The sequence below is a fragment of the Zingiber officinale genome, chromosome 2A (genome assembly GCF_018446385.1).
Source record: "Zingiber officinale cultivar Zhangliang chromosome 2A, Zo_v1.1, whole genome shotgun sequence".
In the NCBI taxonomy this organism is placed as follows: domain Eukaryota; kingdom Viridiplantae; phylum Streptophyta; class Magnoliopsida; order Zingiberales; family Zingiberaceae; genus Zingiber; species Zingiber officinale.
In genome coordinates, this window is record NC_055988.1 from 12,959,913 (window position 1) to 13,031,925 (window position 72,013).

Genomic DNA, 72,013 nt, shown 5'->3' on the forward strand with positions numbered 1-72,013 from the left:
GCAAGTTTTCAAGTTTGTGTCAATTTTTGAAAATATGAAGTATTTTCTTAGAAAACTATTTTTCCATGATAAAGTATACCCTAAATAATGTCTACACAAATTTTTACGATTTTTGGAATTTTGTAGAATTTTCTAGGGGTTTCTGAAATTGGCTGAAATTGAATTTCAGCAATTTCAGGCCTCCAATCGATCAGTGGATCGATTGGAGTGCCTCAATCGATCAGCCGATCGATTGAGAAGGCATTTCTCGCGAGCAGAAGCTCGCTGGATCGATCATCCGATCGATCCAAGAAGACTGAATCGATCAGTGGATCGATTCAGCAGGGTTCAATCGATTGGAACCCAACTCCAATCGATTGAAGATGCTGATTTTGGCTGGGAAAGCTTATTTTCAGCATTTTGAACCTATTTTAGTCTAGGAAATCACTCCAAACCCCTGAAAATACATTTATATACATAAAAAGAGTGTTTTCGTGTGGAAAACAAGGATGGATTGGTTAAGGAAGGCTAAGTTGAAGTTTAGGTTGAGGTTTGTTTCAAATTTTGAATATTTGAACCTCAAAACTTCTAAAATTGGGTTTCCTAAAGTTTTAGGTATTCCAAGTCATTGTTGGTGCAATGACAGAAGTTACCACCATGTCTTTAGGGGGAGGGACTCTTTAAAGACATGAAAATGATTTTTCCTGAACCTTGGAAGGTGGTTAACCTTCTGTAGAGAAAATGCTCATGAATGAGCATTTGAACTTGAAATGGGGAGTGGATATCCTCATATTTTCAAGTGGTTTTTCGAGTGATTGAAAAAGACTCAAGGTTGGGCCTTTGTCTACATTGAGGGAGAATGTAGGAAAAATGAAGAGTATGGGACTTTCATTATCGTGTTGATCACAATAAGTGAAGTTGTGATTACGATGAGCAACTCTTCAGGGGGAGAGTCTTTCAACAATGGATTTGTTGATGTGTGCCCAATATTGAGACATGGGTTGATGTGTGCTCAAGGCTGGGTTGATGTGTGCCAATAGGGGGAGAATGAAAGGACTTGTGAAAGGGAGTAAGTTAGGCTTTCATTACCTAAGAGGGAGTTTGCCCTCTTAGGGGGAGAATGAAAAGCTTAATTTCTGCTTTCATTACCTAGTGGCATGAAGAATGAGGCTATGGGATTAGCCTAACTTACATGTGGGATTGTAAGTGTTATTGTGGTATTGTCAAACATCAAAAAGGGGGAGATTGTTGGTGCAACATTCCTCAGGTCAAGGTTGACCTGGTTGACCAAGCTTGAGTCTTGGTTTGGATTTCGATGTTTGACAATGCAAGGTTGATTGAAGAAGAGTCAAGTAGGTCAAGGATTGACCGGATACTTGACTGGGAAGTCCTAACTGGGATGTTAGGCAGGAGCAAAATCCTGGTGAGTGAAGCCAGGTGAAAGACCTAGTGAGTGAAGCTAGGCAATTGGGAAGTCCTAGTGAGTGAAGCTAGGCAGGAGGAAAATCCTGGTGAGTGAAGCTAGGCAGGAGGAAAATCCTGGTGAGTGAAGCTAGGCAATTGGGAAAGTCCTGGTGAGTGAAGTCAGGCATGAGAAATCCAGATGGGTCAAGGTTGACCAGACATCTGGTGAGAGTCCAAGTAGGTCAAAGGGATTGACTAGATACTTGGCACGTGGAAGAAAAGTCCAAGTAGGTCAGAGGGATTGACCGGATACTTGGCAAGAAGAGAAAAGTCCAAGTGGGTCAAAGGGATTGACCAGACACTTGGTGAGAGAGTCCTAGCTGGTCAAGGGTGACCGGATGCTAGGTTTTATGTACCAACAAGTCATGGTTGACTAGATGTTGATTTAGGGGGCTTTGGGCGTAGTTTTGGGCAAAAACCAGGTTTGGATTGATCCGTGGATTGATCCAGCAGGTTTGGATTGATCCGTGGATTGATCCAGCAGGTTTGGATTGATCCGTGGATTGATCCAGCAGGTTTGAATCGATCCGTGGATCGATTCAGCAGGTTTGAATCGATCCGTGGATCGATTCAGCAGATCTGAATCGATCCACCGATCGATCCGGTGAGTCCCCGCGAACAGAACCCCTTTGGATCGATCCGTGGATCGATCCAGGGTCAATCGATCGGTGGATCGATTGGGGCCAGCGAAGAGATAGCCTCGGATCGATCGTGGATCGATCGAAGTTTTCCGAGCAGGCGCTCGGATCGATCCGTGGATCGATCAAGCCTCCCGATCGATTGGGAGCATTCGATCGGGATTTCATAGCGTCGATTTAAGCGCGCGTTCATTTCCTTCGGTGAGAACTTCACCGATTCACTCCGGATCTCTGCTGACTCCTCCGGCGCTCTCGAAGATCGGATCGCGATTCTTGAAGGATCTTGGAAGCTTTCCAAGTCAAGAGGCGGATCAAAGGCAAGAAGAGAAGCTAGGGTTAGGGTTTTCTGTACTCATTGTAAGCTTTGCGCTTGTATTTTGTTTCCCTTTCCTTTCTTCTTGTACTGAGAGTCTTGTAGGGCTTCTCCGCCCTCGGTAGTTACCGAAAAGGAGTGTTTTCATAGTGGAGGGTGCGTGCGTGGTGTGGATCCTTGGACTAGTCACCTCTTGTGAGGTGGATACCAAGTAAACCAACCGTGTTAGCGTTGTGTGATTTGTTTCTGTATTTTCCGCTGCACATCTTAGAAGAAACAAGCAACGAAGCACAACGAGCGAACGTGACGAGCTATTCACCCCCCCCTCTAGCTACTTTTGGTCCTAACAGTTATGCTGTGCTAACTATTTTCTGACCATCACTAAGACTAGATGCGGAAGCTGTACTAATTAAAATTTTGCTAAGCTGTTAACATTTCTTGGTTCTACATGTACTAAGTAGTGTAATCTAAAGTATACCTAACATATACTACATCCCCTATGGTGAAGGAACTGAAATATATGCTTTCCAACTGTTATCAGACCTCCCAATCGATCCACAGATCGATTGGAATAGTCGGATCGATCCAGTGATCGACTCAGCCGGCTACTGTATGCGGAACATAGGTTGGATCGATCCAGTGATCGATCCAGCATGCTACTGTGCCCGGGACGATAATTTGGATCGATCGGCTGATCGATCCAAACTGGTCAATCGATCCATTGATCGACACCAAAGCTTTCTGTTCGCGACGGAATTGGCTGGATCGATCGGCTGATCGATCCAGACGCCTACTGTTCGCGAGCTGAATCGCCCAGTCGATCAGTTGATCGATTGAAGACCCTCGAATCGATCGGCTGATTGATCCGAGTTTCTGATTTCGACCCAAAGGTATGATTTCAGCACCGATGCGTGCCAAAGTCATTACACAACACTATAAAAGCTAAGAGAAACATTATACTAGGTGATGGCTAACATACTAAACGTGATTAAGGCATAGAATACTAATTCATGACATGTAAATATATGGTAACCAAAACTAACAAGGCTTTAAATTGTTCTCTTGTTAACTAACAGAAACGTAAGATAACGCTTGCTATAAGTGTTGGTGCAATATCCCTCAGGTCAAGGTTGACCTGGGTAACCAAGCTGAGTCTTGGTTTGGGTTTAGATGTTTGACAATAAGATATTGATTGAAGAAGAGTCAAGTAGGTCAAGGTTGACTGGATACTTGACTGGGAAGTCCTAACTGGAATGTTAGGCAAAATGAAAGACCTAGTGAGAGAAGCTAGGCAGTATGAAAGTCCTGGTGAGTGAAGCCAGGCAGAAGAAAAGTCCTGGTGAGTGAAGCCAGGCAGGAGGAAGTCCTAGTGAGTGAAGCTAGGCAGATGGAAAACCCTAGTGAGTGAAGCTAGGTGAAAGTCCTGGTGAGTGAAGCTAGACAAGGGAAATCCAGATGGATCAAGGATGATCAGACATCTGGTGCTGCGAAGTCCAAGTAGGTCAAAGGATTGACTGGATACTTGGCATGGAAGAAAAGTCCAAGTAGGTCAAAGGGATTGACCGGATACTTGGCACAGAGAAAAGTCCAAGTGGGTCAAAGGGATTGACCGGACACTTGGTGAGGGAGTCCTAGCAGGTCAAGGGAGTGACTAGATGCTAGGCATGACATACCAACAGGTCAAGGTTGACCGGATGTTGGTTTGGGAGGTTTGGGACTTGGTTTTGGGCAAAAATCAAGTGCTGGATCGATCAGTGGATCGACAGAGCGATCAGTGGATCGATCCAGACATATCCCAGCGAACAGAGAGCCTCTGGATCGATCCGTGGATCAATCCAGAGGTCCCAATCGATCAGTGGATCGATTGGGACGCGGCTGCTTCGCGCGATAAGCGCTGGATCGATCCGTGGATCGATCCAGGCGTTTTTCCCAGAGCACAGAGGCGCTCTGGATCGATCCATGGATCGATCCAAAGCCTCCCCGATCGATTGGGAACATTCGAATCGATCGGGATCCGACCGTTAGCGTCGTTTATAGCTGCAGGCGTGCGATGGCTGCGGTATCACCTCTCCGATTCACTCCAGATTTCTCGCCAGCTCCTCCACAGCACTTACAAAGCTCAGATCGTCAGTTCCTAAAGGATCTTGGAAGTTTTCCAAGTCAAGAGGCGGATCAAAGCCAAGAAGAGAAGCTAGGGTTAGGGTTTATACTCATTGTAAGCTTGTAAGCTTGTATTTCTTGTATCCTTTCCCTCTCTTCTTGTATTGAGTCTTGTAGGGCTTCTCCGCCCATGGTACTTACCATAAAGGAGAGTTTTATTTAGTGGAGGGTGTGTGTGTTGGTGTGGATCCTTGGATTAGTCACCTCTTGTGAGGTGGATACCAAGTAAATCAACCGTGTTAGCGTTGTGTGATTGTTTCATTGTATTTCCGCTGCACATTCTTGAAGAAACAAGCAACGCCGAGCAACGCCAAGCACCGAGCGAACGCGACGAGCTATTCACCCCCCCCCCCCCTCTCTAGCTACTTTTGGTCCTAACAATAAGTACTAATGCATACTGAACACGTTCTAATGCATAATAAAACGAAACTAGATCCCTAGGATCTTTATTCCAGTTCCTTCCACACACATCTTGATCTGCATTGACCTCCAGCCTCCACCGCTAGTCCATTTTCCTTTTACCTGTATCTGCAGTATAAGGAAAATAGTATCTGTAAGCTAAAAAACTTAGTAAGAAACCATCTACTTCACTAAAACATGCATACGATGCAAATATGATTTTAAATCATGCTGTTTGAAAGGATATGCTAAGTATACTGGATAAACTAAACATGGCATGGCATATAAGCATACAATCATGGCATATCTGAAGCTGAACATGATATCAATCACATGGTATCAATAAAGAACTAAGCTGATACTAAAAACTAAGCTAAGTTAATATTGAACTACTGCTAGGACTGTACTGAATTCACGAACTAATTTGTGAGAGGTTGAAAACCATATACATATAGTAAGTAAAAATACTAAACATGATGCTGATGGGCCCTGGCAACTGTACTTGCTGTGCGCGCATCCCTAACTAGACCCGGGATTGCAAGTTCCGAATCTAGTAGGGTTTACTAGGTTAGCTAAACCTAGGAACGATTATGGGAGCCCAACCCAATGGATATCTAATCCAGTACAGTGCCACTGAAAGTAAAATATTATAATAGCTAATACTATTTTGCTGAATCTAGGTTATCTGAACCTAGAACTAGGTTGTCTGAACCTAGAGGCGACTGTGGGAGCCCACCCATTCGGACATCTAGTCTCATAAGAGCTAAAATAAAACTGATCATGCTAATTAACATGTTCTATGGCATTTAACTAAATGCCCACTGTATCATAAGGCGGTGCTAGGCATTTTGTCGAGCATTTGGCGCTCTCTAACTCTTCTCTCGATCGGGGAGACCACCTCTAGGCACCCAGCAGCGTCTAAACCCCTATCTACAGAGGATACACGTGCTCGGCCCATCTAGAGATGCTCACTAATCCCTAAATCTGTGAGAAGAGTTAAAATACACACTATATGCTGATAAAATTCAATAAAACTAATCTATTGCATAAAAGAAAACACGCGAGAGCTACTTATACTGCAGGTGAGGGGTTTCTTACATTGTGTGCTAGATTTCTTACAAATCTAATCGCTAGAAATTCCGGTGGAGACGACTTCTCGACGATTCGCTCGCGTCCACGTGCTCTACTCGCGGAGGGGAACGTCCTTGTGCTGAAATCGTCGCCGGAAAGTTACCTTGGAACCCTAGGGATGGAACCCTAGTTCTTCCCTTGTTGTGGCGCCGAGAGAAGGAGAGGGAGGAGAGGGGCGGCGTGAGGTCTCGGTGGAGAAGGGTTTTTGCCGAACCAAAGAATAAACCCAAACCAACTTATGTTTTCCTATTTATATTAAGTAATTAATTCGGTCAAATCAATTATAAATATAATTGATTCCCTTCTCTATCAGCACGGCCCTGCTGGGTTCAACTGGTTACTAACATTATCCCTAAGCCATAGGTCTCGGGTTCAATCCCCGCTTAGGCTATTTTGCTTTTCTAATTATTTTTGCTACTTCCGCTACTCTAAAAATTCCGGAAAAATACATAATAATTCCAGAATAATTATACTATATTTCTAAAATAGTTTTGAGAATTTTCGGGCGTTATAATCCCCCATACCTTATAAAAAGTTCGTCATAACTTTGGATACTTCTGTCTCATACTGGCTTCATCTCCCAAGTTGCCTCTTCTGTGGTGTGTGCCAAATGACTTTGACTAATAGTACTTCCTTGTTCCATGATTTCTTAACCGCTCGGTCTATTATCCGAATAGTGACTATCATATTGAGGTCTTGGCGGATGTCTGAGGGGCTCAATCACTGGTGGCATCTGGGGTATGCTTCTTGATAGAGACATGAAATATGTTGTGGACGGTGACATTTCCGGTAGCTTTAGCTCATATGCTACCTTGCACACTCTTCTGCGATAAGGTATGGTCCCACATCTGGGACTTAGCTTGCCTTCTTCCCAAAACGCATTACTCCTTCATGGGGACTACTCAGGAACAGAATCCCATTTGAAAACTCTAAGGGTGCTGGTGTATCGATAGCTCTTGGCTCTCTCTATCCTCTGGCGGATCTGTATAGGCTTTGTAGTATCGCTACTAGATCATCACGAGTTCTAGTTCTTCATTCACCACTCTCATACAGTGATTGGAGATCTACACCTCCGCCCATAGAGAGCCTCGTAAGGTGTCATAGTGGCCTGATAGCTGTTGTTGTATGCAAATTCTGCTAAGCTCGGATATTTGCACCAACTTCCTTGAAGTCTAAGGCACACGCTCGGGCATATCTTGAGTACACGATTTACTCTCTCCGTCGACCATCTATCGAGGATGGAATCTTGTCTTGAACTTTAACTTAGTGCTGTTGTACACACTCCAAGTGTGATGTGAATCTCTTGTCTCTATGAAATGATGGTTCGTGGGACTCCATGTAGTCGGACGATCTCCGGAGATACAATTGAGCTAGCTTCTCCATGGAGTAAGATATCTTGATAGCTAAGAAGTGGGTGATTTAGTCAACCCTGTCGACTATTACCCGGATGGCGTCAAAACCATTCGTGGTTACGGGGTCCACTATGAAATCCATAGAGATATCCTCCCACTTCCATTGGAATCGGGATAGGCTGCAGAACTCCTCATGGTCGCTGATGTTCTGCCTGACTCTCTGACAGGTGAGACAGATGCTAACATATCTGGCGATGTCTCGCTTCATCCCATGCCAAAATGGTTCTTCGGTCTTGATATATTTTGGTGGAACTGAATGCATCGCGTAGGGAGTCTTGTGAGCCTCATCTAAAATCTTCTCCTCCCGATCTGGAACACGTAGTGCATCACCAAAATACAACACCCATTATCGGACACTCTGAATTCTCTACTTTTGATTCGCTAGCCCTTGCTTGATTTTCAATTTTGGTTTCTCTGAATGTCCTCAACCAAGGTAGACTCTAAGGTCGTAGTAGAGGCTGTCAACGATGAGTTCGGTCAAGTCTCGATCTCATACAGGGCGATGACACGGTATGAGATAATAAGGTAGCACCGGATTTTCTGCTAAGTGCGTCGGCTACCTTATTGGCTTTCCCTGGATGGTAGAGGATGTCTATATCGTAGTCTTTGACCAGCTCAAGTCATCTGCGCTGTCGCATGTTCAGATCCCTCTGAGTGAAGAAGTACTTCAAACTCTGATGATCCGTATAAACTCTGCATTGAACTCCATATAAGTAATGTCTCCAAATTTTGAGAGCGAACACTACTGCTGCAAGCTCAAGGTCATGAGTAGGGTAATTCTTCTCATAATCCTTGAGTTGTCTGGAGGCATAGGCGATCACCTTGCCGTTTTGCATCAGTACTGCTCCTAGTCCCAACTTAGAGGCATCACTATAGATGTCAAAGCTGCTAGTGTTGTCTGGTAGAGCCAAAATGAGAGCACTGGTCAATCTCCTTTTTAGCTCGCTGAAGCTATTCTCACAATCCTCTGTCCACTGAAATTTCCTGTTCTTTCTGGTAAGAGCTGTCAGTGGGGAGGCTATCCTGGAGAAGTCTTCCACAAGCTTCCTGTAATATCCTGCTAATCCCAGAAAGCTCCTGATTTCGCTGGCGTTCTTAGGTCTCTTCCAGTTACTTACTACTTCTATCCTGCTGGGATCTACCATAATACCATCCTTTGAGATGATGTGACCCAGGAAGGACACCTGATCTAGCCAAAATGCACATTTCGTGAACTTGGCGTATAGCTGGTTCTGCTGAAGGGTCTGCAATACTAGTTTCAGGTGCTCTGAGTGTTCTTCCTGAGTTCCTGAGTAGATAAGGATGTCATCGATAAACACAATAACAAACTTATCTAAATACTCCCTGAATACTCTGTTCATGAGATCCATGAATGTAGCTGGAGCATTGGTCACGCCAAAGGGCATGACTACGAACTCGTAGTGTCAGTATCCGGTCCGAATTTTGTCTTGGGTATATCCCTTCTTTAACCTTCACCGATGATAACCTGATCCGAGATCTATCTTAAAGAACACTGCTGCTCCTTCAGCTGGTCGAACAAGTCATCGATTACGGGAAGGGGATACATGTTCTTGATCGTGACTTGGTTCGATGATCTGTAGTCTATGCACAATCGCATGCTTCCATCCTTCTTCTTCACGAACAATCAGGCGCTCCCATGGTGAGTGACTCGGTATGAAACTCTTGTCAGCGACTCCTGAGTTGCTCACGAAGTTCCTTGGTTATCTTTGAGCCATCGATAAGGCGCTTTGGAGATAGGATTTGTCTTGGAATGAGCTCTATCTCAAAGTCAATCTCCTGTCGGTGCTAAGCCTGTTAACTCTTCGGGGAAGGCTGGGTAGTCACATCGACTCGAACCTCTGCTGTGTTGGTTCTTGTCTGGTGGCGTTGACTACGTGTGCTAGGAATCTCGTACATCCCGAATCAGTAGCTTCGTGCTTTCATCTGAGAGAAACTTCTTGGCCTTTCTCTTTGGTTCCCACTGTATTCAAATTGCACTGCCGCTTCAGGTGGAAGATGACTTTATGTTTACGGCACTCTATGGTAGCACCGTATCGATCGGAAAGTCCATTTCAAAGATAACGTCATAGTCGGTCATCTCTAGCACTATCAGTTACAAAAGAGCTCTCATGCGCTATAATGGCCGCTCTGAGCCGGTCGTGGATGCCATGATCTCTCCAAGGTAATCGTGGCCCGACCACCGAGTACCTCGAGGGTATTTCTAATTTTCCGGAGAACATCCCGGCTATATATGAATGGGTTGCCCGAGTATCGAATAAGACATACTGTAAAATGCTAATCTGACCTGTGACAACTGTCGAGGCATTGGCTACGTCCTCTCTGGTGAGTGAGTAGATCCTCGCATTCGCCATAGCTGGAGGGGCTTCTAATCTGCCCTGGCTGATAAGTGGACCTTCTAGAGCGGCCTGCATCTGATATAACTGAGTTGGTTGACCTGCATACTGAATCTGCTGTGATTGAGGAAGACCGGTCTTGTTCGGGCATTGCTTGGCCATGTGCCCTTCTTGTCCACATTCAAAACATCCTTGTGTGCCCTTGCGACAAACCCCTGGATGGAATTTCCCACAAGTAGCACACTTTGGATAACTGGGTCGCTTGCTAGATGGTCCTCCTTTTGGGTCACTCCCTGATTTGCGCTTGTCGTTGGAGTTCCCTTTCCAATTAGAGCTGTAGCCTTGCTGTTTTTTAGTGTGAGAGTTTCCTTGGCCTTTGGACTCTGAGGAGATTTGCTTCTGCTGCTTTATGATGTTCTGGTAATGCTCTGTGGTTAAGGCACTGCTCACTAACTCCTCTGTGGTTTGTGGCCTATGTATGCCACCAGCCACGTTCACTGCTATCTCTGGTCTCAGCATCTTGAGCATCAACCGGATTCGTTCATTCTCTGTGCTGACTAGCTCCGGGCATAGACGAGCCAACCTGTTGAATTTCTTCACGGCTTCATCAACTGAAAGGTTGCCCTGACGAAACTCAGTGAACTCGTCGTAGTGGCGGTTTGTAACCCGTATGTGAAAGAACTCCTCGAAGAATTCCTTCTCGAAGTCAGCCCATAACATCTGGTTTACTGGGCGCTTCGTTCTGATTCTTTCCCACCACATGCGTGCGTCTCCTGTCAGGCAGAAGGAGGCACACTTCACCTTCTCGTGTTCTGGCCAGTCCAGAAGCTCCATCGTGCTCTCCAGTGTTTTGAACCAGGCTTGTGCATCCCATGGTTCACTAATGCCTGAGAAGTTCTCTGGCTTGACTCGCTGCCACTGGATCAGATAGGCTTCCTTTCTTGGCTCAGCTGCTGGGACTACTGGTGCTGGTACTGGTGCTGGCGTTGGCGCTGTAGGCTGAGCTGGTGGAACCTCTAAGACTTCTGGAGTCGTCAGGTTCGGTTCCGGGGTGACTGTGGGGGTACTCTGCTGATTAGTCTTGAGGGTGGCTATCTCCTGTTGCTGTGAGCCACTAATGCTGTAAGGTCTGGGGGAGGCACTGAACTGCCTGCCTCTTGCTGGGGCTCAGTAGCTAGTGCCCTTCTAGCTGGGCGTCCTCGTGCCATTGATAAAGACATAGAGGACAGAACATGAATAACTATTACAATCATAATTGTATAACTATCGTTATCATATTATATACTATCACATACTATCATGCAGCAGTTTATCTATAAACATGAGCTATACAAGAAAGCAAGAAACATAAATAAAGTAGAGGTATTCTTACTTGGAAGCTGCAGGTTCAATGCTGATGTGTGTGTAAGAAGTATGGAAGCTGCTCTGATACCACTCTGTAACGACCCGCCTTCTACTAACTAAGCTGTAAGGCTGATCGCTACAATTATGCTGTGCTAACTATTTCCTGACCATCACTAAGACTAGATGTGGAAGCTGTACTAATTAAAATTTTGCTAAGCTGTTAACATTTCTTGGTTCTACATGTACTAAGGAGTGTAATATAAAGTATACCTAACATATACTACATCCCCTATGGTCAAGGAACTGAAATATATGTTTTCCAACTGTTATCAGACCTCCCAATCAATCCACAGATCGATTGGAATAGTCGAATCGATCCAGTGATCGACTCAGCCGGCTACTGTATACGGAACATAGGTTGGATCGATCCAGTGATCGATCCAGCATGCTACTGTGCCCGAGACGATAATTTGGATCGATCGGCTGATCGATCCAAACTGGTCAATCGATCCATTGATAGACCCCAGAGCTCTCTGTTCGCGACGGAATTGGCTGGATCGATCGGCTGATCGATCCAGACGCCTACTGTTCGCGAGCTGAATCGCCCAGTCGATCAGTTGATCGATTGAAGACCCTCGAATCGATCGGCTGATCGATCCGAGTTTCTGATTTCGACCCAAAGGTCTGATTTCAGCACCGATGCGTGTCAAAGTCATTACACAACACTATAAAAGCTAAGAGAAACATTATACTAGGTGAAGGCTAACATACTAAACGTGATTAAGGCATAGAATACTAATTCATGACATGTAAACATATGGTAACCAAAACTAACAAGGCTTTAAACTGTTCTCTTGTTAACTAACAGAAACGTAAGATAACGCTTGCTATAAGTACTAATGCATACTGAACACGTTCTAATGCATAATAAAACGAAACTAGATCCCTAGGATCTTTATTCCAGTTCCTTCCACACACATCTTGATCTGCATTGACCTCCAACCTCCACCGCTAGTCCATTTTCCTTTTACCTGTATCTGCAGTATAAGGAAAATAGTATCTGTAAGCTAAAAAGCTTAGTAAGAAACCATCTACCTCACTAAAACATGCATACGATGCAAATATGATTTTAAATCATGCTGTTTGAAAGGATATGCTAAGTATACTGGATAAACTAAACATGGCATGGCATATAAGCATACAATCATGGCATATCTGAAGCTGAACATGATATCAATCACATGGTATCAATGAAGAACTAAGCTAAGCTAATATTGAACTACTGCTAGGACTGTACTGAATTCACGAACTAATTTGTGAGAGGTTGAAAATCATATACATATAGTAAGTAAAAATACTAAACATGCTACTGATGGGCCCTGGCAACTGTACTTGCTGTGCGCGCATCCCTAACTAGACCCGGGATTACAAGTTCCGAATCTAGTAGGGTTTACTAGGTTAGTTAAACCTAGGGACGACTATGGGAGCCCAACCCAATGGATATCTAATCCAGTACAGTGTCACTGAAAGAAAAATACTGTAATAGCTAATACTATTTTGCTGAATCTAGGTTATCTGAACCTAGAACTAGGTTGTCTGAACCTAGAAGCGACTGTGGGAGCCCACCCATTCGGACATCTAGTCTCATAAGAGCTGAAATAAAACTGATCATGCTAATTAACATGTTCTATGGCATTTAACTAAATGCCCACTGTATCATAAGGCGGTGCTAGGCATTTTGTCGAGCATTTGGCGCTCTCTAACTCTTCTCTCGATCGGGGAGACCACCTCTAGGCACCCAGCAGCGTCTAAACCCCTATCTACAGAGGATACACGTGCTCGGCCCATCTAGAGATGTTCACTAATCCCTAAATCTGTTAGAAGAGTTAAAATACACACTATATGCTGACAAAATTCAATAAAACTAATCTAATGCAAAAAAGAAAACACGCGAGAGCTACTTATACTGCAGGTGAGGGATTTCTTACATTGTGTGCTAGATTTCTTACAAATCTAATCGCTAGAAATTCCGGTGGAGACGGCTTCTCGACGATTCGCTCGCGTCCACGTGCTCTACTCGCGGAGGGGAACGTCCTTGTGCTGAAATCGTCGCCGGAAAGTGACCTTGGGACCCTAGGGATGGAACCCTAGTTCTTCCCTTGTTGTGGCGCCGAGAGAAGGAGAGGGAGGAGAGGGGCGGCGTGAGGTCTCGGTGGAGAAGGGTTTTTGCCGAACCAAAGAATAAACCCAAACCAACTTATGTTTTCCTATTTATATTAAGTAATTATTCGGTCAAACCAATTATAAATATAATTGATTCCCTTCTCTATCAGCACGGACCTGCTAGGTTCAACTGGTTACTAACATTATCCCTAAGTCATAGGTCTCGGGTTCAATCCCCGCTTAGGCTATTTTGTTTTTTTAATTATTTTTGCTACTTTCGCTACTATAAAAATTCCGGAAAAATACATAATAATTCCAGAATAATTATACTATATTTCTAAAATAATTTTGAGAATTTTCGAGCATTACAGGCGGGGCGTTACACGTAAAATGTCCTCCGATAACCTGTCGATAAAAATATCGAACACTTTGATTTGAGATATAAACTTCAAAACCTTTAATAAATGATCATGTGATCAAGGTCTTGAGCTACTTGTGGAGACAATGATAGTTGAGTCGACTAACCATTGTCTTGTACTACATCATACTATGATTGCTCCACCTGGGGTTCAGTACCTTCTAGTCGAGCAATGCACACAAAGGTAGAGAGCACTATCAACAAATAGTTAACCGACACAAATGTTAAGCAGCTAACTCTATACTTTTCCATATCAGTGGGGGTCATTTATCTAAATATACCTTCTAGGTTATCCTACCAAACATAAATAACCCAAAGGTCAGAATCTTCATGAAATAGAGTAAGTCGGCCTCCTACTGACCGACCAAACACAAGTCATACATGGTATAAACAACTAGTCAAGTAACAACAAAAGTGTATGATAACAATATACCACATTCCTCCTATAGCTTGGAGATTCTTGCCGCTGCCTGGTTCCAAAACTCGAAAAGTCGCATCGAGAAAAATCAAAACATGAAATCCAAAATACAAGAAAATATGAATCGTAAAATTTGCTCTAATACCACTAAATTGGTATCAGATTAATTCGAAAATACAGAACATGAAAAATAGGCATCGTAATCCTGCTCTGATACCACTAAATTGGTATCAGATTAACTCGAAAATACAGAACATGAAAAACAGGCATCGTAATCCTGCTCTGATACCACTAAATTGGTATCAGACTAACTCGAAAATCCAAAACATAAAAAACAACAGACATCATAAACCTGCTCTGATATCGACCAACTCAAAAATCTAGAACAAGAAAGATAAACATCGAAAACCTGCTCTGATACCACTAAATTGGTATCAAATTAACTCGAAAATCCAGAACACGAAAAATAACAGACATCGTAACTTGGCTCTAATATCAAATAAATTGTCACGCTCTAGAGGAGTCCCTGCTAGACAAACATTCGGCAACATCTCCCCTATACCGGTGACAATTGGGACCAATATGCATACACAAACAACATAATAACATATTCATCAGCCCACACGACTCGAACACACATAACCATGCAGTTTATATAATACAGCCTACTCGGCTGGAACTAAACAATAACACCCGCGCAGTTTAAAATACTAATATCCCACACGGCTGCACTGAAAACACAGAGGAATAACGGAAAAAAAATCCACAAATGAAAAGTTCACAAAACGTCACAGATACAAAGTCCACAAAACAAGTATCAAAATATAATTAGTTCTCATAGCACCAAATTCAACGAATACGAAATGCAAGTAAAGAGAAACAAAACCAAAATCATTCCTCGGATATGACACAGGAATGGCAGGCAGCATCTCTCTAAGCATCCATGACTCATCTACCTATTACCTGGTGAAAAAAAATCATTTTGTGGGGTGGTGAGTATTGGAACTCAGCGGGTATAGGAAATATAGTATATGAATATAATATCCAAGTAAAGAGTGTCAATAGTATACAGTCTCATAAGAGAAATAGCAAATACTAAAATAAAACGATAATAAAAGCACATACCTGAAACAATATCCTAGGCTAGGTAATAAAAGGTCAGAAGTGGTACTAATCTGCTACAGTACTACTCATAACTACAAAGGTAATAAGCAAGGTATATATAAATTTCCAATAAATAAACCAACGTCTAAACATCTACAATCAGAGTATATCTCAATATAAGTAAGAATAACAGCATAAGTGAACAACAGCAGTAACCAATGACAGCATAAGTATACCACAACCGCATAAGTAAGCAATAACAGCATATGTAAACAGTAGCAGCCAAAGCAAGTATAATAACAACGTATGCATGGATGATCACTCCCACCCACCCCTCTACACCATAACCCTTGTATGGTCGAGTGATCGAGTGGACAGTTGTGTTGGTTGCTACTCGGAAAACCTAATGGCTCCACTGTACAAAAATTTTGTACAAAGGTCTGAATCTTTTCCTAGCTACCATGTGTTCTTTTAAATTAAACTTGGATCGCTTGCGGAACTTAACACGTTTGATCCTAAGTTTAATTTATTTGTTCTTTTAGGTTTAGACTTGGATCTCCTGCGGAACTTAACACTTTCGATCCAAATCACCTAGATTATTAATTCAATTAAATATTAATTTCCAAAATTGACTTCCAGTACTGACGTGGCGAGGCACATGACCTTCTTGGATATGGGAGCAACCACCACCGACTAAACAAAGCATTTTAAGGAAAGCTAATATTTAATTTCCTTAAATAACTTTAGGTCAGCCGAAAAGAACAATCAAATCACAAGGAAAAAGAAAACAAAAAACCACAATATCGAAAATAAATTCGAAATACTAGAATCGCATGTCTCTTGTATTTGGTATTTTTACAAAGAAATAAAACTAGCATGATGCGGAAAAACATTACTAGTTATACCTTTCTTTTGAAGACAAAGACCTCTTGATCTTCTACCGTATTCCTCTTCTAACCTCGGACGTTGTGTGGGAAACGATCTTCCGAGATGAGAATCACCTTTCCACCTTCCTTCTTTCTTCTAGATTTCGGCCATAATAAATTTCTTCAAGGATGAAGAATTTCGGCCACCACCAATGCTCCAAGGGATACTAGAGACGAGGCTTGCTTTCTCTTCTTCTTCTCCTTCCTTGATCCGGCCACAAACTAGAGCTCCACCAAGAAGATAGGTTTCGACCAACAAGAGGAGAGGAGAGAAATAGGGCCGGCCACCAAAACCAAAGAAAAGAGGGAGAAAAAGAATAGAGGTTGTTCACCCATGAAGGCTCCTCTACCTCTTCTTTTATAATCCTTGGTCTTGGCAAATAAGGAAATTTTAATAAAAATTTCCTTAATTCTTTTGCCATGAAAAGGAAAATTTTATTTAATTAAAAATAATTTTTCTTCTCATTATTATAATGGTCGGCCACACCAAATCTCCAAGCAAATAAAAATTTAAACACAAATTAAAACTTCCTTATTTGCTTCCGAAAATTTTATAAAAAATTTCTCCAATATTTTTTATCCCTTCATGATTAATTAAAAGGAAATTTTATAAATTAAATCTTTCTTTAAACATGTGGATAATTTCCGGAAAGTTATCTCTAAAAATTAAAATCTCCTTTCAATCTACATATAAGGAAAGATATCAAATTTTTTCTTAATCTTTTGTAGAAATTAATAAAGAGAATTAGTGTATTCAATCAAGAGATTGAATGACTTTCATTGACTTTTTTTTAATGATAGACTTTTATGGAGTTGATTGATTTTTATTGACTTGTATAGAATCTCGCATAGTTGTGAAAAGAATTCTATGGAGTTCTATAGACTTTTTTGCAAGATTTTTATAGATATTTATAAACTTTTTCATGGAAACTTATGGATTTATGAGAAAGAAAAATTCGTTTCGTTATTGTCAATATGATAAACATCGCACTACATTCAATTCGCTATTGTATCTCTCCATGCATTGGCATTTGCTCGTTGTTGTTCTTGAGTATCAGATAATTGATCAAAACAATTGACACCATGAACTTGTTCTAGTAAGGATGATGAAGCTTCATTATCTGGTTCAACTAGAAATTCATCAGAACGACACTCCTTACGAAGAAAATTATGCAATCCGGCACAAGCTAAACTTTTTATAATAAAAATTTTATTTTAAAAAAGACCGTAAACTTTAAAAAAAAATTAAAGAAAAATTAAAAAACGATAAACTAAAAAAACATAAATTAAAAAAAACGGTAAACTAAAAAAAAACGTAAACTTAAAAAAAAAAAATGTAAAGAAAAAACTTAAACTAAAAAAACCGTAAAGTAAAAAACGTAAAAGTTAAAAAAATCATAAAACGTAAAGTTAAAACTTTAAAAAAACATAAATTAAAAAAAAAACATAAATTTCAAAAAAAAAATTGAAAACTTTAAAAACAAAAATAATAGAGAAAAGCATAAAATTCAAAAAAAATAATAATAATAATAAAGTTAAAAAAAAACATGTATAGTTAGTTTTGTAATAGAGGATAACACACCCCTAAAGTAATCTCTATGGTAGACCGCTGACGTGATCAAGGTGGTGAAGATTCTTTGTTGAATATGCGTCAAGTTGGACTGTGTACTATTATATTGGTAGGCTCTGGACGGGGCTCAAAGAAATAATCAAAATCGAGTAGCGGAAAGAGAAAGGACTTATTCGTAAAAAATTAAAATGATTTGAAGTCTATAGAAATCTCAAGGGTGAGGAGAAGACTTTTTATTTTATATTTAAACTTGTACCAAATATTTTGGAGAGCTCTCATTGGTTAAAATTTATATCCAAGGAGTTCTAAAAGAATCCATGAAAATCTATTAAAATTTTGGATACCAAAAGATTTTCATAGAGTTTTAAAAAGTCGAGTTTGAATACCACATGACTTTTTAAAACTCTATAAAAATCCAATTTGGATACCATTAGATTTCTATAGAGTTTATAAAAGTTTAGATTGAATACATCTAGACTTTTAAAATCCACAAAAGTCATTCAAAGTAATTAAAAGTCCAACATTGAATACATCTTAATCTTTTGTAGAATCTTATAAAAGGAAAGATTTAAATTTTTAAACTTTCTTTTAAATCATGTTATCCACATAAGAAAAAAATTTTAAAAAAAATAAAAATCCTTTTATTTTAATTTGGGCCGGCCACACCAAGCTTGAACCCAAGCTAGGGTCGGCCACCTTGAAGCACCCATGAACCAAACTTTGGCCAAGCTAGCTTGGCCGGCCCCTATGGGATGGGTAAGAAGGTGGGTATAGGTGGGTATAGTACTCTATAATTAAGAGGCTACGATAGGGACTGAGAGGAGGAATTGATTTTGGTCTCCCGATAAAATTAAGCATCCCGTGTTCGCCCCGAACACACAACTTAATTTTATCAATAATAATTTATTCCACTAGAGAACTATTATTGAACTACCGCACCAATTCCAAATTACATTTTGGGCTCCTTCTTATTATGAGTGTATTAGTCTCCCTGTATTTAAAATAACAAATGTCCACTAATCAAGTAAGTTACTGACAACTCAATTAATATCTAGCTCCAAGGGTAGTACCACTCAACTTTATCGTCATGTCGGACTAAGTCCACCTGCAGGGTTTAACATGACAATCCTTATGAGCTCCTCTTGGGAACATTCTCAACCTAGATCACTAGGACACAGTTTCCTTCTATAATCAACAACACACACTATAAGTGATATCATTTCCCAACTTATCGGGCTTATTGATTTATCGAACTAAATTTCACCCATTGATAAATTAAAGAAATAAATATCAAATATATGTGCTTGTTATTATATTAGGATTAAGAGCACACACTTCCATAATAACTGAGGTCTTTGTTCCTTCATAAAGTCAGTATAAAAGGAACGACCTCAAATGGTCCTACTCAATACACTCTAAGTGTACTAGTGTAATTATATAGTTTAGATAAACTAATACCTAATTACACTACGACCTTCCAATGGTTTGTTCCTTTCCATCTTGGTCGTGAGCTACTGTTTATAATTTATAAGGAACCGATAACATGATCTTCTATGTGTGACACCACACACCATGTTATCTACAATATAAATTAATTGAGCAACTATATTAATCGTAAATGTAGACATTTGAACAATGTGATTCTTATTTCTAGATAAATGTTTATACCAAAAGCTAGGCTTTTAGTATACATCCTAACAAGTTATATAGTAGCTAACTAGCTACATATGCGACGGGGGTCCCTGCTACTCGCAACTCCAGCTACCACCACCCATATGTGGTCGAGTGCGGCACGACAAGACAAACGACATCTGCTCCAGCTACCACTCTCTCGAGTGGTCGAGTGTGTGGCCTTGGTCAACGACTCTCTCGACCACAAGGGAGAATTTGTCGTTGACATACATGCAATGATATGATGCGCAAGATGTAACAGTCATTATACAAATATAAGCAGAAATTAGGTATGCTACATGAAGCCAGCATGCTCAATACGGAACATAAATAAACAACAATCAAAACATATAAACATGATATCTAGTATCTGCTACGTATCATGGATAACAATGAGAGACTGTATAAATATGAAAATGAATATCTCAAAGATCGAGTGGAAGTATCAAACGCAGGAAAAATAAGAGTGGAGTCAAGGTAAAAGCAGTTTCTAACCAAAGATAGCTCATGCACTAAGTTCAAAGAACTAAAGAGTCAAAGTAAGAAGTACCCGCCTTTACTAGATAGTCTGAACCAAATCATGCTCCGTCACGTCAATCGTCTCAATTAACGTCCTGCGCCAGCGCACACAAATTAACTATCTTCTGTCCCAACAGTTCACTTATCAAAGGAAACCTAGTTTAACATCAAATATAGACTCTAACTCTCAAATCAAATCTATTCAGGATTTCAAAAATGATAAAAAAAGAAACAAGAGCATCCTCATTCAAAGCCTAACTACCCATAAATCTGTCCAAAACTTTTGGTGGATATAGAAAGGAGTAGAACATCATCAAAGCCAAATGAATTCCCTAAGGGTTTTATTCAGAAACTCAAACCAACCAGAGGAACCAGGGCAACACCGAACTCGATCATAAACACCTCAAATCCGTAGCAGAAAACCGCAAAGACTCACTAGATGAAGCCTCAACATCAATGAAAATCGATTTGCAACTTATTCCTATTTTTGAACATCATAGCACCAAACCTTTCAATTCTTCCATGACATTTGGCCCTCACCTCATTGAATCCTTACTAACATAAGGTAATGCACTTGCAAGATGGAATCATTATAGCATTGAAACACCCAAATTCACTGCATTTCAGTATCGCAAAACATGAAACCAAGCAGCATCGAATCCGATCAAAAGCACAAAAAATACAGTAATACAAGACATGATGCAGAACAACCTTGACTTGAAATCCAAACTTCCGAATTTGTTCACATGTTCTTACAACAGAGAGCAGCAAGACATTATCAATCAAAGCGCAAAGCACCTACAACCTGTTCCAAAGCTTTCGACAACCCTAGGAGAAAGCTAAATACCATCGCATCTAGCCGAGACTGTCAAGAATAGGATCCCTAACTCAAAACGTCAAAAGAAATCGAGTAAAGTCAGTCCTCCATGCGCTAAGCCCAATTCCATTGCAGAAATTAGAAAGGAAACCTGCGATGAAGTAAAAACAAGCAAGAACATACAGGAACACCACCGAAATCTCAAATCACAGCTCATCCAAGTAGGTAATCATCATAGTACTGAATCCTTACCTCCCTGATCTCATACCAACATATGGAGAGTACTTGCTGGATCAGTTAGGGCACGACTCGGAGAGAAGAGGATTGGCATCGGTCGTTGGCTCGTCGCGGCATCTCTGGTGCTAGCGTGAGGAGGAGAGATCGCCGAATGCGGTTGTGGGAACTCGTGAGGAAAAGAGGGAAGAAGGCTTGGTCGACGCCGGGATGAGCAACGCCGGCGCGATCCCGTGCTATGGACAGAGGTGGCGGTTTGGTGAGGGGAAACGCGAGGCTGGGGAAGGAGGGAGGTCGGCGGTGTGAGAGCTAGGGCACGGGAACTCGCGAGAGGGAGAGGGAAGGAAGGAGTTCGACGGAGGAGAGGTCGGTGGCGAAGAAATCGGGGGCGCTCGCGAGGTGGGGATCGGTGTGGGCAAGGAGGCTAGGGCACGGTAATGTATTAAATTTATAAAATTCAAACTTAGGTTTAGGAAAAATCAAAATCTATGTTAATTCCTCAACCAACTCCCACTTTTAGATATTCCAAACAGGCTTTATCCTATCCCAATCGATCCATCCCCTTAAAACGTATCATACGATCTCCGATTAAATCCAAAAAGATTTCTAAAAATTCTTAAAAATTTCGTTAAAGCTATTAGCCTATTAAACCTTATTATTTAATTATTATCTGGTTCGATATTTTATAATTTTCAAGTATCCTAGATGATTTTCTATATGAAGATAGCTCAAGTGATCATCTTTTATTATCCTTAGCCTTTTGTAAAAAGAGATAAATATTCTACAAATAATAATTAAGGAGGTTCTTGTTAATTCAAAAAAAAGGAATAGAGCAGGATTAATGCTATTATAATTATATGAATAAATTATCTCTTAATATTATTGTTCAAATCTAGTACAAGATTATGACGTTTCATAATATAATTTGTTCCTCAAACATGTCATTTTTTCTCGACATTGTTTTCAAAAGATAGAATATTTGAATAACAGTAATACAATATAAAGATAAAAAAAAACTAGAGTTGAAATAATTGATATATTATTAATAAAACTTTTACATATGTTAAGAAAATCAGTCCAATCTAAATAATTAGTTAGAAAGTGTACTAAAAAAAATTAGAATTACATAACACTTAAAAGACAATACCTTTTAAAAAAAACGTTGTCTTTTTTTTAACCACGCTTTTAGTAAAACCTATTGTTTATGTTTTTTGTTTGTTAGTAAAGACAATATTTTTTTAAATAAGTGTTGTTTAATGATTTTTTTTTTTATCAAAACAATGCATTTCAAAAAACGTTGTATATTGACATTTTTTTTTATATTTATAACAATAATTTTTTAACAAGTGCTCTTTATGTCCACGACCAAACTCCTTTGCCAAAACCACCCCTTCGTGAAAAATTCATCAAAAACTCATTTCCGCCCGAACCCTTCTCAGTGAAAAACCTAGGCTCCAAAACTCATGTCCGTGGACAAAAACCCAAAGCTTCATCTCTTGTCCACCGCTACCAAGGGTCGGCGGCCTCCTCCACTTCATCACCGCCGACCTCTCTCATTCTCTTCCTCTACCCGATTGGGAGAGGACAGGCTCCCTCTTCCGCCTCCATCTCATCCACAGCTGATGCTAACGCACACAATAGGAGCTTCATCCCCGAATTCGTCGGCCATCTCATCTCCTCTACTATCATCCTCATCGCTAACGACAAGGTCTTCTCACAGAGCTTTTGGATCTGAAAGCCATCTCACAGTGCCTTCATCCTCAGGCCACCACCTTCTCCCAATTGGGAGAGGTGCCACCGTCGAACTCTACATCACCCTCTCCTGATTGGTAGAGGTTTCTTCACCACCACTAGTTTCCTTCCACCTCTTCATTTTGGATTTAAAGAGTAAAGCTTCATCACTAGCCGGTAGCGCCTCTCCTCTTTCGACAACCCCTTTCTCTTCAGATTTGAAAAGAAGGGTTCGTTCTCCATCGATGAGCAGTTCATCCACAGCCTTCACAGGTAGATTGGCCGTCGGAGAATCTCCATCCAGTAGCCCCCTCTCTACTTCAGATTTGAAGAGGAGAGCTATATTCCAATTCGTGTCTACGACATTGGGTTATTTCTATCTATGTTGGATTGTGTTATGCTTGTTGATTGTTAATTGTAACGTAACTATTCTCCCATATTTAGAATTGCATGTATTTTGCTTAATTGAATTCTCGCTCATTATGTGTTTGATGAAATGCCTCTTTCATTAGTTAGTTTCTAAACTTGCATCTTCTTTGGTTTGAATTCTTGTGATGGTTAGTTAGTTGAGTGTTTTAGGTTAGATTAGATTAGATTAGTTCAATTTTGAAAAATTTATTCATGTGGAAGTTTATTTTTAATATTTCCTAAATTTCTGCGACTCAAATTTATTCAACTTTTCAATTACCTTGCCTAGACTCAAATTGCCTTGAATGGAGTTCAATTAGGTTGGTTAGGATTCATGTACCAAACACCAAATACCTAGAGTTAGCTGGGCTTATTGTGATTTTGGATATCTCCACTATTAATTTCATAATTTTCAAGCATGTAGTTATGTATAGCTTTTTTAGTTTTTTTATTTTTGTTAAACCTAATATATCTAGCATGATGCTTTTCCATAGATTGGCAAGACCTGTGGGGAGAAATGGAAAACAATTTCATTTGAGGTTGGATCTTGCATATTTTTATACACCAATGCATATGATTTAGTTTTTTGGTATAAGAAAAATGCTATAATACATATAGACATCTATTTGCAAACGTGAATGATTCAAGGCAACTAAGACTATGCAAGAGTTAGAAAGGCATTGCTATATTGTATGAGATTGGAGACAGAGACAAGGCCATTGCTGAGATGGAGGATGTATCCATTTCTCTAAAGGGATACCCAGGTACTTCTTCAAGATTAATTTTATGCTTCCTACAATACATGTTTTACAAGTTTTTATAAGGGGTATCTTTCATCCCACAGAGATACATGCAGCTCTAGCTGTATCATTGTATACTAACAAGCATGCTGCACTCCTTGCTGAGAACCAGTTTACAATTTCCACTCTTTTGGATCCTCATTATACTGATCTCTCATATGTCAGGGGAACTAAGCATTGACCTTCGAACTTGATCGATTCCTTGTAGCATTTCATCACACTTTCCTAACAAGCTCCAATATCTTTCTTGGTTGATAAATGGTGATGCATTAAGTCTTTTTCAATGCAGATGTTAATGGACCAGAAACAAATTTTGTGTGCCACTTCTAAAGGACATCATATCATAGGTAGATTCTAAAGGATACATTTGATAAGCTTGTTTAAATTGATTATATATATATATATATATATATATATATGCATTGCTGATAACACACATTCCAACCCTACAATTTTTACTTTAAGCCTCATCTCAAGCACAACGAGAAAGCCACATATAAACAAAGCTTAGTGAAGTTCAAAATTGCTTGTATGATGCTCTTTGAGGAGACATTGATACGCGAAGAGGAGGAAAAAGCACTACTTGATCATAGTATGAAGGATTAAGATGCAAAATATAGAAAAATAAAAGTCCATGGCTACATATATCAAGAGAGAGGTTCATCATCATTTATCTCCAGTCTCTTAGAAAATTGCATGGGCCTAATAACCTTTTTTTTTTGTTAAAATTTGTTTGAAAGTGGAGAGTTCTCTAATGAATCTAATGACTGAGTGATTGGTAAGGATGTTGGATATGTATCTGTGAGAAAAAAGAGTTCTCTAATGAATCCAAACTTACGTGTTGCTTAAGTATTTTTACCTTAAGTTTTTTATCTTTCACCAATCTGTGTTTGTTTTCTTTGATACACAGGTTTGTTCCGCCTTTGTACAACTTATAGAAGTTCGACCATCATTCCTAGAGGTATGTAAAAAAAAAATTAATTGATTTTCAAGTGGATTTGTTCATATTTCTATTGATTGCCCATATTGGCCGTGTGCTTTTGTCATTCTATCTTAGATGAACATCATAATGGGAAGATGTTGTGGAATTCTAAAATAGTAGCATCAATATTTCTACTAGCAGAACCATGACATGATAGCACATAGTGAAATGTGGATGTTGATTAGATAAGATATTGTACATTAAGCCATGAGTTTGTTCTCCTTTTTTGGTTTATCAGTTATGTTGTATTGTTTGTTGATTTAATGCTAAGTAAACTGTCTTGATTTCTACTTTAGAATCTCACAGTTTATAGAATCCACTAGAGATATTGTTGTTGTTTCATTTTTGTGGGTCATCAGGACTAACTTACACTTTGTCTTGAATCTTTCATGTGTAGTGCCTTTGTAGATATTTTGATGGTGAATGGAGGTATTCAGAACTCCAGCTAAATAGCTCAGGTATGGATGATTATAGGAGCAACAACTACATGCTATGTGGCACTACATCTGAACCTCAGGGGTGTGACTGGGAAGTACTTCGACGAAGAACTATCAAGAAGGCTTTGGGATTTAATCGAGAAGATGGTTAAAGTCAATGAGTAAAGAACATTCAAGTCAAGAGGATAAGTAGCAACTATCAAGATCCTTTAAGTTCATGCAATAAGATGTAATCAATAGGAGTAGTTTTGAGTGTCTCCTAATTAAAATTTCTTTGTATGTAAGTAATTATGTTTGTTATAGAAGTGTAAAGATGATAATTTATATATTTATCTTGGTTGTTTATTTAATAATATGCCGTTGATTGAAGTAGATTCATTTTCATTTATCTTTTATTTGTCTTTGGTGTTAAAAGACAATAGTTTAAAACCTTTTGTTTTTTTCTAAAAAATTAATGTTTTTTATGTGTTGTAAAATTATTGTCTGCTAAAAAAAAATAATACTTTTTATGTGTTGTCTTTAAAAAAGACAACGCTTTTTATGTGTTATCTTTGTAAAAAACGATAACGTTTTTAAAACGTTGTCTTTACTACAAACGACAACGCTTTTAAAATATTGTCTTTGAGTAAACTTTTAACAATACTTTTCAACCACATAGACAACACTTTTAAAGTATTGTCTATCAACTTTTTTTCTTGTAGTCAAAAGTTTGGCACTAAAATATTTTATCAAAATGACAACAAAAAGCCCAACAAATCAATCGTTATATGAAAAAGGTTAGACCAACTTAAAACTATATTCTTGGAACAAATCAGTTAGGAGATCATTCATAATTTTTAGTCAACATTAAGGGAATTATAAAATAAATATGAAAACTATCTGCAATGAAATTCAATATTCAATTAGATAAGAACATCGACGTATTTTTAACTCATCAAATTTAATGAACTATCTTAAACAGGAACTATTAATACTATCCAAGTATGATATTATACCATAATCATCTAATTCCTTTTCTCACTTGGATGGCGCGACTTTGGAGTTGAGGGGCATCAGGGTGGTGGGGACGACGAGGGGAGTTGACTGTTGCATCTCTAACTCGTTCAGCTGCTGCTCATGGTCCATCTCAATGATAAGGGGAGCTACGAGGAAGAGAAAGATAGTGCTAGCCATCCATGTATTTTTTCAGTGTTACGAAGGTATTTCTTGGTCACGATGGCAACCTCGCCAACGACGATCCTATCTCGCAACAATCGTAGATTCCTAGACAAAGCTCAATATGAGGGGAGCAAATCATAAGCCATTCCGAAAATGAACTCTTCAACGGAGATGAAAGAGGAGATTATATTTTGTATTTTAGAAAAAAATAAATCATTCTGAGTTTTTTTTACAGATGAATAATAAAAAAAATATTATTTGAAAAAAATGAAAAAGGATACCTGCTTCGGACAATTTTAAAATAAAGATTTTTTTTGGATAATATGTAGAATTAGATATGATGTTTGATAAATAATAGAATTTTTTTTTTTTTTTGATAGGGGAGAAATGAATATAATTTTTTACTTTGATATGGAGATTAAAAACAAACCCTACAACAACTTTTCCACTAAGAGATGCTCTTGGCGCCGGAGTTAAAGTCGCAATGAGCTCAATATTTAGCGCCGAAAGGCAACGAAGACACATGATCACATGTGGATTGGGTTTTTGTGCTTTGTCTTTTGGTCTTCTTCTCCCTCGGGTTCCCTTCGTTTGCATCTATAGCCCTCGTTCTTAAGCTACGAACGACCAAAAAAGTTGCCACCTCAAACACAGCCGACCTTTCATTGACTAAAAACTGAGCCATCGTGACCAGAGCGTAGGGCTGTGTGTGTCTGCACTTTTTCTACTGCAATGCGTGGATTGAATGGTCACGTAAACCAAGGTTTAGGGGAGGAGGAGCTAAGCCCTGCCCCGTCACTAGCAGTAGCTTTTTTGTTTGTGCCCTCTTTTTCCTTCTCCCCCTTTCTCCAGCTCCGTCATCGTCTTGCGACTGCATGTCTCTATCTTCCTCCGTGACTCAGGGAGACAGAACAAAAGAGAGGGAGGATTTGTGTTGGTGGTATTCTTGGGAGGATGAGGAGAGAAAATACAGTGGGCACATGCTCTACCGCTCTGGTTTTGCTCCGTGTCCAACAGCTGAGCAATGACAGCTGACCGTAATTCTCCATGACCAAAGCTGGTACTGGAAGAGCCTGAACAAGGCTAAAGACTAAAGAGAGAGCAGCAGATTGTGTCGGAATCTTTGCCTTAATCATGCATTGCTCTAATGGGTTGCAGCCCCTATCGGATAGGCTGAGATTTAGCGTTTACTGCGAGGGATAATTGCCCCACCTTCTTCATCCTTTCTCTCTTTTTTGTTATAAGGACTGCTCGTGCAGCGGTTTGGTAGGTGGGAAGCCCATGGAACTCGACGAGCAGGGCTTCTTGGACGAGCTGCTCGGCCCCTTCTTCGCGCCCGGCGAAGCTGACGCCTGCTTCGACTGTTTCCAGCAGAGCCCCGCGGGACTCCTCCCTCCCTGCGCCGGCTATGATTACTGCCTGAGCGACGCAGTGTACTCTGCCGCGCCGGAGGTACAGTCCTCGGCGTTCGACGACGTCGAGCGCGGCCAGAGCTCCTGCAAGTCGGAGGCGCCGCCGCCGCCGCCGGTCGCCGGGCTGAGGAAGACGAGGAAGACGAAGCTCGAAGGTGCGCCGTCAAAGAATCTAATGGCGGAACGACGGAGAAGGAAGAGGCTCAATGACCGGCTCTCCATGCTCAGGTCGATAGTCCCCAAGATTAGCAAGGTGGATTGCTTTTTCTCACTTTGGTTTACCTCGCTCGCCCCTCCGTCGAGTGTTCGATTAAATGCTCGTGAGAAAAAACACGCAGATGGACAGAACTTCCATTCTCGGGGACACCATCGATTACATGAAGGAGCTACTCGACAGGGTCAAGCACCTGCAAGAGGAGATGATCGACCTCGCTCCGGAGCAAGACACTCGTATTCTACTGAACATCTTCAAGGAATTAAACTCGAAGGAGGTCTCGGTGAGGAACTCCCTAAAGTACACGCGCATTAATCCTGTGGCTCCGAATCTAACAGATCTTGGTGTGCATTAACGATCTTCCAGTTCGATGTCCAAAGAAGAGAGAACGATACGCGCATCGGAATCTGTTGCGCCGCCAAGCCGGGCCTCCTGCTTTCCACCGTGAGCACGCTGGAAGCACTCGGGCTGGACATCCAACAGTGCGTGATGAGTTGCTTCAGTGAATTCGGAATGCAGGCATCTTGTCTGGAGGTACGTTTGCATTTTATGTAATTGACATCGTCAAGATTTTGTTCTACTGATCGATCCTCGATTCGAGCTGTAGGAGATGGATCAGAGGGCAGTCCTGAGCGCTGAAGACATCAAACAAGCACTCTTCAGGAATGCAGGCTATGGAGGAAAATGCTTATAAGAGAAAATTGATATATTTAAGTTCATCTGCTAGCTGTGCAGTATTGTGGCATAGTCTTGAGGAATATCTGCTAGGCGCGGAATATTAAATTGATATATATTTAATATTTAAGTTCTGATAGGCCAAACAAGGATTTGGGAGAGGTGTGTCTTGCCCTTTGGCCTGGTGTTGAAGCAGCTACCTAATCCCATACATCTATCTATTTTATATTTTCTCTCTTTATGCTTCTCGGTCTCCATCTTTCTCTGTGCTAAGAACAAAACAAAGGTGTGATATAACCTGTCCCTCGTACATGCACCACATGGTCGCCACCAATTCTTCATAGTTTTTACTGCAAAAAAGTAAATGATATTGCAAGGTATGAATTGATCTCTCCTTGATATCCATGTTTGTTTCTTCATAGTTTTTACTGCAAAAATTTCTTAATTTATACCGTCAAGATTTTGAAAAATATATTAATTTTAATTTAAAATTCTTTAGTCAATTTAGAATTCAAAATTGATCCATGGATCTATATCATTTAAAAATTTAATATTTTTCAAACTAAGAAAATTATAAAAATATGTAACATTAATTATTTAATATTATTCTTATAAATCTTATAATAAATTTGTGATAAATTATAACATATGAGGGCATAGATATATTAAATAAATTTCCATGGGTACATTAATTTTATAATTTTAGTTCAAGTGATTTAAAATTTTCTAAGTCTATTAATAAATTTTGTCTATATTTAAATTTGAGAGGATAAATTAAGAATATTAAATTTTCCAATGTGCAGAGTAAAAATTTAAATAAAAGAGAAATTGTACATTTTGATATTACAAAAGTTAATTAATTACGTAAAATATTTTTTTTTGAAATTTATATGTGCAGTAATGTAAGATGACTTTGTAATTATAATAAAAATATGATTATGCTCCTCCTATATCTTTATCGTAGATGCCAATATAACTGATCGTAAAATTAGTTAAGAAATGAGAAGAGTTTTTTTTTTCAAAAGTATATATTTATTAGAAATTAATTTCTTATGCTGTTGTCATCTTCTAATTAACTGGACAGTAAATTGACTTTGTAAGCTTGTGCCGAAAGTGGTAAGTTTGAGATGGGTAGAACTCGATAGCTCAGAGCAAAGACAATGAATGATGTGCCGGAACTGTGCCCTTGCTGACTTGCCCCTGTACCTAATTCCATTTTCCACACAGTATAGCAAAGTTAAGGTCTACAGATTCTCTAAGGACAGTAATCGATTTAAATCAGAGCCCGGCCTGGGCAGTCGCTGCATGCCGAAGGCTAGAGATGTTCGGCTTGTGAGCACCGTGCATTGCAGACAACTGAGCGCCTGTCGCCAAGGCATGCAGCTTTTCCAGGACAGCGATGGACAATGGATTGCTTCCCCTCTAATAGTTTGCAGCTATAGCTGAAAAGGAAATTGGTTTGCCCTTCAGTGATGAATCAAAAAGGCAATTGATCGAACAACGCATTCTGGTGTCCACGGCACTGAGTGGTTGCGCTAATAAATTTGAGATTAATTTTTAATAGATACAAAAATATTTTGTTAGGTGTCCGATCTACCTCATATAAAGGACACTGTGCAATGAGTGAAATTATATTTTGCTTTAATAATACTAATGTGTTAACCTCAAGATAATGGTGCAGTGGTAGACTATTTTCTCAATTTCTCAAATATATAAGGATCGAATTTCAGTTTTGATAAATTAGAGGATAGATTTTCCTTAACAAATGATTGATTTAAAAATACTGGGTTGATGGAACATCCACTGTGAGCATTTCTGATTTATTAGGATCATACGTTGATCACTGTAGAATTAATCAGCGTGAATTAAATATATGATTCAACTTAAAAAATAAAAAATATAATAATAATAATAATAATCACGTGTTCATAATAATTTTATATAGGATTCTTTTTCTTCACTTAACTCGCCCAAGGATTTTTTTTTCTAATTCATTTACTCCCCGATTCATTTACTAAATAAATTTTTAAAATAGTTTATACAGCCGATCTTCAAAATATTTATTCCATTTAGTATTCAAATTCTAATTTTGTTTTAGTGTTTTTTTTAGTATTTTACCATTACACTACATCCGTAGATAAAACGGTAAAACAAACGGTAAAACTCTAGTCTCTCCTACTATTATTATTATTTATTTATTTATTTTTACCTTTATCCATGGATTTAAATCCTGTGGGGCCCTCAAAGTGTGTTAGTCAAGATATTTTGATGGTAAAAAATAGCTCTAATTCGTATATGATATGGTATAATCAGGATGGGCAGCCGAGTACTCCCTGGTTATTGATGAGTGAGAACTCCTCATGTTCTCCATACCAAGTAGAAACAATTCCTTGCTCAAGATCAACACGCAATTAGAGGCGTTAGTCTTGTTCCGACAAAGTCCCTTCAATGGTTAAATGAGATTTTGAAAGTAGAAAGAATTAGAGGAATAGATAGTTGTATGAGAATTAACATACCTCGTCTTGTATTATCGACTTTCTTTTATAGTTCTTTATATGTAACAGTTCGCATTATGACATTAATATTCTCCTTATGCAAGATTCACCGACAATGGTTATTATCTCGCCGTTTAGCAACCCTCCTTATTAAAAGCTTTATTAGGGTGTGTTTGATCGAGATTATCCTTGATAATCTTGATTAATTATCCAAGCTGATCAATAAAAATCCTGTTTGATTTAGGTAATCGATGATTCTTCAATAATATTTCATGTCTGATACATCAGCAAAAGGGACATGCAACCCGGAATTAGGAAACTTCGGAAAACTTAGGGTGCGTTTGGTTTGCACCGTTTTCATTTTCATTTTCTGAAAAACGCGCGTTTTCTAGAAAACAGAAAACGACTTTTTGTCATTCTCTGTTTTTCTAGAAAACGATAGCCAATTTTTTAGAAAACGCGTGCGGAAAACGCAAACCAAACACTATTTTCCAGAAAACGCACTTTTTCCAGAAAATGAAAATGAAAAACGCGCGTACCAAACGCCCCCTAAGATTTTTCTTTATCCTGAATTTAACGAATTTTTTTTATCAAAAATATCCTAAGAGAAAAATGTAAAAAAAAATAAAAAAATAGAAAAAATGTAAAAATAAAAAACATAAAAACATTAAAAAGGGAAAAAAATAGAAAAACGTTTAAAAAAAAATTTAAAAAAACGTTAAAAAAATTTTAAAAAAAACATAAAAAAATAAAAAATAAAACAACGTAAAAAAATTAAAAAAACATAAAAAATAAAAAATAGAAAAAACATATAAAAATAAATAAAACATAAAAAATAGAAAAATAGAAAAAAAAATTAAAAAACTTAATAAAATTTTAAAAAACAAGAAAAATGTAAATAAATAAATAAAATAAAATAAAAAATTTTAAAAAATAAATAAAATAAATAAAAAATGTTACAAAAATAAAAAATAAAAAAGCACATAAAAAAAATAAAGAAAAATGTGAAAAAGAAAAAGTAAAAAAAACATATAAAAACATAGAGTTTAATAATAATAATAATAATATTATTATTATTATTATTATTATTATTATATTATGATTAATTTTGTAATACAGTAAAATTTTAAATTAGGTTATTCATTAAAACTTTCACATAAATAAATTTTTATTACATTATCTATATTGAACCAAATAATATTTGGTTATATTTTATTCCCAATAATCTTGATTATATATAATAACTTAACCAAATGCACCCTAAAAATTATCCTTTATCTATAACAGCTAATGTTCACCATTAATTGTATTTATTATGTTGCTTACTTCGCCCTTCCTTCTTGAGTGCTAATCAATCTTTATTTGTCTCTGAGCCTAATTTTTTAGTACAGGATCTTAGAGTCGGGCACTTCTTGTGACTCCGAGTCTATTCCGAGTATCAAATTCTAAGACCGGGGCATACAGGACTTTGATCTTGATTTACAAGCCCTCACTTAAAAAACCCCTTAAATAACAATAGAATTATAATTCCATCGCTAATTTGATTGTTTTAACCAAAATCATATTTAATCTATTTAATTTAGCAATAGAAATAAATTCTCGCCACTCAATTAGCGACTTAAATTTAATTCTGTCACTACGTTAGCGATGAAAATTTAATTCCGTCGCTAATTTAGTGATGAAAATTAATTTTGTTGTTATTTCAGTGACATTATTTAATTAAGTTGTTGAAATAGTGATGAAAATTTAATTCCTTCACTATTTCAATGACAGAATTAAATTTCCATCGCTAATTTAATGAATTCTGGATTTACTGACCTGATTTTTTTTCCCTATCTCACTGATCTCTCTCCTCTCTATTTGATTGTCAGTGTCATCTTCTCCGACATGCGATCTACTCTCTAAAACACAGGTAATCCTCTTCCCTCTCCTCTCCTCTCCCTCTCCACCCATCTTCGATCACGACCACGGTCTCTCGTCGAGGTTGTGAGGCCGACCACAACCTATGCAAGCTCTGGCTGCGGAGTCTCGCCCAACCGTGAGTTTGGCCAGTTGCAAGCTAGGCCACAGTCTTAGCCCTGGCCGTAAGCAAGGCCGCGACCTCAGCCCTAGCCACGAACTTGGCCGTCCTCAGCTTGGCAGGCCGTGGGCTTGGTCGTGGCCTCACCTAGCCCTTGCTGCGAGCTTGGCTCGGACCGCAAGCTCAGCCCCGGGCTCAAAGATTGTTGAATTGGTCAGGGGTCAGGTGGGTGTGAAACTCCGGTATTCGATTATTGTTTATGCACACTTGTATTTGATTGTTGACTTCATAATGTTGGAATGTGCATGATTCTCTATTTGGTGTTGTGTGTGTAGGCTTTGGTGTGCATTTTCTTTGAAGACAATCTAGTTTCTTTATGCACCGACTTTAGGTATATCGATCATGAATGGCTATTTATTAATAGTATTATGTTTTAATGATTTAATTAAGCTTAAGTTTAAACTATATGCATATTTAGTTTTACACATTTGCTGATTCTTAGGTGTCGATTCTGCTGACTTTTTGCGGAGATAGAATGCTCAGCAGATGGAATTCGGCTCGTCCATTTGCTACGAAGTCTGCTTATTTCTACTTGGTGCATTGATACTCTTTTTTTTCATTTCCTTGTGGGTCTTGGGGAGCTACAAGACCATATTTCATAATTAAGATAATTTCGAAATCTATTTTAAAAAATACCTCTATCTGGCATTTCCATTGTGGGAAGTCTCCCTCGAACTTCAACGGATAAATGCTCAGTCCGACCATCGTCTTTGTACTTCAGTTGGCGATTATCCCTTCTCAAGTGGTTGGATTCTGATACCACTCATTGGTTTAGCGGGGTTGGCAAGAGGGGGTGAATTGCCTGTATAATAAAAACAAACCTTTCCTAATCTCTCGACTCAAATTAGTCGCAATCGCACAATTATAACACCTTAATTGAACAACTATAAAATAAATTAACAACTTAAAGGAAAGAGACAAAAAGAGTTACTTGGTTACAACCTAGGTGGTTGTTAATCCAAGACAAATAAAAGTAAAAAAAAAATCTCCTTCATTGAATGCTCATAAAGTTACTAGGAAATTAATAAGACTATTTCCTAGGTTAGGGGATCTTTTTATAGCCCCTGAAAAACTCTATCAATAGCTTGAAGGCGCCTCCAAAGAGGTCCAAGGCGCCCTCCATCGGATAAGTTTTATCCGCTGTGGATAAAACTCTATCGCGACTAACAACTATCTGAAGGTGCCTTCAAAGGCTAGAAAACATCTTCTTACTGTTCATCGAAGGTGCCTTCCAAGCCATGAAATGTGTCTTTCAAGAGGCATTGAAGGCGCCTTCTAGTCCATGGAAGGTGCCTTCCACAGGGCAACTTAGATCAATAACTGATTGCTTCGCATGAGTGATTCTCTGGCTAACCGGAGTTGAGTTCACCCGAACCCAACTCTAACCTTCTTCTCGAATAGCCTTCCTCCCCGGCTTCTCGTCTCTTGGACCGCCGCACATGTCCTTCTCATCCGCCGGTGTACTCTTCTGCAGCATTTTGTCCTTCGGATGCACCGAATCCGTCGACTCCTTTCTTGTGTCATTCTTCTCGCTAATTACGTCTTCTGCTCGACTTCTTGTGTTCCTAAACTCCTGCACATTTAGACACAAGGATCAAATACAACAGGACCTAACTGAACTTGGTTGATCACATCAAAATAACCACAAGGTACTAATACTATTTATCAACTGCAGTCGTTTGACTCGCCTTTGACCCACCAAGTCTTCCCGCCAGTTGTCAAGTCCACAAACTCAACTGGATTTCGACTGATTGTCAGGTCCCACAGATCCAATCGAACTTCCTGCTAAATATCAGGTCCCACAAATCTATTTAGACTTCGCATAAGTTATCGAGTCCTATGAACCTAACTAAATTTTATCCTAATATTAAGTCTTTCAGACCAATTAATTCCGACCCACTTGATAAAATAATTAGATGATAAATACTCTAATTTTAATTAATTTATTATTTATTAAAATTTAAGTTAATTATTTTTTTTCGGGAAAGTTATTATTCGGAAAAAGGTATGCTGACTCTCACTTCACTAACTCTCAAAATCTCACTGAAGCATCGGAGAAGATTTGTCGGGACATGACCAACACTCTCTGACCATACGTTGATCTTGGACACAGAAAATTTTCTACCTGATACAGAGAACACAAGGAGTGTTCGACTATCAACGCTTAAAATTTTATAAAAGACAAACTCCATTGCCATTATTCTTCTAATTTCGAACTACATAGATACTTAGAAGCAAGGTGTTGCAACAAGTTGTAGGCCACTCTTTTTGCGCATTGTGATCCCAAAAACTTCGCTCATGTCCATCTCCGCACCTTCGAGCAGTTTCCACTCAAACTTATGCACGAGGGTAGCAAGTCCAAGCTCGATGACGGCGATAGCAAACCCAATTCCGGGACAAATTCTCCTTCCGGCACCAAAAGGAGTCAGCTCAAAATGCTGCCCTCGATAGTCGATGTCATTGTCGAGGAACCTCTCCGGTTCGAACTCCTCGACTGTCTCACCCCATGAGATCGAGTCTCGTCCGATGGCCCAGACGTTTATGAAGACCCAAGTGTCCTTGGGGATGTGGTACCCTCCGACGGTGGTGTCACGAAGCGATTGTCTCGGGACCAATAACGGCCCTGGTGGATGGAGGCGCATGGCTTCCTTGACGACTGCACGTAGGTAGTCCATTTGAGTTAAGTCTTCCTCGGAGATGTTTGATTTTGATCCAACTACTTGTCGCACCTCGTGTTGCAATTTCTTCATGACACGTGGATTGCTGACTAACTCCGCCATCGCCCACTCGATAACAATATGTGTCGAGTCCATTCCAGCCGCGTACATATCCTGCCCAAAACAATATGTTAACTAATATATTAAAAAAAATTGATTTTTATCCAAAACTAATTATCTTTTATTTTTTAAAAAAACTGATAAAATTGATGGTCAAACTCACCATGATCATTGACTTGATGGTGTCCCTCGTCATCAATCGCTTCATTTCGTCGTCCCCGTCCTTCTGCAGCGACAGCAACACCTCGACGAAGCTCTCCGCCGTCTCCTTCGGCTCCTCACCGTCATGATCCCCTTCTCCGGCTGCGGCGCACTTCCTCTCGTTATCCTCAATTATCTGCTCCATAATCTCATCGACTCGGCCCACCATCTTCCTCACTCGGCCGCTGATCATCATCCTTCTCAGGCACGGCAGCAGCGGAAAGCAGTCGCAGACGTGGAGCGTCCCCATGGCGACGGACACGTCCCCCATGATCTCGTCGATGTAGTCTCCCCACGCGGCGTGCCTCGAGATCTCCCCGAGCGTCACCCGCCCGATCACGTGCTTGGCGAGAGTGTTCAGCACGCGGGTCATGTCGATGGCGCGGCCCGGTGCGGAGGCGCAGGCTCCGGCGATGTCCTCCACCATGGATGCCACCTCTTCCTCGCGGACGTGTCGAAAGGCGCGCACCATCTTGGCACTGAGCAGGTGGAGGAGGCTCACCTTCTTGGCCTGCTGGCGCAGAATCAGAGATCGAGATCGAGGGATTATAAATTAGATTGAAAATGAACAACAATAATTTCACGCCTGACCTGGCGCCAGTGGTCCCCATAGGGAGCGAAGGCCACATCACGGCCGTTGCGGGTGAACATGTTGGGGACGGTGAGCGACGGTCGGCTAGCGAAGACGTGGTCCTGGTGCTTCATGACCTCGCGGGCCATGTCTGCCGATGACACCACGAGAGCGGGGACTTGGCCGAGTCGGAGAAGCATGAGCGGGCCGTGGCGCGTCGACATGGCTCGGAGAGAGCGGTGGGGGAGCGAGCCGAGCTGGTGGAGGTTTCCGATGAGGGGGAGCCGCGAGGGGGAAGGTGGCTGCACCAACTTGGGCTTCTTGGCGGAGGAGTGCCAGAGGTATTGAAAGAGAGTAACCGGGAGCATGATGATGACGACAACCATGAAAAAGAGATGGAGGAAGAGAGGGCGGGTGAGTAAGTTCAGGAGAAGAAGATCCATGGCTTCCGGTGCTGTCCGAGTGCAGTTCGGCCGGAGTGGTGCATAGCGCCGTTATATAGGGGGCGGAAAGAAGGATGAATGGAGTTCGGCAGCTGAAGTTAGAGGACCGTCGTTATTGTTCGCTTGTGACGCCCGCATGCATGCGCTGCTAATCCCGTCTAAATCATATTATATATATATATATATATATATATATATATATATACCCACGTGGATTAGAATATTGGGTGGTCTAATTTGTGTGTTTTTTATTTTTTATTTTTTGAAAAATATGTGTTTTTGGAAAATGATGTTTTGTTTGTATTTTTAATGTCTGTTTTTTAAAAATTTAATTAGTATTTTTTAGAAAAATAGAGAAGGATAAAAAATTATTTTTTGTTTTCTAAAAAATATGTATTTTCTAAAAATTAAAAATGAAAAACGTGTAAATTAAACAGTGATCACTATATGAAACTTCGCGTTTGCAGCATGTTTTCATTTAAGAATGTGTTAAATTTCCCTTATATGAAACTAAAATTTTCCAGCATGAATATTATATGAAACTTCGCGTTTAAGAATATAAATTATCTCGTAAGCTTGAGTTTCAAGAATGAAATATTTATATTTGTGATCGTGCCAATTAGTTTCGGACAGGATTATGATGTACGTAGTTTTATTTACATTTAAGAATGTCTGGTGCTTATATTTGACTTAAGGTTAATGTGATGAATGTTATAAGAAAAAAAATTATGATTTTTTTAATAAAATTTTGTTATGATTTTATATAATTTAATTTTATAATGAATTTTTATAATAGAATTCTGTTGTGATTTTTTATAATAAAATTCTATTATAATTTTACCGGGTCTAAGGTTTATGTATTATTTATAGGGATCATTATAAATCTATTGTACAACAACAATCACAAAAATTATTAGAAGTGATTCTCTTGTATAGAGAAAATTATAATAAAGTTTCAGCCGTTTGTATGGAGTAGGCGCGTCACTGAACCACGATAACTCTTCTTCTTTCTCTTCTTCTCCTCCTTTCTCATGTTTGCTCTCCTTTTGTGTGCGTGTGTGTCTTATTGCTCCACGCGATCTCTTTTCTCTCTTCCTCTTCTTCCGCACGTTAGAGGTTGAGAGGTGTTGTCCCCTCTTTGTATAACAATTGGTATCAAACCTACAGTTTTTTGACGGATTTCTTCAACATGTCGGGGACGACTTTTGTGAAATTTGATATGATGAAGTTTGACAGAACCGGAAACTTCAGATTATGGAAGAGAAGAGTCAAAGACTTGTTGGTACAACAAGGCATGGTGAAGGCGCTAGGAGAAAGGAAATCGAAAAGCATGGAGAGATCAAGATTGGGAAGAACTTCAGGCAAAGGCAATGACAACAATCAGGGTTTATCTTACGGATGATGTGATGTACCATGTCATGGATATGGACTCATTAATAGCAGTTTGACAAAAACTAGAAAGTAAGTACATGACAAAGTCATTGACAAACAAAATATATCTTAAGTAAAAATTATTCGGGCTGAAGATGTCAGAGGGAACTAATCTGAGCCAGCACATCAACGTATTCAATCAGATTGTAAGTGATCTGAAGCAGGTTGATGTGAAGATCGAAGATGAAGACAAAGTGTTGATGTTGTTGAATTCTCTATCTTCATCTTCTACGTACGAGAATTTGGTTACTATTTTGATGTGGGGAATGGAAACTTTCAAATTGGAGGAGGTCACAGGTACATTGCTAGGTTTTCACCAAAGAAAGAAAACAAGCGATGAAGTTTCTCAGGGAGAAGGACTTATGGTAAATAACAATCAAGAGCGTGGTAAGAGAAAATCTCGACATGGATCAAGCAACAACAACAAGGCTTGTTCTATATCGAAAATAAGAAGGTGATCACGTGCTACAAGTGTGGAGGCAAAGTTCATATTAAGAGATATTGCCCAGAAATAAAGAAACATGTTGCAAGAACAAAGGTAGTTTGACAAACTCTGCAAATATAGTTGAAAAGAAAAATTCAGAGAGCGATGATGGAGATATGCTATCAGTTATATCGAGTTCAGAGCAATTGACGGATGCATGAATCTTAGACTCTGCATGCTCATATCACATGACTCCAAACAAGGAGTGGTTTAACATCTATAGGGCAGTGCATTCCGGTTTAGTGTTGATGGGAAACAATGTGTCATGCAAAGTTATCAGCATAGGGAATGTCAGAATCAAGACACTACAAGAATTTTTGCATTCAACAACACCCAATAGACAACGCTTTTTAATAAAAACGTTGTCGTTCTTTGTTTTACAACGCTTTTAGTGAAAAGCGTTGTCTATGGTATTTACTTTTTACTAAAGACAACGGTTTTTAATGAAGTGTTGTCTTTAGTGTTGTTGTTTATGGTCAAAGACAACATTTTTTTAAAAAACGTTTTTTAAAGTGTTGTGTATGTTTCCCCTAAACTCACTTAAAATAAATTCGCAGCCCTCGCTTTGCTAAACTCTAAACCCTCAACGCGCGCGCGCCTTCTCCTCACCACTCCTCTCCACGAGTTCTCCTCTCCACGAGTGCCTTCTCCTCTCCTTCTCCTCTCCACGAGCGCCTTCTCCTCTCCTTGCCGCGTGATCTCCTCTGAACCCTAATCTCGACCCAAACTCCTCACGCAAAACTCCTCACGCCGGCCCAACTCCTCCAAGTCGAGAGAGATGGGATCAGTTATGGTGTAGTAAAGGGATCGCACGGGGGGACGAGCGTGGTCTACCTTTTTGTGCTGGCCCCATTTTCGATTTTGTAACCTATCTATCATAAATAATTTTGTACCGTGCAGGCCTTCCTGCTAGGGTTTTGCACAGGGCAGAGACTTCCATCCCAATTCGTAAACTAAGCCAAGGTAAACCTCTCAACCATTTCCTTCTCTTCAACACCCTTCTTGCTGATCTGGTTGGTCAATTTTTGACAGAAAGTAATGTTAGAAAGCAGTAGTTACTTACCTCTGTTCGTTGTTATATTAGGTCGGCAAAGGGTCCTGCTTTCATTGTAGAGAGAATAGAGCTGCTGGATCTTGGAGTTGACCAGAGTTTTAATGTTCCAACGATCTCATCTGGTTGGCTAGCTGGTTCTGGTTGGGGGTAACATCTAACAAGTGCTGTTCTCATCGTTGCCTTTCATTTCATTTTTCCTTTGTTGGAATTAACAACAAAAGAACGAACTTTCTTTCTTTCTTTCTTTTTTCCAATAATGAAGTTTTATCTTGTTGTTAAAATCTTATCAATTTAGTTTGCAGATTACAATTTTTGCATGCGATTTTCTACATGGGCAAATATAATGCTTTAGTGTATAATTACATATCGGATTTAATTAGACTTCCAAAATTATGTCCTGCTTAAAAATGATCTGTTTTTCAGCATAATCTTTGTGATTTCTTGCGCATTTGAACCTAACTTAGGATTATATTTAATGCTTCATATATACCTTTATTCTTGGTTGGTACTAGGAATTTTTACTATTCAATTTTACATTTTGTTATTCTTTTAAGCAATAAAATTTACTCTTTTAGCTAGTGGCACAAACATTTAAAGCATGCACATGCTCAATAAGCATCAATCTAGCCACACAACCTGTCATACTCCATGCCTATCCTTTCTCTATATTGTAATATTCCCCTCATTCAGGGTCAGGGGCATAGGTATACTCATTAATCAAGCTCGGTTAATAAGCTTGCTTCTAACATGATAAAATAAGGAGCTAATTTAAACCAGAGTGTGATCCCCTTAAGCTAATTTGTAGTGCCTTCTTTCCTCCTGTAAGTATTTTTAAAATATATTTCCTCTAAGAACCCTCTAATTGATTCACATTAAATTATTTCACATTTGTTATTTGATTTTTCTTTGTTGTAGGGGACTGAATTATGTGATGATAATGACATCAATAGAGCTATTATGTGGAAGAAAGGACGCGCCAACAAAGGAGGAGAGTTTGAAGGTGAAGATTTGGTGAACACAGTACACAAGATTGTAAGTAAATTTTCATGTTCTTCTGATAATGACTTCAATATATCTTCTAGTTTTCGAGAGTAAAGTTGCATGCATGCATACCCTTTGCGTGAGGAAGCCAAGGCAAGCAGTGCAATGAGGAGTTTAACAGCCATTCCTTGCATAGCTTGAATTCTCAGTACTAGAGCATGTATTGAGGAAGTAAATGGTGAATGAATGCATTGAGAGCTTAGAGGTGACGAGTTTATATAGAACAGATGTGGATTTACTAGGTATCTAGGTTTGAAATGTTCTTACTTGGAGAAGAGATCAAGTCGAAAAGTCTATTACATGCAGTGGTTTCCTTTTGTGCAATCAATTAATGGTGAATGCATTGAGAACTTAGAGGTGATAGCTAGAGTTTCTATAGAACAGATGCAGATAAATCAACCAGGTTTGAAACGTTCTTGGCAGTAAGCAATTTGTAAGCTTCAGTAACCCAAGGGCCAGTAAAGTTGTTCCCCAGACCACTGCTCTGAAGCTTCTATTATGTTTTCCCACTTGATTGGTGACAAATAAAGCTCCTTGTCTCCTTGAGCATTCTCTTTGTGCTGTTTTAGTTTGAATTAAAGCATAAGATTCATGAATCGGAACTTGAGAGGTTGGGAACAACTTTACTTTTGATTATTCTTTCCTGCAACTCCGGACAATTAGCTTCAATTATGTGGTTGGTCAATGATCTTAATATTTGGTAATATTTGGTCTTTGATGCTCACGACAGAGTTCCAACGCTGCATGATTACCTTGTTCAAGCAGATTGCTCGCTGCCTCAGTAGCTCGCATTTTCAGGTTTGTTTCATCATTGATATTCCTTCTTTTTAGTGTTCTATATTAAAAGGAAATACTAACTGTCGATGAGATTGTTATCCTCTTGCTTGAACATGAACCAAAGTATATAAATTTGACCTTTTGATCTGAAAGTATAAAAAAAAGTTAATTGGATACTAGTTTTTTATTTTTTTTTTGCAGTTGCATTTGTTGTATTTTCATATGTTTCTCAGTGAACTTCTAAACAATTCTTTTTTCATTAATTTATTAAGGCTTATTATAAGTTTCAGTTTGATGGTGCAAATTGTTTTCTTTTGTAATCCATCTGTTTCTTCTTTGGTTTAGGAAAGTTGAAGTGAATCCCTTGATTTGGAGGAGCTGTCAGGATTAGTACCATGGATTGGCTTGGGCAATCTCAATATTTGCGTCAAACTGTCTTTTGGCCTTCCCTATCATCTGCAGTATCTGAGGTATACTATGCACATTTACCGTGAATTTTCCTTATTGAGCTTGGGCTAGTGACGGTTACGAATGTATTTTATTTCAAGAACCGTATAAGCAAGTGTTCGTGCATCTAGTTTTATAACAATGCACTTCGTATCTTTGATCTAAAAAGCTTCTGAAACAAGTCATCTTCTCCAAGCATGCCCTGGTCAACATGCTAGTCACCTACTGGAGTCATTTCCTCGATGGCATGGATGAATACCTGAAATCCATCCTCTACTCCACCATTCTGTGCCACTCCTCAAGCCGAAACAACTGCAAAGGTAGAGTCAACATCAAGTATTACATTGTACCTGGCTACAAGAAGACCGGGGCCGCAAAATCCAATAAATTAAGACAGGTCAAACATCAAGTAGCATTTTGTAACTTATTCCTCTTAGGTTATATGCTTGGTTAATATATATGCTTAGAACTTGTAAAGACAGGTCAAACATTAATATGCTTGGTTAATATATCCATCTACCGCACTCCCGCTTTTTCCTCTAAATATGATTTTCATTTAGCACAGAACTAATGCCAATTTTTTTATTTTGATGCAGTGTTTAAAGAGCTTGAGTAGAAGTTGGCCCTAAAGAAAACTTGTCAGTTACGATATAAACACACTTACGGTATGAATTACATGTATATATAACATTGACATATTATTTAGTACGAGATTTACATGTATGAAAGTTTTCATACAAAATTTCTTGATTGCCTACAACCCCAGGTGTGCTGATGACAAGTTGAAGAAGATGGCTCTAAGAGTGATAGCTGAAAGCCTTTCAGAAGAAGAGATTGCTGGACTTAAAGAAGCAATTCCATGCGATCCCCCGTTTGAGATCCCAGAAGGGCCCTCGTACACTTGTCGTGGCCGCCGCCGGCATTTCTACTGCTGTCTCTGAGGCCATGGCCGCCAAGTGGGCACAGAAGACCGTCGTCGTCCCTGCTCAGAGGCGCGGATGCCATCTCATCACCCCCAAGGTTCAATCGCCCCCAAATCTGTCTCTTTTTCTTCCGATCATTTCTTGATTTTATCTCCCTTATTAATCAGTAAAAAGCAATTTTTTTCCTGTTGTGTTTGGAAAATGATCCACTGGTCAATCGATAGATGCGTTTGGTTGTACTTGATCTCTTATATTTCTTACTGATGGACGCTCGATGTATAGGAAAATGTGATGAAACATAACTCGTATGCTTCTGGTGTTGTGCCAGATTGTTGAAGAGATACAACAAGATTTGTCGGGCTTCAAATGCGGCCTTGCTCATCTTTTCCGTGAGTTTTCGTTGACTGCGATTACAATTTTATTAAAAACAAATTGTCCGTTGCATTTTGCTGCTGTTCTTCTGATCAGAAGGTTAAATACTTGTTCAGTGCAGCATACAAGTGCTTCTCTCACCATAAATGAGAATTATGACTCTGATGTTCAGAGCGACACTGAAACATTTCTGAATCGGATTGTGCCAGAGGTGATATTCATAGATCCCTTTAGTGATTACTGCAAAATATAGAATTGGATTTTTTTTTTTTTGACGATTTACTTATGATTCATCCTTTGCTTATTGTGTTAGGGTCGATCTGCACCGTGGAAGCACACATTGGAAGGTGAGTAAACGTGAAAATTGCAGCCTCCCAATTTCATTAACACCCAATACTGAAATAGCCTTCTTTCATCTCTGGCAATTGCCAGAAAAATCAGTATCAGCTGATAAAGCAGTTACGATTTATTGAACTGCTGTGCTGATCTTGGCATTAAATATTGTAGAAGAGCTTATGATTGCCATTCCCTATGTATAATTCTTCTAATCAAGCGACCATCCTTCTCGAATAATAGCAGCAAGACTATTAATCATGCTTTATCTTTCTGTTTCAATAAGACAGGAATGGTTCTTCTCTTCTTTAAGGAAAGCACACAATTGATTTCTCTCCATTTTGAGGAAGCATAGAAACTTGTTCTATTATGTAGCACTTCACACTATTACCTTGTAACTTTTGATCATTTTGTTTCAATGTGATGTATAGGTTGCTCTCTACTGGATATGGATCCTTTAAGATTAAGTCCAGCAATCTTAAAGAAGAGTCAATGATGAGGTTTTGTAAAACTTGTGTGTTTGAAAAATTATTGTCATGAAGTTAAGGATAACTTGTATGATACAAAATTAATTAGTGGATCAATATGTATACATTTTGTTTGTATAATATAAAGTTTTATTTATTTGTTAAATAGTCTTATTATAAAAATGATTGTGGTTGTGGATATTCAATTATATGTAAATTTTGAGTATTTTTTATAATTTTTGCTATTTAATTAAGAAAAACACTATTTTTTATAAATTTAAAAAGACAACGTTTTTAAGTAATAAAAGACAACGCTTAAAAAACAATGTCTTTGAGACCAACCACAACGCTTTTAAAGCGTTGTCTTTGATATGTGCATTTTTACAACAACATCTATAACAACGCTTTTTAAGAACGAAAAGACAACGCTTAAAAAGCGTTGTCTTTGTGACCAACCACAACGCTTTTAAAGCGTTGTCTTTGATATGACTTTCTACAACACCATCTACAACATCACTTTTTAAGTACATACGACAACGCCAAAAAAGCGTTGTTGTTTAGCTTTTTTCTTGTAGTGAGATGTTTGATGGTGTGATTAGAACCCTATATGATGTCAGATATATAACAGAGCTAAGGAAGAACTTGATCTCATTAGGCACATTGAATGGTATTGGTTGCAATTACAAATCAGTGAGCGGGGTGAAGAAGGTCAACAAGGGAGCTTTGACGGTAATGAAATGACAAAAGGTAGTAGGAAACATTTACAAGTTAATAGGGACTACAGTTGTAGGTGGAGTCGCCTCGGTGGAGTCTGAATTAGACAGTACTTGTTGGATGGGGGGGGGTGAATATCGATTCGAAAAATAACGAGTGTAAGCGCGGCGGAATTAAAAACAATAGACAAATGAACACGGTGTTTTTACTTCGTTCGGAGCCTGTGACGACTCCTACTCGAAGGCCCGTACTCCGTGAGTACTTTCGTTGGGCAATTTACTAGCAATTCGAAATAATAATTACAAAGACAGTACAAGAGATGCTAATAAAAAGTAAAACAAAGCTATACCGACAGAAGGAAAACTACAAGGACAAGAGCGCGTTGTCGGAGCTTCGTTAGCGTCGTTGGAGCGCAGAGCAGCAGAGCAAGCAATCTAAGAGTTCTGAATTGATATTGAAGCTCCACCCCTGGGGCTTCTTTTATATGTTGCTTCGGGCGCCTGGATCCCTTCCGGGCGCCCTGGTGCGACGTGGCAAGTCTAATCAACGAACTCCACGTGACGACGACTCGGCATGGATAATATTTGCTTCCGGGCGCCCGGACCTCCTATTTCCAGAAACTCCTTCTCCTGCAAAATAGAGTTAGTCCGAGACAAATATATATATCCTGTAAAACAGATTGTTAGCACAATTAAAATTCAATAAAGTAATATGATTTAATAGAAAAGAGTATGACTTAGATTCCGTCTTTCCGAGATCGGAATCTAGTCACGATCTCGACTTAGATATCCGAAATAGATCTAAGCCGGATTGACGCCTAATGTTCCCTTCCCGGGAATGCGTCCTCGCAGTCACTCCCCTCCAGTGACTTACATTACTTACCTGCCAGACGTCCGGTCAGCCCGTCGACCCGTTTGGACTTCGTGCCAGCTATCCGGTCAGTCCGTCGACCTAGCTGGACTTCGTGCCTAAGCATCCGGTCAACCCATCGACCCGCTTGGATTTCGTGCCAGCTATCCGGTCAGCCCGTCGACCTGTCTGGACTTCTCCTGCACACTCGATCAAAGTGTTTAGACAACAACAAACTAACTTAACCTGATTTGTCATTCATCAAAATCTGAGTTAGACCGTTAGTGCTACCTGCACCAACAATCTTCCCCTTTTTGATGGAATGACAACCTGGTTAAGTTAGTGAAACAGATGCAAGAAAAAAAAAGTAAAAACGAGTAAATGGTTTTAAGTTATGTTTTGTGTTTTCAAATTGGTTTAGCTAACTTAGCTAACTTAACCACTAACTTAACCACCTAACCCTCCCCCTTTGTCATTCAACAAAAGAACTAATGTCAAGTAAGCATAAATACAGACTTCAGACAAAGTAGAAAATAATGTCAAATTAACCTAGGGGAGTTTAAAATTAAAAGATAGTTTTACCTTTTATTTCTTAAATCCTTGAAAAAAAAACTAAGTCTTGAAAAATAGCTGATTTATAACTTAGTAACTTTGAAAAATTTTTAAGTTTGCAAACATCACTTTAAAAAAATAATTTTCAACACTAAGTTTTTGCAAATCAAATTATCAAAATTAAGTTAAACCTAATTTTTTAGAACTAGATTCAGGATAATTTTCAAAGTGAAGTTAAACATTAAGAAAAATGATTTTGAACTTTACTTTTAGTTTTCAAAGGAGTTTGGTAAAACTAATTTTGGTAAAGTAAGATCACATTTTTAAAATAATTTTTAAAATGAAGGAGTTTTCAAAATAATTTTGTAAAATTCTTTTTCCAAAATCAAAATTTCAAAGTTCAAAAGTACTAGTTTCAAAACCATGGTTTAAAATACTTGAAAAGTTCAGTTTTCAAAGATTAAATAAAAAGGATAAAAAATTTGTGATTTAAAACAAACAATTTTGAGTTGATTTTAAAAAAAAAATTTCATAATTTTAAACAAATTGATTTTGAAGATTGATTTTAAACTTTGATTTTCAAAATTAAGTTTAAAATTCAATTTGAAAAACTGAATTAGTTTTATTTCTCCCCCTGAACCTGACATTAAATCAAATGTCTAACCAGTTAGTTACTGACTGACTATCAAAAGATAGCAGCTTTCACTTGGTTAGTCAAGTTAAGTTCAAACTTAACTTGATTAATGTATATTTTGTATTTAACGCCCAGACTTATATCGATGCACTGAAATAAGCATCTTAAGTCTTAGGCAAGTGGCCTATGCATCTCACCCCTTTCTATGTTCGTCAAACACAAGCAAGGTAAGCCTAGGGTTTTGGTGAGATGCTCAAAAACTAGTCCTATGGGTACATGCTTTCTAAGGATTTTGAACTAGTGTAAGGCTAAAAGTATTCTTAAAAATCTAAAAAATAGGAAAGTTTTGAAAATGAACATGTTTAACCTATAATTTGAGAACAATCATTTTTGAAAATATTTTTGAAATTTTGAAAATCCTAGTCTATTAGGCACATTCCTAGTTTTCTACGCAAATTACTAAATTCACTTTCAGGGAGTGGTTTGGTGAATATGTCAGCTAGGTTTGACTTGGACTCAATGTATTTGAGCTCAATGTCACCCTTAGTAACATGATCCCTGATAAAGTGGTGCCTAATTTCGATGTGTTTGGTTCTTGAATGATGCACTGGATTTTTTGTTAAATTGATCGAGCTAATATTGCCAATTAAAACTTTTACATTTGTGATTTTTAAGTTGAAATCTTTTAAGGTGTGCATCATCCATAATAATTGGGCTACACATTCTCCTATGGCTATATATTCTGACTCAGTTGTAGATAGTACAACACAGTGTTGCTTTCTACTAAACCAGCTAACAAGTGATGGGCCTAGTAGTTGACATCCACCACTTGTGCTTTTGCTGTCTAATTTGCACCTAGCATAATCTGAGTCATAATACCCTATTAATTCAAAGTTATTGGTCCTAGGATACCAAATTCATACATTTGTTGTTCCCTTAAGATATCTAAAAATTCTTTTGACTTGAGTCAAATGGGATTCTTTAGCACAGGTTTGGTATCTAGCACACATACTAACTGCAAATAAAATATCAGGTCGGCTTGCAGTTAATTAGTAAAGTAGACTACCTATTGCACTCCTATAATACTTTAGATCAACTGGTTTTCCATTTGGGTCATTGTCTAAGATTCTGTTTACTACCATGGGTGTTTTAATTTCTTTTGTATTTTCCATTCCGAATTTTTTAAGTAATTCTTTAGTGTATTTGTGTTGATGAATGTAATTTCCTTCATATGTTTGTTTGATTTGTAATCCTAGGAAATAGGTCAATTTTCCTACTAAGCTCATTTCAAATTCTTGTTCCATTAGGTTAATAAATTCTTCTAAAAAGTCTGAGTTAGTTGAACCAAATATTATATCATCTACATATATTTGTGCTATAAATATGTCGTTATTTAGTAATTTAACAAACAAGGTTGGGTCAATTTGACCTTGGTTGAATCCTTTGGATGTTAAGTAAGATGTTAGCCTTTCATACCATGCCTTGGGTGCTTGTTTAAGTCCATATAATGCTTTCTTTAACTTAAAGACATAATCAGGGTGTTCTAGATTTTCAAATCCAGGAGGCTGACCTACATAAACTTCTTCTTTTATTAGTCCATTGAGAAAAGCTGACTTAACATCCATTTGATATAGTTTGAATCCCTTATGGGCTGCATAACTTAGTAACATTCTAATGGATTCTAATCTGGCTACTGGGGCATAGGTCTCATCGTAGTCAAGTCCTTCAACTTGACTGAACCCTTTGGCAACTAGCCTAGCCTTATTCGTAGTAATTTCCCCAGTTTCACTTAATTTGTCTCTAAATACCCATTTTGTTTCTATTATTTTCTTATCTTTAGGTGGTGGTACTAGATCCCAAACTTCATTACGCTCAAATTGAGCTAGTTCTTCTTGCATAGCGATGATCCAATCTGGATCAAGTAGGGATTCAGCTACAGTTTTGGGTTCAATTTTTGAAATCGGGGAAATTTGACTTAGGTTCCTAAAGGATGATCTGGTCTGAACCCTTAGGTCTGGGTCACCAATTATTTGATCAGTTGGATGGTTAGGGTTGACTCTTATAGTTCTAGGGGTTGATTTTCTTGAGTGTATCTTCCTCATAGTCTAGGGATTGATTGGTTTCTTCAGAATTATTATTTTCAATAGGTTGAAGTTGAGTTTGTCCTTGGGTTTCTTCAAATTTTACATTTGTGGTTTCCTCGATTTTTAACGTAATTTTATTATATATTCTGTAACCCCTACTGTTTAGAGAATATCCTACAAAAATTTCATTTTCTACTTTAGAGGTAAATTTTCCTAAGTGTTCTCTAGTATTTAAGATGAAGGCTGGACACCCAAATACTTTAAAATATTTTATGTTGGGTTGTTTGTTATAAAATATTTCAAAGAAGGTTTTATTATGTTTTTTATTTAATGTTGTTCTATTTTGCACATAGCAGGTTGTATTAACAGCTTCTGCTCAAAAATATTTAGGTAAGTTATATTCATTTAACATAGTTCTAGAGGCTTCCAGTAAGGTTTTATTTTTTCTTTCTACAATTCCATTTTGTTGGGGGGTTTCAGGACACGAAAATTCGTGATGGTAGCCATTTTCAAGACAGAATTTGTTAAAATTATGATTTTTAAATTCTCCCCCGTTGTCACTCCTAATTCTTTTAATTTTAAGATTTTTTTCATTTTCAATTTGTTTGCAAAAGTTTGTAAAGATTTCAAAAGTTTCGTCTTTATGTTTTAAGAATTTTACCCAAGTAAACCTAGAATAATCATCTATTATTACTAAACAATATAAGTTTCCATTTATGGATTTGACTCCATGGGAGTAAAAAAGGTCTAAATGTAGAAGTTCTAATATTGAGTTGGTTTATGGCTGATTGGTTGGTTTGTGAGTGGATTTTGTTTGTTTACCTTGTTGACAAGCATTACATATGGTTGAATCTAGATTAGGTAATTTTGGTAAGCCTCTCACTAGTCCATTTAATTTGCTTATATTTCTAAAGTTGGTGTGAGACATTCTCCTATGTCATAACCAAGTTTCTTCTTTTTGTGTTAAATAACACTTAATTGAAGAAGTGGTTAAGTTGATAGCATAGATGTTGTCTTTTCTAAAACCTTTTAGGCTTATAGTAGGATTATCTAGGTGTTTGATTAAACACTCTGTGGATAGAAATTTAACCTTATACCTAGTATCACACAATTGACTTATACTCAGGAGATTGTATTTAAAATTCTCGACAAGTAGAACATTTGTAATTATGAAATCTATTTTAAATTCAATATTACCTATACCAATTATCTTGAGTTTGATGTTGTTTCCAAAGGCAACTGTTCTTAAGCTTTTGTAAGTGAGCTGAGTGAACTTGGGGTGATCTCCAGTCATGTGTTTGGAGCAACCACTGTCCAAAATCCACTTGGTTTCCTACAATAAGTAGGAATTAAGGTTAGTCTTTTAAGATTTTTTTTTTATTTTTTTTATTTAAAAAAATAATTTTTAAAGTTAAATTTTAAAATAATTTTTAAAGTTAAAATAAATAAATTTTAAAGTTACATTTTAAAATAATTTTTAAAGTTAAAATTTTTGAAGTTAAATTTTTTAAAATAAAATTTTAAAGTTAAATTTTTAAAATAATTTTTAAAGTTATATTTTTAAAATTTTAATTTTAAAATAAACTTTTAAAGTTAAATTTTAAAATAATTTTTTAAGTTAAAATTTAAAATAATTTTTAAAGTTAATTTAATTTTTTAAAATATTTTTTTTAAAGTTAATTTAATAATTTTTAAAGTTAAAAATAAATTAATCGTAATTCATTTTAGTTATTTAATTCGAAATTTGATTAATTTAAAATTTAACTTAACTAATTTAATTCGAAATTTAATTTAATTAACTTAATTCGAAATTTAATTTAATTAATTTAATTCAAAATTTAATTTTGATCCTTAGTCATCTCACCTGATCTAAGTTTTCAATCAGGAAATCCTATAATTTTGTGAGATGAATTAGATTTAATTATAGAGTTTGGTTTAACTTGTGTTAGATTCAGGTTTAGCTTTGGTCTCAACAAATAGGCATTCTTCGGATAAACTTCTAAGCTTGGTGAGTCACTTGGACGTCATTAGAAGTAACCAACCTTTCAAGGTTTTTCGAATAGTCCTATCCACGGAGCTTAGTACTAAACCTTGGTCTAACTAGTTAGGATCCATTTAAAGGTAGCTTCGGTCGGTTCCACTTGGCCAAATGCAACAGATTGAAGTCATATCTTTCTAGACATGCGATGCCCAAGCTTCCCCAACGTACTATCATCAAAAAATTTCACCAGTACCATGATTCAAGTTAAACTGGGTCCCTTTTTAACTAATCCTAATTACCCTGCCGGGTTAATTTATTTGGGTTACCCTATCGGGTAAGTTAGTTTTGGAGGTGCCAGCTATTCTGGAGCCTCCCCCTGAATTATTAGCCTTTAATTTAAATTTTCGTTTTAGGTTTGTGTCTATTTCTTTTATAGTTATAATTAACTTGGTGATAATTTATATTTTGTTGAGTTTTAAAATGTTTAAATTTTAAATTTTTTGATTTAGGTTTGTATTTTGGTTTTTGATTTGGTTTATTCGAGTTTATATAATATATTTTTTCTTTAGGTATATAATATTGATTAAGTCCTACTTGCGTGGTCAAACACGCTTTCGAAACTCAAGCTTGATTAGTTGATTTGTATTGGGTTATTAATGATTTAAATGTTTTATTTGAGTTCGACTTGTATCCGAGTCCGGTTTTATTATAACACGCCTTTTGATTATTCAGGATTAAGTCTAGATTTTTTGATCTTGTAGTGAATTTTTCTAGCATTTCTTTTAACTTATTAATTTCTTATTTTAATGATGAATTCTCCTCAAGTGTTAGATCTTAAGTTGGATTTGAATTTTTGATTTGTTCCTTGAGGTCTTGATTTTCCTCAAGGAGTGGTTTGTTTTCATTTTCTATTTTAACCAATTTACTATTTAAGCAGGAAATAATTTTAAAAAAAAATTTGTTTAAATTGAAATATACCTCATCCGGGCCTTCGAAAACGAGTACGGACTCGTGGCTCGATTCGGGTTCGGACCCGTCTTCCGATTCATCTCCTGATTCGTCTTCCGTTTCAGCTTCGCGGGCCATCAGCGCGAGGTGGTTCTGGTGCTTCTGCTCTTCTACCTCCGATTCGTCCGAGGAGGAGTCGTCCCACGTTGCTTTGAGGGCCTTCTTTTTTGTCGGCTTCGGTTTGTCGAGCTTCAGTCTTGGGCATTCGTTCGTGTAGTGCCCCTTTTTGTTGCATCCGAAGCTAGTCACGTTCTTTTGTTCCGCGGGAGAACTGATCTTTTGAAGGTCCTTCTTGCTGAAGCTCCTTTTTCTCCTGGTGAACATTTTTCTTACCAAGTTCACCAGGTATTCTTCGTCTTCAGAATCTTGATCGGAATCTTCTTCAAATTCAGACTTGCTCTTCTTTTCTTTGGAGGAGCTTGCAAATAAAACAAGACATTTCTCGGCTCCAGCATTAGTTTGTTCATGCAGTTCTTGTTGGTGCAGGAAGCATCTGACGATCGAACCTAAGTTTTGATAATGGCAAAGGGATTCAAAGTTAAGATTCTCTGTTATCTAACATGTTGAATGAGTGTTTCAGGAAAGTCCTAACTGCGGTTAGGCAGAGAAAAATCCTAAGGGGGGGAACCTTAGGTCCTAGGGGGTGGTAACCCTAGGTGAAGGAAAATCCTAAGGGGAGGTAACCTTAGGTCCTAGGGGGTGGTAACCCTAGGTGAAGGAAAATCCTAAGGGGAGGTAACCTTAGGTCCTAGGGGATGGTAACCCTAGGTGAAGGAAAATCCTAAGGGGGGGTAACCTTAGGTCCTAGGGGGCGGTAACCCTAGGTGGAGGAAAACCCTAAGGGGCGGCAAGCTTAGGTCCTAGGGGGTGGTAACCCTAGGTAGAGAAAAACCCTAGGGGGCGGTAACCCTAGGTCCTAGGGGGTGGTAACCCTAGGCGGAAAGCCTAGTTGGTCTGGAGGACCGGACTGGCATAAGGTAAATCTCCTGAGTGGAGTAGGTGAGGACGCGTTCCCCTAGAGGGAACAGTAGGCGTCGGGTCGACCTAGGGTTTCCGGTCGGAAATTCGAAATCAGACCCGGACAGTCCGGAGACTGTCATAATTTCATATTCACACTATTATTTTGTGTTAACTTTGTGTTGCAGGTATTTTTGGATTAACATACTTGCAGGTACCAAAAACACAAAGAAGAACTCGGATGAACAGTGTCCGAGGCGCCTCCATGAGGCTTGGAGGCGCCTCGGGTGCAAAACCTGAAGCTGGCTGCAAAGTGGAGCTGGAGGCGCCTTCAAAGGGATTGAAGGCGCCTTGGACCATTGAAGGCGCCTTGGAGCTTGATGAAGGCGCCTTCAGGTTGGGATAAGCAACAGTCAACGGAGGTTATCACAGCGCAGGAACAGGGATAAGTTTTGGGGTTCAAGGCGCCTTGACTGGCACTGGAGGCGCCTTGAATGCCCAATAAAAGGGCATCTCGACCAGCAGCTTGAATCATCGTCTTCCAAGTGAACTGTCTGCTACAAGCTGCCTACGAGACGATCCCGAAGTGCTGTAACGACACCCCGACAACCTGGAGCTTCAGATTTAGTCTTTTGTTGTCGGTATAATCTTTTTACTGCTTTGAATTGTAATTACTTTGTAATAGTTTTTACGAGCTTATAGTTGTTGCCCACGGAAAGCGATCAAGGATCGCGGGCCTTCGAGTAGGAGTCGCCTTAGGCTCCGAACGAAGTAAATTCCTCTGTGTTTGTGTGTTTGCTTTTTTATTCCGCTGCGTCTTAATTACTCGAGTGTTTTACAAATCGAACGATTTAGCCACGAGTGCTATTCACCCCCCCTCTAGCACGTCTCGATCCAACAATTGGTATCAGAGCGGGGTCGCTTCGAATAGGTGAAACCACCATTCAAGCATTTCTTTTGTGGCTTTTTCGTCTATTTAGGCTAAAAATAAAACCTTACGCCTTTCATTTTTTTCCCTCCAAAATTATTTTTAAAAAATTCATTTTCATCTCTTCACGGTTTATTAGTATTGAAAAAATATTGAATTTGGCAAAATTTGAAATAATATTTTTTAATAATATTTTAATATTATTTTAATATTATTTATTATTTTTTCCCAAAATTCGTGAATTTCTATTTCTATCCTCATACCGCACTACTAATCCAGGATTAAGTCCTGGGACAAGTTTTTTGTTCATTTTTGTGCTAGGTTTTTAAATAGCCTATGAAGATGGAGACAATACCGCAAGCCTACCACTCTTGTCCAGCGAAAATTTTAGTTACTGGAAAGACCAGATGGAGCACCAACTAAAAATACAAGAGGAGATATGGACCATAGTCCAGATCGGACTCATTTCCCCCATCGAAGACGGAGTACCCATCACCTGTGACAAGTGGGATGCACAAATGATAAGAAATTTCGAGACAAATGCAAAAGCAACCTGTATTCTCCTATGCGGGCTGACAAATTCAGACCTTGATCGAGTTGGAAGGTTCAACACTGCTAAGGAGCTTTGGGAGAAACTGCTTAAGCTTCATGAGACTCCTTCAGAAGTTGAACAAGACTGCGAACTCGAAAACGAATCTCCAAAGTCAACCTCCGAACCAGACTCAGAAGAAACAGACCAAACCAATTTCATAACATTAATGGCCAGAGAGGAAATTGCTGAATCTGAATCTGAACTCGAGGTGGCAACAGTCAAGGGGGAGTATCCTGTCATGAATCTGAGAGGTAAGATTGTAAATTCAAAATGCAAATGTCACATAATTTGTTTTAAGTGTAGGGAGATAGGGCACTATAGAAACGAGTGTCCTACTCATAAGACTCGGCCGGTACAATCGAAGGAGAAGGAGAAAACGATCAAAAGAGGAAAGGAACAAATTAAATGCTCTAAATGCAAACAAATGGATCACAGCAAAAGACACAATAATCCAGAGGGAGAAATCAAGGTAAATAAATTTACATTGTATGAAAATCCAGTTTTTACAACACATGATTGCAGTAGTTCAACTAATCCTGCTTATTCTAGTATAAATTTTTCTTCAAAATTAGATACGCATGCTAATAATACCATGATTAAATTTGATTCATATCTAAACAAGAATAACTCAAAATTATTAAGTAAAAATAAGAAATTAACTTTAAGAAAATTAGGAATACAAAATAATATTTTAAAAGATAAAATTGATAAATTAGAGAAGATTGTTAATAATTTAGTCAAATCTCGAAATCTAGACTTGGGTTATAAGTCTAAAGTAAAACTTAAACACTACATACCAAGCAATAATCAAGTACCTTTTATTTACTAAACATAATCTAAATATAACCTAAATCTAATTCATGAATAAATAAATAATTATCTTATCAAATAAAAATTAGAAGGAGGATCCGGAATAGCTGGCACCCCCAACTTAACTACCTGACTTGGTAACCCAACTTAATCTACCCGAAATAGGTAAACAAGAGTAGACTATCCGGCAGGGTAATTAAGGTTAGATAAAATGGGCTAAGTTTAACTTGACCCACGGTACTGGTGAAGTTTTTGGATGATAGTACGTTAGGGAAGCTTGGGCATCGCATGTCTAGGAAGATATGGCTTCGACCTGGTGCATTTGGCCAAGTGGAACTGACCGAAGCTACCTTTAAATGGATCCTAACTAGTTAGACCAAGGTTTAGTATTAAGTTCAATGGGTAGGACTATTTGGAAAACCTCGAAGGCATGGTTACTTTAATGAGTTCCTTGTGACTCACCATAGCCCAGAAGTTTATCCAAAGAATGCCTACTTGTTGAACCCAAAGTTAAATCCGAATCTAACACAAAAGTTAAACTAAACCCTTTAATTGAACCATAATTCATCTCACAAAAATTATAGGATTCCCTGATTGAAAATTTAGATCGGGTGAGATGACTAAGGAATAGAAATTCATAATTAAAATTAATTCTAATTCAAAATTAAATTCATAATTATAATTAACTCAAATTCAAATTAAATTCATAATTAATATTATTTATTTTTTAAAAAAACTTAATTATTTTAAAAATTCTTTCAAAATCATTTTAAAAATCTTTTAAAACTTCATTTCAAAATTATTTGAAAAATCTTTCAAAATCATTTTAAAAATCTTTCAAAATCATTTTAAAAATCTTTTAAAACTTCATTTCAAAATTATTTGAAAAATCTTATAAAATTATTTTCAAAATCTTTTCAAAATTATTTTAAAAATCTTTTAAACTTAATTTCAAAATTATTTTTCAAAATTATTTTAAAAATCTTTTAAAACTTCATTTCAAAATTATTTGAAAAATCTTTCAAAATCTTTTCAAAATTATTTTCAAAAATCATTTAAAAAATTATTTCAAAAATACTTTTAAAAATCATTTCAAAAATCCTTTTAAAATTCATTTCAAAATTCTTTTAAAAAACCCTTTTCAAAATTATTTCAAAAATCATTTTAAAAATTATTTCAAAAATACTTTTAAAAATCATTTCAAAAATTCTTTTAAAATTCATTTCAAAATTATTTCAAAAATTCTTTTAAAAATCCTTTTCAAAATTATTTCAAAAATCCTTTTAAAAAACATTTCAAAATTCTTTGAAAAATACTTGAAAAACTAGTTTCAAAATCCTTTGAAAAATACTTGAAAAACTAGTTTCAAAATTCTTTGAAAAATATTTGAAAAACTAGTTTCAAAATTCTTTGAAAAATACTTGAAAAACTTATTTAAAAAATCCTTTGAAAAATACTTGAAAAACTAGTTTCAAAATCCTCTGAAAAATACTTGGAAAACTTATTCAAAATCCTTTGAAAAATATTTGGAAAACCTATTCAAAAATCTTTGAAAAATCTTCGGAAAACTAATTTCAAAATCCTTTGAAAAATACTTGAAAAACTAACTTGAAAATCTTGCTCCCCTAAATTTACGAGACTTACAAGAATATGGAATTAGCCCTGAAGGAAATGGAGATTTGAAGCTTGAGCATGCTCATACTTTAGGACTCTGATACCTGAACAAAACAAACTGGATAACTTAAAATCTATTTAACCTCATGCTTGGACTTAAAGACCAACTAAAATAAATAACCTAAATCAAACAATTTGGCTCCAAAATTAAAAAAAAAAAAAAAAATCTAGCTAAGTTTTCCTAACTTTAGTTAGGTATGTCTTTCTAAATACAACTAAGTCTCAAAAGTGGCTAAAGGCATCATTCGAAATCATCCATATATTAGCCTTTTAAACTTAGGTGAAAAAATATTCCGTTTAACTAAGTTTCACAAGCCTTCTTCTTCCTTCTCTCAAAAAGATTATTTTCTTAAAATCTTAAAACTTGCTTTCAACTGATTTTTGATATATGGCAAAGGGGGAGAGTAAAAGAAAATTCAAAGAATTAAAGAAAATTGAAAGAAATTCAAATTTTAAAAAGTGAGCTTTTATTAAGGGGGAGTCTTTATATTAAGGGGGAGCTCTGCACTTAATTTAGCTCTGCACTTAACTATCATTATGCTTGTATTTTCATGCTTAGCTTTTAATGGCATTATTTTCTTAACTTTGAATTTTTGTTGCCATAATCAAAAAGGGGGAGATTGTTGGTGCAAGAAGCATCTGACGATCGAACCTAAGTTTTGATAATGGCAAAGGGATTCAAAGTTAAGATTCTCTGTTATCTAACATGTTGAATGAGTGTTTCAGGAAAGTCCTAACTACGGTTAGGCAGGGAAAAATCCTAAGGGGGGTAACCTTAGGTCCTAGGGGGTGGTAACCCTAGGTGAAGGAAAATCCTAAAGGGAGGTAACCTTAGGTCCTAGGGGGTGGTAACCCTAGGTGAAGGAAAATCCTAAGGGGAGGTAACCTTAGGTCCTAGGGGGTGGTAACCCTAGGTGGAGGAAAACCCTAAGGGGCGGCAACCTTAGGTCCTAGGGGGTGGTAACCCTAGGTAGAGAAAAACCCTAGGGGGCGGTAACCCTAGGTCCTAGGGGGTGGTAACCCTAGGCGGAAAGCCCAGTTGGTCTGGAGGACCGGACTGGCATAAGGTAAATCTCCTGAGTGGAGTAGGTGAGGACGCGTTCCCCTAGAGGGAACAGTAGGCGTCGGGTCGACCTAGGGTTTCCGGTCGGAAATTCGAAATCAGACCCGGACAGTCCGGAGACTGTCATAATTTCATATTCACACTATTATTTTGTGTTAACTTTGTGTTGCAGGTATTTTTGGATTAACATACTTGCAGGTACCAAAAACACAAAGAAGAACTCGGATGAAAAGTGTCCGAGGCGCCTCCATGAGGCTTGGAGGCGCCTCGGGTGCAAAACCTGAAGCTGGCTGCAAAGTGGAGCTGGAGGCGCCTTCATAGGGATTGAAGGCGCCTTGGACCATTGAAGGCGCCTTGGAGCTTGATGAAGGCGCCTTCAGGTTGGGATAAGCAACAGTCAGCGGAGGTTATCACAGCGCAGGAACAGGGATAAGTTTTGGGGTTCAAGGCGCCTTGACTGGCACTGGAGGCGCCTTGAACGCCCAATAAAAGGACATCTCGACCAGCAGCTTGAATCATCGTCTTCCAAGTGAACTGTCTGCTACAAGCTGCCTACGAGACGATCCCGAAGTGCTGTAACGACACCCCGACAACCTGGAGCTTCAGATTTAGTCTTTTGTTGTCGGTATAATCTTTTTACTGCTTTGAATTGTAATTACTTTGTAATAGTTTTTACGAGCTTATAGTTGTTGCCCACGGAAAGCGATCAAGGATCGCGGGCCTTCGAGTAGGAGTCGCCTTAGGCTCCGAACGAAGTAAATTCCTCTGTGTTTGTGTGTTTGCTTTTTTATTCCGCTGCGTCTTAATTACTCGAGTGTTTTACAAATCGAACGATTTAGCCACGAGTGCTATTCACCCCCCCCTCTAGCACGTCTCGATCCAACAGTTCTAACTCACAAAAAAGCTCGTCTAACTTTAATTTAGATAAATTTTTGAAAATTTTGTAGGTATCTACAATCAATGCCCACAAACTATTACGTGGAAAAGCATTTAGTGCGTACCTTATTAAGTCTCTGTTTTCCATCTGGTGGCCTATCGCGTGGAGTCCGTTGAGGATGTCCTTGATACTTGCGTGCAGTTGACTTGTCGTTTCCCCTTCTGCATTTTTATATTAAATATTTTATTAAAACTAAGTCTATTTTTGTTACCTTTGCGTCGCTCGTTCCTTCGTGCAGCTCGATCAGTTTGTCCCATAATTCTTTAGCGTTCTGATGCGGTCCGACCTGGTTCAGCTCTTCTCGTGTTAGACCGCAGTGTAGCGTGTTGATTGCTTTGTTTTCCGTCGACGCCTTTTTCCTCATGTCCGGAGTCCACTGTTCCGGGTCTAGTGGATTTCTGGAGTTGTCGACTAGAGCTCAGTAGGCCTTTATGACGCTGAACCATTGATCGTAGTCCGTCTTTAGGTACACCTCCATTCTTTTCTTCCAATACGAGAAGTCATCCCCGTTGAATAGGGGAGGACGTACTGTGCTGAAGCCTTCTAGTTGAGACATCCTGCACACAAGTAAACGACAAAAAAATAAATATCCCAAGACTTGGTCTTGGATTAGCAGTGCGGGAAAAAATAATAGAAGTATCTAAATTGGTGTTGCACCAATTTAGATTTAATTGCAACGAAAAAAATTTCCAAAACAGGTAATAATACCAGATTGGAATTAAGCGTAAAACTGAAAACCTAAAATTAAAAGTTAATATTTCACCCCCTGTCTGATTGGTGGTTGCACCAAATCAGAGCGGTACCTGCTCTGATACCACTTGTTGGATCGTGAGAATTCGATAGAGAGGGGGGGGGGGGGATATCGATTCAAAAAATAACGAGTGTAAGCGCGGCGGAATTAAAAACAATAGACAAATGAACATGGTGTTGTTACTTCGTTCGGAGCCTGTGACGACTCCTACTCGAAGGTCCGTACTCCGTGAGTACTTTCGGTGGGCAATGTACTAGCAATTTGAAATAATAATTACAAAGATAGTACAAGAGATGCTAATGAAAAGTAAAACAAAGCTATACCGACAGAAGGAAAACTACAAGGACAAGAGCGCGTTGTCGGAGCTTCGTTAGCGTCGTTGGAGCGCAGAGCAGCAGAGCAAGCAATCTAAGAGTTCTGAATTGATATTGAAGCTCCACCCCTGGGCCTTCTTTTATATGCTGCTCCGGGTGCCTGGATCCCTTCCGGGCGCCCTGGTGCGACGTGGCAAGTCTAATCAGCGAACTCCACGTGGCGACGACTCGGCATGGATAATATTTGCTTCCGGGCGCCCGGATCCCTTCCGAGCGCCCAGACCTCCTATTTCCAGAAACTCCTTCTCCTGTAAAATAGAGTTAGTCCGAGACAAATATATATATCCTGTAAAACAGATTGTTAGCACAATTAAAGTTCAACAAAGTAATATGATTTAATAGAAAAGAGTATGACTTAGATTCCATCTTTTCGAGACCGGAATCTAGTCACGATCTCGACTTAGATATCCGAAATGGATCTAAGCCGGATCGACGCCTAATGTTCCCTTCCCGGGAACGCGTCCTCGCAGTCACTTCCCTCCAGTGACTTACCTTACTTACCTACCAGATGTCCGGTCAGCCCGTCGACCCGTCTGGACTTCGTGCCAGCTATCCAGTCAGCCCGTCGACCCGCTTGGACTTCGTGCTAGCTATCCGGTCAGCCCGTCGACCTAGCTGGGCTTCGTGCCAGACATCTGGTCAGCCCGTCGACCTGTCTGGACTTCTCCTGCACACTCGATCAAAGTGTTTAGACAATAATAAACTAACTTAACCTGATTTGTCATTCATCAAAACCTGAATTAGACCGTTAGTGCTACCCACACCAACAGTACTGTCTTGTGGCATATGCATCTAGGGCATATGGGTGAACGTGGGATGCTAGAACTTCACAAGAGAGATTTGTTGAAGGGTGTCAAGACGTGTAAGCTTGAATTCTGCAAATTCTGTGTTCTTGCAAAACAGAGCAAAGTGCAATTTAAGACGACAACAAATAAGATGGAGGGGATTCTGGACTACGTACATATGGATCTCTGGGGACCAGTCAGTGTAACATCATGTGGAGGGTACTTATATTTTATGAGTTTTAATAATGATTTCTCACGAAAGGTCTGATTATACTTTATATATCACAAGTTGGAAATTTTTGTAAAGTTTAAACTGTGAAAAACTAAAATGAAAATCAGACTGGAAGGAAGATCAAATGTCTTAGGTCAGACAATGAGATTGAGTACATGGATTCAAAGTTTCAGGAATTTTGCGAGCAGCATGGGATAATGAGGCATTTCTTGGTTCGCAGGACACCTCAGCAGAATAGGGTGACAGAAAGGATGAATAGGACAATCATTGAGAAGGCAAGATGTCTCAGGCTGAATGTAGGGCTTGTAAAGAATTTTTGAGCGGAAACGGTTAACATGACATGTTATCTGATTAGTATATCACCAATGGCAACACTAGAAGGCAAAGTATCAGAGAAAGTATGGACAGAGAATCAAATAGATTACTCTCATCTTCGAGTTTTTAGATATCCAACCTATATGTACATATCTAGCGAGGAAAGATCAAAGTTGGATGTGAAGTCAAAGCAGTGTATTTTTCTAGGGTATCATTAATTAGTTAAAGACTTCAAGCTTTGGGATCCTAAGGCAAATAAGTTGGTGATCAGCAGAGATGTGGTATTTGATGAGAAAACTATGCTACAACGTACTCAGGAGAAGGAAAGGAAACACTACAAAGTAATATAGAGAAAGATGTTATGCAGGTGGAGTTAGAGACTCATGACTCCGATGATTCTAACTCAGAGCACACGGAGCTTCGCATTATAACTGGTGGTAGAACGAGACGAGTCGTAAAACCTCCCACTAGATACGAATTCGAAGACTTGGTATCAAGAGGGAGATATTGTCCGAATAATTGACTGTGTTGAAATTATTAGACTGAGAAGCTATGTAGCCAGCTTGGAGGAGCAATTGAAAATCACACAATTCAAGTGGTCACAGAGACCCTCCATGAAGATAAGCTCCAACAGAAGCGAGATTAACTCACGTAGGATATGGAGGTCCTCAATGTAGGATCAAGACGTGCTAGAGGGGGTGAGGGGGTGAATAACACTCATGACATTTTTGCTTTTCGTAAAACACAGAATTGACGTAGTGGAAATAAAGAAATAGAAACAATGCAATTGTTAACACACCAAGGATTTATTTGGTTCGGAGCTTGTGATGACTCGTATTCCAAGGCTCGCGATTGTTAATCGCTTTCGTTAGGCAATCACTAATAATTCAAACAATGATTACAAACTTGAAGTATAATAGTAATAAAGTTACCAACAATAATAGAATTAGCAGTCGTTCATCAATTGTCAGAGCAATGTGGAAGAGCTGAAGTAATTCTGAATGATATCTGAATCTCTATCCCGAAGCTACTGATCGAATCCCATTTTATAGCCAAGCTAGACATGATCCAGATCCATTGATCTCAGGATCAATCTTTGACTTAGCGTTGATCGATTGATCGATCCTCCCTGATCGATTAACTGAACCTTTTGCATATTCCTAGATTCCCATCCAGATGTTTCCGCTTCGGATAGATCCTTCGTTTGGTAGACCGATCCCGCTATTCGGTTGATCGGTCCTACAATTCCGTCGACCAATCTCGCTATCCTTGCTAGCTTATTTAGTCTGATCAACCTGGTCTGATCAAGTCGTTGTTTATCCACTGTTTAGTCGACTAAACCCTAGGTTCAGTCAACCGATCCATTAGTCGAACCAAATCAAGTCGCTTCTTATATGATCTTTTTACTTAAGGGTTCGGTCGAGCAATCAGGACATTTGGTTGTCCGAATAAGTCAAAATTCTAACCTGTAAAGTGTTAGTATTCCTATAAAATAGAGTTAGAATAAAAGGCAAATAACATATAAAGATAATTTTTGACAGCCTTTGGATTGTCCAATCCTGATTTTGAGTTTCACTGAAACTCTAGATCGGACTGATGCCTACTATTCGCTCTTCGAAGAACACGTCCTCACCTACTACTCTCAGGAGAGTTTACCTTTTGTTAGACCGGTCATTGTCCAGACTTTTGTTTAACATCCGAGATTCCAGGACTTCATGCTGAATGTCTGCTCCATGATCAGTCCAGACTTCCACCTAGTGTCCGTGACCCCCAGGATTTTCACCCAAAGTCCTTAACCCGTCAAGACTTCACTCAGTCCCCCGGACCAGGACTTGGTTGCCTAACCGCAGCTAGAACTTTCCATAACCTAGGGTTACCACCCCTTAGGACCTAGGGTTACCTCCCCTAGGATTTTCCATCTGCCTAGAATCCACTAGGACTTTTACCTAAAAATACTTAGGACTTTCCTCCAAGCTCAGTAACACTTATTAGATCACAATACATCTTAACTTTTGAACCCTTTGCCATTATCAAAACTCAGATTTGATCGTCTAGTGTTCCCTGCATCAACACTCAATGTAGATTGGAGGGCAGCTAAGGTAGAAACATCACATATAATAGCTCTGGTGAAGTCATCTGAGGACTGAGACCATAGAGAAGAGTTGGATAAACACAATGCATTGAAGCATTTAGCCGACTCTCTTCACCAAGGAGCTAAACTATAGAAGATCATTGAAAATTTAAGAGCTTCTCCGGCTTGGGAAAAAGCTCCACCATCTAAACAGAAGAAATGAAGGGATAAAGAGTAGGAAACTGAACTTCTAACTGATCTTGTCTTCCTGCATACCTAAAGGGACATTGTTTGTTTAAGGGATCAGGGACATATAACACTAAATCTTGGGGTTAATTTCGGTAAAGTTGTAAGGTTCTTTATTTTTTCCATTAACTTCCTATATTAGGGATATTGGCATTCCTTGTTACTAACTAGTGAATGAATTCTTTTTTGGTTATATAAGGATGAATAACCATAAATCCTTTAGCGGTTAAATATCAAAGGCACTACATTAGATTGGTCCCATTCATGATCACAACATTCCTATATACCATTCTCTCAAGTGAAGTAAAACTTCCCTGACTGTCCTGAGGAAGGTTCTTATTTAGACTCAGTCTATACTGTTAGTATTAGCCCTAGTACCAATTATGAAATGATTGTAAAGGGCATATTATTATATCATATATCATTGATACCCAAAAGACAAAGTTGGTTTTTATATTTATTTCAGTTCAGTGTCAATTGAATAAGTATAATAATGTCCTTGGATAGTAGGTTCTTATCTACAGTATATCAATTGGTTGAATTGATAGTGAGATATTGTAGAGAACAATACTCTTAATTATTTCTAGTCAAGTATTAATATACAAGGATAATATTAATGCGTTGAGACTAGCATGTAGGTCAATGGATGACTTAATCTCACAAGTCATGGATATGAGATATCAGGTTGACACATGAGTATCTATTAGAGAATATATAATAAATGACTCACCATGAGAATGCTTCATGGATCGTTATATGAGTGTCATAAACATTCTCATGTGACTATTGGTATGAATATTCTTTGGGTCTGAAGTCACTACGGTTCCCTACATAAGGAGTTGTGTACTTTGGTATCAGCAAACGCCACCAGTAACAAGGTGGACAATAAAGTCGATCACTGGGTATGCAATGAATTATGCGGAGGGATATGAGTGATGTAGATGAGATCTATCCCTTCCATATGACGGAAGCAATATCTGTGGGCCCCTTGATTAGTAGGACACAAGAAAGCATGACCATGTGCAAATGAGTCAATATGAAATATTGAGCTTATTTGATTGAATGTGTCTACTTAGAGATCAAGAAACACAAAGGTTGATAAGAGGAGACACGGTCTATGCCTCATTGATCAACCTAGATATCAAGGATAGAGGGACCAAGTCATACAAGATAATAGCCATGGACAAGTTAAGTCGGATCTTGACCTTCTCGTCACTTGGATAGTAATGATGCCTTGCTAGATGTCCCTCATTGCTTATGTATCTAAATGTTGATTTGGATACATTGCCAACGTTATGAGAACCTATTGGGTCACACACAAAGAACAAGTAGATTTGGAGATATATTCATATGATGAATAATTTGATTAAGTCTAATCCGAATTGGACTTATTGAGTTAGACTCAATTGAATCTAATTATTGGATTAAGCTCAATTCAAACTAGACTAGAGAAAGTCAAATTCAAATTAATGAAATAGTTATTTATTGAATTTGAATTGTATGAGGATTAATTGAGTAAGACTCAATTGAATTAGACTTGAGTTAGACTCAATTGAATTAGACTTGAGTTAGACTCAAGTGAGACTTAATGGAGGCATTCATTGAATTTTGAATTAAATGAATCATTTCATTCAATTCAATTTTCGAAATTGATTTGAAAATGAGGAGTTTTCAAATGTGATCCTTAATGGAGAATGAATGAGCATTAAGGAATTAATGATCATTAAGTATTTTCATTGGATGAAAATACTTAAGCCATTTTTCTTCTCATTTTTCATAACTTCTTCATTTTTGGCTTCTTCCTCTTCCTCTCCTCTCCTCTCCTCTTGGCCGAAACCTTCTCAAGGTTGCTAGCACAACCTTAGGTGATTTTATCTCCATCTTGTGAGTTTGTGAGACAAACGAACACTTGTTCGTGTGGATACAGTAGAGGCGTGAACATGAGATCGTGCTGTGATCCGAGCTGTCGAGAGTCCGTGAGCATGCTGCAAAGGTATAATACTATCGTGTTAGAAAGCTTAGTATATGTAGTATTTTTTTTCCCTTCGCATGAATCTTCTGGAGGAACTAGTATTTTCCGTTGCACGTTTGCGTGTTTAGCGCATCTAATTCCTTACATATACCCCATCCATATGTTGATTTTGTGAGCCCAGTAAGACTTGGCGCTTTGCTTTCTTCTTCCAATCAACTCAAATCATCTCCAAATAATATTTTTGGGTTATTTGTTGATCTCCCCGACTCACCCACTTCATTCTCCACTGGGAACTTGATCTTATGATGGTAAGGGGAAGCTAATGCTTGGAGGAAGTTCAGTGTCGGTTGACCCAAGATAATATTAATCGTAGGCAAAAATGACATCTGATATTGTAAAAGTGGTCACAATGGTTCTCTATTTAGGCTCTATCCCCAAAATGAGTAGCAGTTTATCATGACATGCCTCAAGAATCCGAATAAGTGTTAACACTCTGCAAGTCTTCCAAACTTATCCCCATGACCCATCCATTCTCGTGTGGCCCAGAAAAAAATATTGGCAGAGTTGTCTGCATCAATAAAGACCCGAGCTACCTCAAAATTGACAATCGTAGCTCATATTACTAAGGAACATTGTTGGAGATTAAAATGCCTTCTAAATCTTCAGGCCGGAACCCAAGCACATGTCCAGGTTCTGTAGTTGCCCCATTAATTGAAATACACTCTTCCTGACTATACCACTTTCGGCCCTAGTTGGAATCACTGTCCATGGATCCTTCAAAGATCATGTTGATGATCCCCTAGATAGGCAAGTTATCCAGAGTTGGGGCCTTAGATTACTGCTCGAGGACAAGCTAGTTCTAGTGAGAGGGGGAGGTGGCCTCGGAGCACCAGGGTGGCCTTGCCTTGGTTGGTATTACAGGAGAGATCGCGGTGGATAGGGGGAGTCATGAGCAAGGCTCTTATCGGGGGCTTAGAGCCATTACCCTTTCCATCTCATTATCCAAGCCTCGACATTCATAGTGTGCCCATCAACAAGAAAACAAGATTAAAAATAGAATTCTGAAATAAAATTAAAATTCATTTCAAATTTTGATAAATCAAAAATGGATTTGCTACGTTTTAGTTAAATAAAATATAATATAAAAAGAAATTGAAACAAAATTTAAAATGAATTTGAGATGTAATTACAAAAAAAAAATAATATATATAAACAAAAATGAATACAAATTCCAAACAAAATTTGAAATAAAAAATATGTCAAAAATATCAATTTAAAATTTAATAAAAATTAAGATAGAAAAAAATATTCTAAATTTATATAAATTAGAAACCGATTTTTAAGATAGAAATAAAATTTGTTTCCGATTTATGAAAATTAGAGATGAATTTGAAATTGAATTTAAAATGAACTTGAGGCCAAATTGTAAATAAATTTTTATAACAAATAAATACAGATTATTATGAATAAAATTTGAAACAATATAATTTCTTAAAAAAAATCCATTTAAAATCTAATAAAAATTTGGGACATTTAAATTTATAAAAAATTAGAGACGGATTTTTAGAATAGAAATATAATCAATTTCAAATGTATATAAATTAGAGATGAATCTGAAACAAAATTTAAATGAATTTGAGATAAAATTATAAATAAATTTTTATAAATAAAAATAAATACAAATTACAAATAAAGATCCCATCAAAATCTCGGGACGGCTGAGGATATCATTAGTGCAACTCAAGACGGATGACTCCATCGAATTTTGTTTAAACTTAAAGAGGTTCGAACTGGATAAATGATGTAAGAATAATGTGAAAAAATTATCAAAGAAGTAAGGCTACGTTTAAAGCGACAGGATGATCCTCCGGATTGGCAGTACTGTTATATTCATGAATACGAAGCGGTCGGAAGTGCCTGGGCAACTCTTCCTTCAAAATACCCTCGACGAACAACATTGATCATGCGACCATACTTTTATCTGCTATAACCTAAGTGACTCCACGTTGGCTGGATATTTCTTAGGATGATAAACTAAGCTAGGTGGCTCCTTTCGAGTATGAGCGGTGGGCTCGGGTATGGCCACCGTCTCTATCAGAGTCCTTTCTAGTTCTACCTCTACCTTTGGACTGGGAAGGGGCCTTGTCATCATAAGGTCGTCCCAACTATTGTGGCCACCATCCGTGAGAATTCGTCCCACATAATTGGGCCTCTGACCATTTCAACAATGGTTGGCAGAGGAGCCTGACATTTTTCTTATTGTACAGTACTATAGTTAGTATCAATGATTTAATTAATATTTTGATAAATAATAAAATAAATTAAGTTAGTTTTATTATAATCTACTATTTTGATTGAGTATGTAGGAGAAATTTATCTAGGTCGATGGGATGATTTATCAAAATAAAATAAATTAAGTTAGTTTTATTATAATCTAATATTTTGATTGAGTATGTAGGAGAAATCCATCTAGGTCGATAGACCGATCGGATAGTTGGTGCGAAGTCCAGTTAGGTCGACGGGCCGATCGGATAGCTAGCAAGAAGTCCAGATAGGTCGACGAGCTGAATGGATATCTGGTACGAAACTCAGCTAGGTCGACGGGCCGACCGGATAGCTGGCATGAAGCCCAGTTAAGTCGACGAGCTGACCGGATAGCTGACACGAAGTTCAGACTAGTCGACGGACTGCCCGGATATTTGGCAAAAGGTAAGTAAAGGTAAGTCATTAGAGGAGAGTGACTATGAGGACATGTCTCAATTGAGTGACAGTAGGCGTCGGTTCAGTTTAGGTCCATTTGGGATCCCTAAACTGAGACCTTGACTAGTTCTTGGTCCTGGGAGGACAAGAACTAATTACTCTATTTTTTATATTGTACTAACACTTGTCTTGCAGTGTATTTTGAACGAACACATTTGTTTTAGGGCAAAAAAGTAAGCAAAGAAGCAAAGCTATCTTCGGGTGAATAGTACCCGAAGGCGTCTTCCATGGTTATGGAAGGCGTCATCCACTGGATGAAATTTAGCCGAAATCTTGGATAGGTATTGATCACTTCGGGATTGATTTTACCTCATTGGAGGCGTCTTCCATGCTTATAAAAGGCGCCTTCCAAGACTTTTATAAGGCAGTTTCGAGGAGGTATTGAAAAAACAACTACATACGAGCTACTGTGCGCACATTTGAGCCACCGACTGCTCTCAGTTCCTGCCACAACTCTACTGTGAAACTACTGAGCCCGACGACTGCTCCGAGGAGTTCTGACCGTGCTCGGCCGATAGACATCAACATGAAGTACCTCATTTCAATACCTAAAGAGTGTTAGTAACATTTGTTTTCTATACTTAATCCTTATAACAGGAAAAATGCAGTTTGTTGCACTTGACCTAATTCTTTTGTACTCGATTCTCTCTTCCAGGGGTACCGAAAGAGGTTTTTAGTGGATTGTCCATCGATAGGTCCACGGGACCTGGGCCTTGGAGTAGGAGTCGTCGAAGTCTACGAACCAAGTAAAAAATCACTTGTGTTTTTCTCAAACTTTCTTATCTTCGAACTTCTTACTTTCCACTGTGTACTCATGTTTTTAAAACCGACAAAGAAGTGTTTTTGAAACCCACATGATTCACCCCCCCTCTTACGTGCGTTACGATCCAACAAGTGGTATCAGAGTAGGTATCACTCTGAATTGGTGCAACCACCAATCAGGCAAAAGGGAGTCCTTTTCAAAAGAAAATTTTATATCATTTTCGTTTAAAAATTATTCTTATGCCTTTCATTTTTTTCCTCCAATTTTTTTTTTTTGAAAAAATCACTTCATTTTTTCACTATTAGTTTAAATTGACAAAATAACTATTCTGGTAACTTTTGTCATAATACTTTTTTATTATTATTTATTTTATTTTATTTTATTATTTTTTAAAAAAAATTGATGAAATATCTTCATTTTTGTATCTTCCACACTGCTTACCCCAAGACAAAGTCTTGGAATTTGCTTCTTGTCTATATTTTTTGCAAGTATATCAATGTCTATTCAAGAAAGACGGAGCATCCACGAGCCACCACCATACGATCAAGAATATTTCAACTACTGGAGGCGAGCAATGGAATGGTTCTTAGTAAGTCTAAATTTTGATAATCTACTGATATTGAGAAAACCTTCTTGGGACTCATAACTGAACAAAAATGTAAGTAAACTTATTTGTAATATTTTATCTAACAATGTTTTATGCAGACTAGAAAAGTAGAAGAATGCACATGAGCTTTGGACCCAGTTGATCAAGCTACATAAGGAGTCGTTAGAGCTAAAGGATCAAGTAAAAATCAAATCTGGACTCGAGTCAAATCTAATCAAAAAGCCTACTGAATTAGGGGATACACTTAAGGTTAGTATAATTTGTTGGGATGTATACTATACGCCTAACTTTTGTATGAATGTCTGTTTTGAAATATTTTGAAATGAGAATCACTTTGGTCAAATGTTTACATTTTATATTTATATATATGTCAACACAGTTGTTCATTTAATTTATATTGTAGATAATATAGTGTGTGGTGCCACACAGAAGATCATGTTATCGGTTCCTTATAAATTATAAATAGTAGCTCACAACCAAGATGGATTGGGGCAAACCATTGGAACAGTTGTAGTGTAATTTGATATTAGTCTGTCTTGACTATAAAATTACACTAGTGCACTATGTGTGTATTGAGCAGGGTTGTTTGAGGTTGTTTGTTTTGTACTGACTACATAAAAGAACAGAACCTCTGTTATTATAGATGTGCACCCTCTTAATCCTATATAATAACAAGCACGTATACTTAGTATTTATTTCTTTAACTTATCAATAAGTGAGATTTATTCATTAAATCAATAGGTCCTATGAGTTAGGAAATAGTACTGTTTATATGGTATGTTGTTGATTATAGAAGGAATCTGTGTCCTAATTATTTAGGTTGATGATGTCCCCTTGAGGAGCTCATAAGGATTATCGTGTAAACCCTGCAGCTGGACTTAGTCCGGCATGATAATAAAGCTGAGTGGTACTACTCTTGGAATCAGATGTTGATTAATTGAGTTGTCAGTAACTCATTTAATTAACGGACATACGATATCTTAAACACGGGGAGATTAACGCACTCATGAAAGAAGGAGCTCATATTGTAATATGGGATTGGTGTGGTAGTTCAATAATAACCCTTTAGTGGTATGAGTTATTATTGATGGACTTGAGTTGGATGTTCGGGCCGAACATAGGAAGCTCAAGCCCATCATGAGGCCTAAACCAATTCCTCGTTTATGTCCCTGTTGTAGCCTCTATATAAAGCCTCGCATCCACCCCAACAAAATTCGATTATAAAAGGAGGGATTTTTTCTAAATAGAATTCGGTTATAAAAGGAAGATTTTTTCTAAACAGAATTCGATTATAAAAGGGAGATTTTTTCTAAACAGAATTCGGTTATTTTTTTCTTTCTTTGTAACTGACAGCAAGGGTTATAAAAAGGGGATATGACACCCCCTAAACATAAGTTTTCCACAACTCTCTTGCTTAGGGTTGGCGTCACAAGGTTCTCCTTCTCAACCTTAGGGCCGGCGACACAAATCTCTTCCTTCTCCACCTTAGGGCCAGCGGCACAAATATCTTCCAACTCCACCTTAGGGCCGACGGCTTGGAGGAGAGGAAGAAGAGGAGAGGGCACCCATCCTAGAGCTTCCTTTTGGTGGTCGGTGGTTTGGAAACA

General features: G+C 38.2%; 3 protein-coding genes and 2 long non-coding RNA genes across 7 annotated transcripts; 3 read left to right on the forward strand and 2 right to left on the reverse strand.

Annotated features, from left to right (window-relative positions):
• Positions 1-20,018: 20,018 nt before the first annotated feature.
• On the reverse strand, positions 20,019-21,478 carry LOC122040751. The gene is made up of 3 exons (XR_006128713.1): positions 21,053-21,478; positions 20,695-20,951; positions 20,019-20,078 (listed from the first exon to the last, which is right to left on the reverse strand). It is a non-coding gene; the product is annotated as an uncharacterized LOC122040751 (long non-coding RNA).
• Positions 21,479-22,413: 935 nt separating this feature from the next.
• LOC122040752 lies at positions 22,414-25,726 on the forward strand. Of its 3 annotated transcripts, none has more exons than XR_006128715.1 (4): positions 22,414-23,937; positions 24,018-24,320; positions 24,884-24,934; positions 25,353-25,726. It is a non-coding gene; the product is annotated as an uncharacterized LOC122040752 (long non-coding RNA). The 3 variants fall into 3 exon arrangements; XR_006128716.1 differs by having other exon boundaries at positions 22,415-23,038; positions 23,668-24,320; XR_006128714.1 differs by having other exon boundaries at positions 22,414-24,320; positions 25,353-25,725.
• Positions 25,727-27,294: 1,568 nt separating this feature from the next.
• LOC122040753 (transcription factor bHLH93-like) lies at positions 27,295-29,096 on the forward strand. Its single transcript, XM_042600180.1, has 4 exons — positions 27,295-28,215; positions 28,301-28,459; positions 28,543-28,710; positions 28,784-29,096. Exons 1-4 carry the CDS (start codon positions 27,832-27,834, stop codon positions 28,868-28,870), a joined length of 798 nt encoding a protein of 265 aa, XP_042456114.1. The 5' UTR covers positions 27,295-27,831; the 3' UTR covers positions 28,871-29,096.
• Positions 29,097-35,596: 6,500 nt separating this feature from the next.
• LOC122040754 (cytochrome P450 71A1-like) lies at positions 35,597-37,511 on the reverse strand. Its single transcript, XM_042600181.1, has 3 exons — positions 36,996-37,511; positions 36,367-36,915; positions 35,597-36,257 (listed from the first exon to the last, which is right to left on the reverse strand). Exons 1-3 carry the CDS (start codon positions 37,416-37,418, stop codon positions 35,655-35,657), a joined length of 1,575 nt encoding a protein of 524 aa, XP_042456115.1. The 5' UTR covers positions 37,419-37,511; the 3' UTR covers positions 35,597-35,654.
• Positions 37,512-43,587: 6,076 nt separating this feature from the next.
• Positions 43,588-44,413, forward strand: LOC122044412 (UPF0047 protein YjbQ-like). The gene is made up of 4 exons (XM_042604895.1): positions 43,588-43,672; positions 43,904-43,964; positions 44,064-44,158; positions 44,261-44,413. Exons 1-4 carry the CDS (start codon positions 43,598-43,600, stop codon positions 44,300-44,302), a joined length of 273 nt encoding a protein of 90 aa, XP_042460829.1. The 5' UTR covers positions 43,588-43,597; the 3' UTR covers positions 44,303-44,413.
• Positions 44,414-72,013: the final 27,600 nt, after the last annotated feature.

Excerpts from the sequence above, each read along its gene's own strand:
- LOC122040753 (XM_042600180.1), top strand. The coding sequence starts at position 27,832 with ATGGAACTCGACGAGCAGGGCTTCTTGGACGAGCTGCTCGGCCCCTTC. Across the intron at positions 28,460-28,542 it reads TAAACTCGAAGGAGGTCTCG|TTCGATGTCCAAAGAAGAGA; the intron begins GTGAGGAACTCC and ends ACGATCTTCCAG. Across the intron at positions 28,711-28,783 it reads TGCAGGCATCTTGTCTGGAG|GAGATGGATCAGAGGGCAGT; the intron begins GTACGTTTGCAT and ends TTCGAGCTGTAG.
- LOC122040754 (XM_042600181.1), bottom strand. The coding sequence starts at position 37,418 with ATGGATCTTCTTCTCCTGAACTTACTCACCCGCCCTCTCTTCCTCCAT. Across the intron at positions 36,916-36,995 it reads ATGGGGACCACTGGCGCCAG|GCCAAGAAGGTGAGCCTCCT; the intron begins GTCAGGCGTGAA and ends CTGCGCCAGCAG. Across the intron at positions 36,258-36,366 it reads CCATCAAGTCAATGATCATG|GATATGTACGCGGCTGGAAT; the intron begins GTGAGTTTGACC and ends TGTTTTGGGCAG.
- LOC122044412 (XM_042604895.1), top strand. The coding sequence starts at position 43,598 with ATGGCCGCCAAGTGGGCACAGAAGACCGTCGTCGTCCCTGCTCAGAGG. Across the intron at positions 43,673-43,903 it reads GCCATCTCATCACCCCCAAG|ATTGTTGAAGAGATACAACA; the intron begins GTTCAATCGCCC and ends GTGTTGTGCCAG. Across the intron at positions 44,159-44,260 it reads TGAATCGGATTGTGCCAGAG|GGTCGATCTGCACCGTGGAA; the intron begins GTGATATTCATA and ends TTATTGTGTTAG.